The sequence below is a fragment of the Aulonocara sp. 'chitande type north' Nkhata Bay genome, linkage group LG22 (genome assembly GCF_057382095.1).
Source record: "Aulonocara sp. 'chitande type north' Nkhata Bay isolate Kocher_YH1m ecotype deep benthic linkage group LG22, A_spYH_male_GT1.1, whole genome shotgun sequence".
In the NCBI taxonomy this organism is placed as follows: Eukaryota; Metazoa; Chordata; class Actinopteri; order Cichliformes; family Cichlidae; genus Aulonocara; species Aulonocara sp. 'chitande type north' Nkhata Bay.
In genome coordinates, this window is record NC_141364.1 from 27,024,055 (window position 1) to 27,081,875 (window position 57,821).

Below are 57,821 nucleotides of genomic sequence, written 5' to 3' on the forward strand. Positions count from 1 at the left end.
TTCAAAAATACTGGAAAAAGTCTTTAGTAATAGACTTGACAAATTTATAGATAAACACAAAATAATAATGGATAGTCAGTATGGTTTCAGATCAAATAGATCAACATCATTGGCATTAATGGAACTGATCGAAAATATCACCAACAATATAGATAAAAGACAATGTATAGTTAGTGTATTCATTGACCTAAAAAAAGCTTTTGACACAATTAATCATGACATATTACTTGATAAACTGGAGTATTATGGCATTAGAGGAGTGGTGTTAGAATGGGTAAAGAGTTATTTGAGAGACAGGAAGCAATTTGTGAAAATTGGGGAATATCAATCAGAGTGTATGGACATTGTTTGTGGAGTTCCGCAGGGGTCAGTATTGGGACCAAAGCTGTTTATCCTCTATATCAATGATATATGTAGAACATCAGATATACTACAGTTTATTCTATTTGCAGATGATACAAATATTTTTTGTGCTGGAGAGAATTTACAGCAGCTTTTGGAAATTGTCACACAAGAAATGATTAAACTGAAAACATGGTTTGATAGAAATAAGCTATCATTAAATTTGGAATTTATGTTATTCGGAAATTGTAAAAAAGATGCAGGAGCAAAATTATTAGTAAACAATGTTGAAATAGAGCAAGTTTCGGATACAAAATTTCTGGGTGTGATAATAGATAACAAAATCTGCTGGAAACCTCACATAAAGCATATACAAGCCAAACTGTCAAGAAGCATCTCCGTACTGAGTAAAGTTAAATATTTTTTGCCTTCCAAATCACTCCGGGTACTTTATTGTTCACTTATATTGCCATATTTGGAATACTGTGTGGAAATTTGGGGAAACACATATAAAACTGCACTTCAACCAATATGTAAAATTAAAAAAAAAAAGCAATCAGGATGATTACTAAAGCAGGATTTAGAGACCATACTAACATCATGTTTTTGAAATTAAAAATTCTGAAGTTTATGGATCTTATAAAATATAAAACTGCAAAAATTATGTACAAGGCCAGATACAATATGTTACCAGGAAATATACAGAGGATGTTCTATGACAGAGAAGGAGACTATGAATTGAGGGGGAAATTGAATCTAAGGATTCTTAAAGCACGGTCAAAAGTTAAAACCTTTTGTGTTACTATTTATGGGGTAAAACTGTGGAATAGTTTTACTATAGATCTACAGCAATGCTCAGGAATTAGTAAGTTCATGAAAATACTTCGAAAACTGATTTTGGAAGAATATGATACCGATAAAGATGATCACCCATTGTATGTATAAAAATATCAAATTATATCCAAATTATATCAATCACGGTAGCCATGTTTATATAGGTTCTCCTCGTGTATTGTGTGGAGTATGTGATGATGGGAATTAGGTGAATTATGTGGGATCAATAAGATGTTGAGCAGGGGTAGGAATTAATAAGTATGTTCATACTTCTTCCTACTCCTTTTCAGACCAAACATTGTTACATTATGTCAGACGATTTTGTTTTATTTCATTATTTTATTTTTTTGTTTATCTGAACACATACGTGTGTGTGTGTATATCTACATATATATTCGTATCTGTAAATGAAAATATATGTAGTGTGTATATATTGTTTTTTTGTTTTATATGTCTGAAACAAATAAAGATACAACAATACAATACAAAAAAAACTGGTATGCTGGTCAGTCAGAGTCTCGCAGAGACCTTGAGTGATGGGCAGGTCCTCTACAGCAATACAAGGAAAGACATCCGCAGTCTTAGCATTGCGACGAAGTGTCACAGGGCTCTCTGTTGGGTTAAGGACTTTCATAGGGACCCAACGATCTCCCCACATGGGTGTTATAATGTTCCCCACCATTATATTCTTTGGAGTGGAACGGGTTGACGTGGGTTCCACAATGGCAGTACTTTCTGGAGACACAAGGGCAGAAGCTGGCAGCTTTCCCCAAACTACATATTATTTTTGTGGCAGGAGAGTGACACTCTTCCGCAACCTGACTGTACCTACTTTATCTGGCATCACAGGAGCAGACCACCGTGAGATACAACTCAGCAACTGCAGGAAGTCTTCACAATCAGTGCCAGTGTAATTGGAGTTAATAAGCTCCCAGTAATTTGTATCAGCCTTCATCTTCTGAATGATGGGCCGGATCACATTGCTCCCCACAATGAGTTCATCTTTTTGCCCAGGAACCACAAACGTTGGCACAAGCAACCTAGACCCATATATTTCCAAATCACAGATGCATTTGGGTTGTGTGAGAAGGCCACCGCAACCAACCAGCACCACATTTTCAGAGACCTGCTGCGGAATCAGAGCAACACCAGCAGCTCTTAGCTTGTAATCAGCCTCTTCACTTAGTGTGCATGACATAATTCCTGAATCAAGCATGCCTGTTAAGGACCACCGGCCACTGACGGACACTGGGGTGTAAAACAACTCACTAGCCCTGCCAACTCTTTGTGAACCCATAATAACAGTCTTCTCATCAGAGAGGCCACTACAGCAGTTAACATATATGGTTTCTGGATCTGTTACATTTGTGAGGGTTTCATTAACACTGCCCATGCTACCCCTCTCGTTACATGGGCTGGCTAGTTTAAAGCAGCATTGGTGGGAGGAGGGACTGAAATGCTTTGTTTCTGGCGCAACTGTGGGCATTCACGCCTCATGTGTCCAGGGTCAAAGCGGCTGTGGCATAGCTTGTACAGCCTACAATGCAAATGGGTTGTGTGTTCATGTGAGCCACACACTCTGCAAGAAGCACGATAAGCACTGCGGTGCCCATGGGAATGACCCGTGGGTTGTGGGCACCTAGGACCAGTGGCTAGTGATGCAGTGCACATGGACAGAACCTTGTCAAACAGTGCTACCATCTGTTGAACATCTGGCTCAGCTGGAGGAGGGCCGGAAACTGGCAAAGATTGGAGCATGACATGAGGAGTCGAGGGAGGACAAGCCGAGGGCTGCTGCACACTTACCATGTCACCAGAAGAGAGAGGCTGACATGTGTCTGCAGAGGGAACAGAGGGCATAGGGTACGAGGCTGGCTCATGTGTTACTGGGACTGCTTGAGCACTACTGGAGTGGGGCTGGCTGTTAACAGTAACAGGGCTCAGATGTGGGATGGACAGACATGCTGTATTATGAGACAAAACACTAGACTGTCTTACTTTCCTCACATAGTTGTCCAGACGGTTCTGAACCTCAGCCGCAGTCCATTCCTCAGGAGCCTTCAGTTGAAAAGACAAGGCAAGACTGTGATCAGGACAGTGATTAATGAACATCGAAACAACCTCACCACTGGGGTCCTCTACCAGTTTGCCACGCCTGCGGAGACACTCATCAGCAGCGTCAATGGACTTGTTCAACTGGATCCAGTAATCCATGGCATTCTCACCTGGTCGTGGCACAGTACTGTAGAAATCTTTCATGGGCAGGCTGGAATATGTCAAGTCGCTGAAGTTAGATCTCAGTATGTCAAACACAGGAGTGATAAGATCATTCCCATTCAACTCAGGGCGGCAACGAAGTGACACCTTGACCACATATCTGGCATTATAAACTAGTTTTAAAAAGAGACTTTTTCATTTGATTACATTTTATATGATGGATTATACAGAAAAAGTAGAATTGGGCTGAAAGATCTATCGCTTTATTACCTATTCAGGTTGTAAATCATGTTTTTAAAACGTAACTTAGTAACTAATTACTTTTGAAAATAAGTAATCAGTAAAGGAGCAGGATTACTGGTTTGAGACCGGATGTAGGGTTGTACATTTCCGATAGTTTTACTTTGCGGTCAATCGCTACTACGAAGATTTACTCCAAAATCATGTCCAAAACTCGAAAACGGAAAGATCGCGTTAAGTTACAAAGAGCAGAAGGTGGGAACACTCACTGCTGTTGTGTCATAAAAAATCTAATGATCAATTTAAAGAGTTTAGATCGATCAGTTGTTTACGTCACTCAACACAAGCAGAACTGCATCACTGCAGCAGAAGACACATCGTCCACATTCAGAAGCACATCTCTGTATAGTGACTGGTCTTGTGATTTAAACAGGCAAATGTTCAGCATTCAAACTACAGGTGAAAAATAGTCAAACCAGATGTTTCCCCCGTTATGTTAATATCAGCTAGTCAAGTACACACCTACACAACATGTTAACAAACCGTGAAAAAAAGCCACACAAAAAATGAACGATTGCTGGTAAGGGTTTCTATACATTAGTATTTACGAAGGGTATGTTGTGACTTACCTTCCAAATTACAGTGGTCCCTCGCTATAACGTGGTTCACCTTTCACCTCGCTGTTTCACAGATTTTTTAGCGCAAGTTTGCATGCTTATTTTTTTTACGTCACCTTGTGTCCTGATCGCTGCAGACGATCTCCTCCGTGACGTCTCTCCTGTACAGTACAGAATCGCTGCATCGATCACTAGCAGTGTGACTCTGAAGTGCAGTGGATGTCGACGAAACGTTTTGCACTGTCAAAAAATAAAATTGGCTACTTGATTTCACCTATCGCTGCTTATTTTTAGAACATAACACCCGCGATAAACGAGGGACAGCTGTTTCTTATTAGTATTTTAAGTATTCTATCTATTTTATTTATTGAATTTTATTGTTTTATTTATATTTTGATATTGCTAGGGATGATGCAATGATCGGGGACCATTCTTAATTTCGTTGTTCTCATGACAATGACAATAAAGTTTCTGATTCTGATTCTGATTCTGATTACAGATACTGAGAAATATAACATTTGAATCCCTTTTCTCTTTTGCTCTGAGGCGCGGGGGAAAAAATCAACAAGTCGATGAAGATAATTTACAGATATATTGGGTAAATGCCCAAGACATCTATAGAAATGTAAATCGCGGCTTGATTCATTCATTTTCTTAACTTGTTTTGGACCGTAAACAAAGCGCGAATAGGACACCGGAAACAAAGCTCCCCACAGGAGTTTCCGCACCGGAAGTAGCATATGCTAACGTGCACATAGTTTTTTTTTTTGTTTTTTTTTAACGTGCTCATAGTCTATCACCTGATTTCAACAGCAGCTGACGTAGGCCGTGTCCCAATTAACAGCGGCCTCCCATGGACGAACATGATAGAGCCTGCCTGAAACTAGGAGAAAAATTGAAACGGGAGTGGCATCCAGGGAGGGAAACGTGGGTGTACGGGGCGCGGGAGCCAACCCTGATGCGCGGCCTGTGAAATGCGACCCAGGGGTACTCTGGGACCCCCGGGGTCCGGAGCTGCCCCGAAGGGGAGCACAAGGGTTAAGCCCACGTTGGCAGCTTCAGTGCTAGCATAGCCATGGTCACTGACTTTAGCATGCGACGACGTCTTAACATTGGGGTTTGACGGCACAAATTGCAGCTTTGCATTCTTAATAACCTTTTAGACAAATTGCATCAATATGATTGTATTTGGTCCCCCTTTACAAGCTGGCTTTCTGTAACTTGAAGAACAGAGGAGTAATGACAGAGTGGTGGTGTGGGAATTGGTGTGCGAAGAAAGAATAGGATAACTTCCCTTTGTTTTGTTTTTTGTTGTTGTTCTGTTGTTTTTGTTTGTTTGTTTTTAAACTATTTATTTATGTAGTTATCCTTAAGCTCTGTTATTGAAGTTTAAAATGAAATAAATAAAAATTGTTGATGATAAAAAAAGTTTAAACTTCAAAGCTCATGCATGCATGCACATCCAGTGCTCAGTGTCTAATTGTGTGTTTGTGTTTTTACCTTTTTGCAGTAGCGCAGTGAAACATTTGGGCGGTGGATAAATAATGGAAAATAAAATTCAGACTACAGACAGCTTCAGGTGAGTACACGTGGTGCACAAGGACCAAATCTCACCTTCTCAACCTGGACAAAATGAATTATTTTACACTGATACTGTAAACTTTTGTTTGTGTGTCAGGTTTCCATACATCGGAAACAGCTGCTGCATCTGTAATTCTGTCCGTCCCGAGGAGAGTCCACACTCTACATCAGATCCTTGGCTCACCTATAATGACGCACAGGTGCTGCACACAACTGGATCTGCAGCTTGTGAGGAACAGCAGCACTCAGCCTACATCCTGTTTTACAAGATTAACGTAAGAAGACACAGCATCTCATCCTGAAGTGAGAGAATGGCACGCCAGCTGCAGCCTAATCCAGTCTCTCTTCTTTTCTTTTTTCGGTGCCCAGACACCCTTCAGTTTCATCATGTCATCCCTAACAATACAATGTAGAGTTGGATGGAGGATGAAGACAGCAGAGAGCAAAAGAAACAGGTAAGAGCAGACAGGTAGTCAGAGTTAACAAAAACTTTTAAAGCCAGTGTAGCTTCTGTTTTGAACACATTTATTGATGACAATTTTACATAAATAAGCAGTGTGTTATACTGTTATCAGATGTGGAGTCTCACGAACCACTTTAATAGTGACTTGTGTCTCAAATACTGTTTATTTGTCTTAGTTACAGATAGTGAAATAAAAATGGAACGAGAAGCGTAGGATTTTGAATTGATACCATTGGTGCATCTACTAAAGTTCTGGGGTCAGTTTGAATATCAGTGACCTTGACCTTGAGTTCAAGTTTTCTGAAAATCTTGTGAATGCTACAACTCTGTGACGAGAAGTAAGTCTCCTAGGTCTTTAAATTTGTATATAGGTGAATCTAGTAGGAAGCTGAAGGGTTGCACTGCGGGCCATCTGTAGAGGTGTAGAGTCAACAACCTGTCTGTGAACGTGGACAAAACAAAAGAGATTGTTGACTTCAGGAGAGCACAGTGGGATCACTGCCCACTTAACATGAATGGATCCTCTGTGGAGGTCGTCAAGAGCACCAGATTTCTTGGTGTCCACCTGGCGGAGAACCTCTCCTGCTCCCTCAACACCAGCTCCATAACCAAGAAGGCCCAGCAGCGTCTCTACTTCAAGCAGAAGCTGAGGAAAGCCCATCTCCCACCATCCATTCTCACCACCTTTTACAGTGGGACTAACAAGAGCATCCTAAGTAGCTGCATCACTGTCTGGTATGGTAACTGCAGCGTATTAGATCGCAGTACCCTACAACGGATTGTGAGAGCAGCTGAGAAGATCATTGGAGTCCCTCTCCCCTCCTTATAACACCCGCTTGCTGGAGGACCCCACACAGCCTTCAAACACACTCTTCACCCTGCTGCCTTCTGGAAAGAGGTCCCAGAACATCCGGGCCCTCGCTACCAAACTACGGAAAAGTTTCTTCCCACAAGCCGTCAGACCCCTGAACACTCAGTGACTGCACTGGCACACGCACACCTTCACACATGTCACTACCAAGCACTTATCTGCAGTATCTCACACTCATACACATACATACAGACACCAAGTTACTTTTGCACAATACTCAGCATTTTGCACATTTCCATTGTCTTGTGTCTGTATCGTCCTGTTCTGTCTAGTTTTGCACTGTTTTGTCTTGTTTATTTTTGCAATTTATGCACACTGCACTTTATGTAGTCCTGGGTTTGTCCGTATATGTCATATATAGCACCAGGGTCTCGGAGGAACGCGGTCTCATTTCACTCTGTACAGTACCTCTGCACGTGGTTAAAATGACAATAAAAGCCACTTGACTTGACCTGTTTTTGTAGCAGTTGCTTGGAGACGAGCACCATACAGTTCAAATGAGCATACATTCCAAAATATGCAAATGAGCCCCATACATCATAATGCTGATGTTTGCTGTTCAGGGTATGAACGTTCTATGCTGAAAGTTTATAAATATACAACCTTTGACTGCTTGTTTTCAGTTGAACTTTTGCAAAGCTGAGGAGATTTTGGCTGCGATCACATCAAGTCCAAAGATGTTTAAACTTCTTTTTCACAGAAAGGTAAGTTTGAAGAGACTCGCAGCACATTTCTCTGAATGTTTTCTTATGGTAAATAAGCATTTTTGAAACTTTTAAGGAAGCTTCTTGAATGATTTCTGTAAAAACTGAATTTTGAATCCAAATGAAGGATATTGTATTTTCTTACCATATACTTTGTTTTATGCCATTACTGATGTTGCTTTTCTTGTTTCTAAACAGAAATCACACAAACAAAACGTGGCAGAGAAGGAAATTCCTTCTACGTCTCATCAGAGGTAAAGAAATGCGCCGCTCTTTAATGCTGCTGGAGATATTTATAGCAGTGGTTTAGTTGGAGCTCTTGTTGGAGTGTAAATGTTAGTTGGAGTGTAAATGTACAAAATACATGATTTTGTTCCATTACAGTTATTAATTTTTATCTGCAATCTCCAGCATGTACTCCTTGTTAAAAATTTCCACTTTGAAAAATAACATTTACACTTTTGTCCTCATCAGCATCCCGGATGCTTGTGTTGCTGAAAATGGTCAAAAGAAGAAGAGAAAATGGAGACACCTCTGCTGTTCCTCGGTTTGCTTTTACACGAAACATATGAAATGCACATTCTCTTTAAATTGCACTTGTTAATTTAAAGTGACTTTACTTTTTTAATAAACTTATGTTTGTTCGTCCTCTGCAGCAAACTGACAGCGATGCAGAGGCAGAGAGCAACACTGTGAAGACACAAAAAAAGTGTCGCTGGTTTCTTTTTAAATTCTGGAAGGTATGTTTTATGGAAAGAGTCACTGTCATCAAGCATTTACTCATCACAGTTAAATGCGAAGAATTAAGAGCAATTTAGCACATCCATGTCCTCAAATTAGGTTCAAAGATGTTTAAAGTTTTTTTTTTCACAGAAAGGTAAGTTTGAAGAGACTTGCAGGATGTTTCTCTAAATATTTTTTATGGTAAATAAGCATTTTTGAATCTTTTAATGAAGTTTGATGGATGATTTCTGTAAAAACTGAATTTTGATCAGAACCAAATGAAGGATTTTGTATTTCATAGGACAAACTTTAAAACTCAATTTAAAGCATGAATAAATTGTTTTTAATTTATTTAAAGATATTCCTATATATCTGCTTCATGAGCTGACAGCTCACTGAAGTGATAAATAATATGAAATAATACCAAATTTTCTAACTGGACACTTTTCATGGAGAGACTCCCTTGGTATGTTTGTTTTATGCCATTACTGATGTTGGTTTTCTTGTTTCTAAACAGAAATTACACAAACAAAACGTGGCAGAGAAGGAAATTCCTTCTACGTCTCATCAGAGGTAAAGAAATGCGCCGCTCTTTAATGCTGCTGGAGATATTTATAGCAGTGGTTTAGTTGGAGCTGTTTTATTTCCCTTTTATTGGCATTTTTCTTCCACCTTGTGTATTTACATCTTTTTTACTACTTTTGGACGTCCTCCAAAATGTTTCAACTTCAAAGCTCATGCATACATGCGCATACACTGCTCAGAATCTTGACATCTTTCCTAATTTTGTGTTTGTGTTTTTACCTTTTTGGAGCAGTGTAGCATGCGGTGGGAAAAAAATAGAAAGTCAAACTGGGACTATAGACTGCTTCGGGTGAGTACACGTGGTGCACAAAGACTCACTTTGTCAAAGTGGAGAAAATGAATTATTTTACACTGATACTGTAAACGTTGCGCGTGTGTGTCAGGTTTCCAAACATCGGAAACACCTGCTACATGAACTCCTGCCTGCAGAGCCTCCTCAACATTGAGGAGTTCATAAGAGACATCAGGCGTCAGGGGGTTTTGTGGAGCACAGATCCAGAATCTCAGCTCTTAAGGTGCGCTACGTCAACCTTCTACTTTCTTCAAAAACCTGAAGAACAAAGAGATCTAACAGCAGAAATGTCTGTTTACCCTTCCTTTCTACAGAAGGCTTATTGATGTCAGGGACTGTCACGAGTCAACAGATTATGGCCTTAAAGATCACCACCTAAGAGCTTTTAAGAAGGCATTCAGCAGTCAAGCTCCTGAATACACCGGCAGTGCACAGAAAGTGCGTCAGCTATTTGGACATTTCGTTTTTTGCTTTACCTTCTGATTTTGATGTACTGTTTTAAATCTCTCTGCTTTTCTTTCAGGACGCTCATGAATTCCTAACATTATTCCTCGATGAGGTCAAAAGGCTCGCACCTCACCTGGAGAGGAACGCAGCTCTCCTGGGCCAAAGTTATAGCTGCCCAGTAGAAGACCATCACATTTTTAAAATGGAAAACATGAGGACATGCAAGAGGTAAGCCTGTCTTTCAGAAACGCAGAGCTGGTTGCAATATTTTCATATACCTCTTTTCCACGTACCTGATCTTTACTTTAACTACGTTACTCCTGAAATGTGTAGCTGCGGTCACCAATCATCACAGCAAGAGGAATTCACCAGCTTGTCTCTAGACCTTGTTCCAGAGGGGTCTATTATAAACATGTTAGAGACATACTTGAAGGTAAGATCACAAATTCCAATAGAGTTGTCGTATCAGCGATCTTAACACACCTTTTTTGTTAGTGTTTGTGTGCATGTGTGTGTGCATATGTTGAGATTTCTTTCTACCATAAAGCCTGTTTTCTCTGTGCTGTTGCTCAGGAACAAGAAATAGAATTTCGCTGTGATTGTGGAGGGACGGCCTCAGAACTGAAGTCGTCTTTTGATACACTGCCAAGGTGAGTAAGGTCACATCAGAATTGATCGACTGACCAGGTTTCCAAACTGTGGCGCATCAAATATCAGAGTTCTTCGAGACAATACTTGAGCAGTCGTTTTCTCCCATCTTCTGTTTGTGTTTGACACTCATTCTTCTTATTTTCTACCTTGTTTGTGTTTTTTTTCTTTTCTGCCAGAGTTCTGATCTTGCATCTGAAGAGGTTTGGCTTTACACAAACCTACAAGATTAAGAAGGTGGATGACCCCGTCAGGCTGCAGAGGGACTTGGTGGTGCCATCCAATCAGGTAAAAACAGACTGCAGAACGTCTCAGGCTACGTCCACACTAGCCCGGATAGATTTGAAAACTCCGTGTCCACACTGGCGTTTTCAGTCATTTTCAAATAGTTGTGCGTCTGCATTGAAACGGCCGAAAACGCTTACGTTCCAGTCCTGCGCATGCGCAAAAGTGAGTGAGAATTACAGAATTTGAAGAAAAGCTATCCGGAGCATGTACAAACTGATATTAATCTTTTTTAGGGCTGTCAAAGTTGAGAGCAATCAAAACAACTGCTGTCTAATGCACTCAGTTTATCTTTGTTTAATTGCTCACATGACTGCATCACATGACCAAAATGCGTCATCGTTTTAGAAAGTCTGCGTTTTCGAGTGTCCACACTGCGATGGGACAACTCCGTTTTGAAATGTATGCGTTTTCGAGAGCGTTTTCAAGATGCTGTGTTTTTCCTTGAGGAAAACGCCGTCTCGGTGTGGACGGGAGGTCAAAGCGGAGAGAAAACGATGCGTTTTCAAACGAAAACGCATTAGTGTGGACGTAGCCTCAGCAAATCAGCTTAATTATGGCACTGATGTGAGACTTTATGAAACTAACACTCTTTGGATTTGTTCCTTCTCAGGGTGGTGGCTGTTATAGTCTTTGCAGCATCATCAGTCATTATGGAGGCACAGAGTCAGGTAAAACAACAGACTTGTGACAAACAGAAAATGAAACTTGCTACTTTTCAGTGAAGGACTCACACACAAAAGCTTTTGATGTTCTAAGAAGCACTAAGTCAAAATCACTGTTTGCTTGAATCAGTTGACTTCCAGAAGTTGGATTCATTTGTCTTAATGTGATTTCAGGACACTACATCTGTAGTTCTGTCCATCCTGAGGAGAGTCAGCACTCTACATCAGATCGCTGGCTCACCTATAATGACGCACAGGTGCTCCACACAACTGGATCTGCAGTTTGTGAGGAACAGCAGCAGTCGGCCTACATCCTGTTTTACAAGAGAAACGTAAGAAGACACAGCATCTCATCCTGAAGTGAGAGAATTTTTAAATGTCCTGTTACCTTGTTAACCAGTTTTGTCTTCATTCTCAGTTCTGAAACAGGAAATGGAAGGAAGGAAGGAAGTTAAGGTCATCATCATGCTGAGAAGGAAAAGCAGTCGTCCCAGCCCACCATCGCACACTGGAGGACAAGTATAGGTAAGTATTGCCCTCAGGAGGGAGGGTCCTGCCAGAGAGCCTGGTCCTCCCAAGATTTCTTCCTCCAGGAGGGAGTTTTTTCTTGCCACCGTCGCCCCACATTCACTGGTCTCATCAGCAGGGACATTTTTAACCTCCTAAGACCTGAACTTTCATGGCATGCATTTTTAATTCCTCTGTGCCATTTAGGTTGATTGGGACCCGATGAAGGTAAAAACCAAGACATCAGATTCGGACTATCTTTTTTTTGTTTCTCAAAAGAATGAGATCCACATATGAGGACATTCATTTTAAATTTCGATTGAACAGTGGCAGTGTCATGTCCTCCCTCATAAGTGGATATCAGGTTTTTGAAGAGCAAAATTTTGTATTTTGGTCTAGACAACCCAAAATGTTATGTCTACATATGTGGACACCAGGTCCTAGGAGGTTAAAACAAAATCTACTAGAGATCGTCCTTTTCTGGACCAGTGTTTGGCTTGCTCTCTGGGAACAACAAATTAGTGCTGTCAGCGTTAACGTCATTAAGTAAAATGACGTTAACGCTGACAGCACTAATTTGTTGTTATTATTATTAATATTATTATTAATTTATTTGTAAAATAAATTAAATAAAAAAAACCAAAGAAATGATTTAATTCTTTATTTTATTTTGTTTTATTAAAATCAAAATAACAACAAAAACAAAAATAACTAATAAAAAAATATTAAAAGTATTCAGCAGTGTTTTGTGAAATTTGTAATGAGCCTTAGTTAAGTTGATGTCACAGAAGTTTCTGAATCATTTAGATTGTTCAACAAACTGATTCACTCAGGTAAAGATGGTGAGCTGGAGCAATGGTACCCTTGGAGTTCAGTTTAAGTTTTCAGACAAATATTCCCTCGATCAGTTGCAGCTTCTGCTTTTAAATAAATGATTTAGCTGCAAATGTTTAGCTACAGGTAGCAAAGTCCAAAAGTGACACCAGCCAAACATGCAAAAAATGCAAGACGGTGGTGCGCACAGATACAGCGGCTCTATGCTCTCCACTTACCCAATTTCACTGTGCAAGAAACTGCACAATGACAATAAAAAGCTCTAAGTCTAAAACAGTTTCCTGTCCAGTAAAATCGGGCAATTATTCGCTCCAGAGTTTTATCCTACTCCAGGTGAGCAGCCATCGACTTGTAATGAGCCAGCTAAAACAATAATTTCTCAGTGGCTCTTCTGGCACCAACAAGTGGGTGTGTTCTTCCATCGTGCAAGTGTCACGACACACTGAACATGGTCTGAACATGGATTTTCCCTCAATATGTCTTTTCCACCAGTACTATGGGGTATTTGTGAATATCCATGACTGACCCGGCCAGGTGGCCAGCTGGTCTTTGGACAGGGTCACGGCAGTTTCAAGGTTCAACAAAATCCCTTTCACTGACAGACTGAAGGAAAGCTCCTCAAAAATGGAGGGTCTTCAAGCTCCTCAGTGGCAGGAAAAGGTTTCCCGGACCCAGTGTTGTATATTTGTTTCCCAAAAGATTGAACTAGTGGAGAGAAATCAGGTTCTGAAACCATCCAGAAGACAAAGTCTCCAACTGGTTTGTGGAAGTCCCGTTTCTCCAAATTAATCAGCGGGTGAAATGTCTCTTCATGGATGGTTTTGATTCTGTTGTTATTCACGAACAAAGCCGTCAAAGCAGCATCTGAAAGAAAGTCATCTTTCATTGTTGTCTCCAGCGTGTTAAAAGAGAGATCGAGCTCAGTGATGAGTTTTGAAGCGGCTGCAGGGACTTCTCCAAGGTTTTGGCTCGAACAGTCGAAGGATGTTGTTCACAGTGGTGACACTGTTGACTGGTGATTGACAAGCACTGAGATACTAACATGACAAACACAAGAAACATCATGACTTATTCTCCTGAGTGCCTGCAAAACACAAACACAAAATCAAACTCAAAGCTTTTCTCTCAGGTGCTGGTGTGGCACAATCTAATGATAAAAAAGGTCATGCTAACAGCTTTTGGAGCACAGCTGCACAAAATAACAGCTTTTGGAGCACAAAATGCATTACAGGTAAACCCAGTACCCAAACATGTTAACAAGGATAAAGAAAAAATCTGAAACAAAAGCAGGTAGTGTGGTGATTTATGTTGTGAGGATGCTTTCACTCCCATCAAAGTCACCCAGTGTTGAGAACCCAAATGAGCCCAAAAACCTCAAGTGGCTGCAACCAACAGCGAACGTCAAGAAGTGGATACTTGCATGTTGAGCCAGAAACATGCAGAAAACCCAAAAGAGGCAAGACAGCACATCTTGGTCCCACTCAGGCAGTACGAACACCTGGAAAGAGGAGCCCACAGTTCAGACCCAAGGTCACTGGTAAGGACACCAGCCAGTTATAAGTCTAGTTTTAATTTTCATTTTAGTGTTATGGCCTTTCTAAGGGTGGCCAGACCATAATATAAGGGTGATCCACCCCTGTCTGACCCCAAGCAGCACATCACACAACCAGTACAATTTTGATGGTGATTTTTTTTCACAGTGATTGAATTCTAACAAAGGAAAGGAGCGAACTATAGCTTCGGGGTGGACCCCAAAACAACAAACAAAAGGGACCGTATCTAAAGGATGTACAAAACTTATTTATGAAAAGAATAAAACCAAATGACAATGTCTTATCTCCCTAACTAAGAAAAACATGAGAAAAGGGTAATCAAATAAAAAGGCAGTCCACCCCTACATGCTCCTGTATAAAGAGACGGGTAACACAAAGCCTGCAGGTTGAGGTCCATGGCGGTGTCATCTTATATGTTGTCTCCAGGTCATTAGCCAATCTGTATGGGCTGTCCCATGGATGCACCAATCACGGAAAGGCACCTGCACACTCAGATTTACATATGAGACAACATTACGACAACAGTCGTAACATTAACTAAAAATGTTTTTCACCATCTCGTTTTAACTTCTGGTTTAGCTTCAGCTAACTAAAACTAAATGGACCTTGGAAATAATCACATCTTAATAGAGTGAACCATAGACTGTATAAAAGATAGGACCATTGCAACTTGACTGCAGCACTTCACCCTTTCACATAGTCCCAGCTCTTCTCTGTCATGTTTTATGGTGCTGCAAATGTCTTCAGTTGGTGAAAGGTCTGGGCTGCTGGTGTCTTGTTGTGCTTGCTATGCATCCCTGACTCGTTTCTTCTTTCTGCATCAAGTAAGGAATGTAGTGAAAGTTCCCAAGAGGTTAAAAACACAACTGAAAAAAGGCCATCAGACCTGAGTTGGGACACTTGGATTATGGAGCTTCTGGACCAAGAGAGTGGATGGGAGCATGTGTTTAACAAGTAAGAGTATAACGTCCCCCAAAATGTCCCTAACTAAGAAAAACATGAGAAAAGGGTAATCAAATAAAAAGGCAGTCCACCCCTACATGCTCCTGTATAAAGAAACAGGTAACACAAAGCCTGCAGGTTGAGGTCCATGGCGGTGTCATCTTATATGTTGTCTCCAGGTCAAGGAGACAACATATAACATGGATAGACAGACAGATTTCAAAATAGCCAGCTGGAATGTTAAGGGGTTGAATAACGGGATTAAGAGGAAGAAAATATTAACATATCTAAAGTTATTGTAACCCACCTAAAATTTGCCTCATGAAAATGAACTGCTGTTCCCAAAGAATGTCAGTAGGTGGCACTATGAGATTGTTTAGTGCTTGTGAACTTGAGTTGAGAACTGTAGAGAAGGAGAATAGCGCTAAGGCTACGTATGCTGGTCGGAGCTACTCACCGAGTTTTTCTTTAATCCTTGTTCAAGAAAAAGGTTGTGTGTGAAGACACAAATTGGATTTTACTTTTCCGCTTGTTGATGCTGATGTACCTCTGTTTTTGTGTTTTTTGTTCATTTCCGGTGAGTTGACTAACTGCGCTAGCATAGCAAGCTAATCGTCAGCTAATCATTAGCTTAGTATAATGTAAATTTCATGTGTTCCTTTTAAGTGCTGTATTATCTTTTTATTTCTTCACTTGTGAATGTTTTAAACCAATCGGAAATATTTCTTTGGAAGCTAGTAGGTAAGTTTTATTTATTGTAATGAGATGATAAATATGAGCAGTCTTTGGCTAAATAGTACTGCGACCATGTTTTGTACTTTCCTCGTGCATCAGTAATGTACATTCTCTCAATTCATTGGATTGATGTGACTGCTGTTCACAAAATATGAGATTTGAGTTAAATTTGTATGATGTGGAAATTGTTTTAAGGTTCTTTGATTAATTTTATTATTGATTGCATTAAGTCGTTATATACAAAGAGTGAGAGACATTTGGTCACTAGTGTTGATTAAGTTGTTATATGATATTCATGTAAAATATGTTCACTGCCCTGTGCAGGTTGGTTTTTTTGTTGGAGTCTAAAGTTGCGAGCCAGGATTCCGGATCCCCAGCTGCGATGCAGGAAAGATTTCCAGCCTACTTAAAGTGACAACTGCGTGACTTCTTGACAGATAAGCTTATGAGATCTCAGAACAATACACTACCCGGGTAGTACTACTAACATTAACACTATACTCACACACCTGAACTGAAAAGACTGAAAAGAACTCTGAACACTGAACTCTGAACTCTAAAACTGAATACACAGACTGACAAATATGGACAATTGGAACTGTTGTGAACTGTTGAATGACTGTTTTTGGTTTGTTTTGAATAAATGTTGACTGTTCTTTGAGCTGTGTGTCATTCGCGCCTTAGTCGATTCCTAGACACCATAAGCCTAAGATCCTAACTTTCTCTACATTCAGTAGTGGTAAAGTATCGTGTGTTACATTATCAAGAGTTGATATAGCCTTTATTCAAGAAATGCACACGTGTAAGTCAGAAGCCTTAAAACTTAAATGTTCCTGGGTAGGTAAAGTCTTTTCCAGTCCTGGAACTGGTAAAAGTAGGGGAGTGTCGGTTCTGATTCATAAAGCAGTTAGCTTTACTGAAACAAAAGTAATAACAGATAAGGAAGGTAGATTTATATTGGTTTATGGACAACTACTGGACACACCAATAATTTTATGTAATATCTATGCACCTAATGCGGACATACTCACCTTTTTTCATAACCTGTCACAGTATCTTTTGGAATTAGAAGGTGCACAAATAGTGGTAGGAGGAGATTTTAATCAAATACTGGATCAAGACCTAGATAGATCGCTTCCTAGGACAGGCACAGAGAGTAAATCTGTAGTTGCCATAAGGCAGATGACCTCAGGTTTAGGTCTGAATGATATTTGGCGGACAATGCATCCAGAAGGCAGGGAATATTCCTTTTACTCTCCGCCTCATAATGTTTATACTAGAATCGACTACTTTCTTATTTCTGAAGCCTTAGTGAATAACTCTATAGATTCAAGTATTGGTAACTAAGCTGTAGTGCCTCTTCACCTCACTGTGCAATACCTTTTGTGCAATACTTTTGTAAATAGTCAACGGTGCAATAGACTCAATACTTGAAATGTGCAATTCTTGAAATGTGCAATTCACTTGTATTTTTATTTTTATTCCTATTTATTCTATTTATCCCCTTCGTATATTTTATTTATATTGTCTCTGTATTTATATATATATATATGTGTGTGTGTGTGTGTGTGTGTGTGTGTATTATATATATATATATATATATATATAAAATATTCTGTAACTCTGTAACTTCTGTCGGTGCTGTGCTTTTTTGGAAATCGAATTTCCCAGAGGAACCCACCCGAGGGATTAATAAAGTTCTATCTAATCTAATCTAATCTAATATAGTATTCTCGGACCATGTGCCAATTTTTCTATGTCTTGAAAATATTTTACAGATTCCTCAAAGCCGCAGATAGGAATGAACTGGTCTGCATTGGTGCATCATATCTTTATTCTCTTCCCCCTCCTGCCCCCCCCCCCCCCCCTCTTTCTTAAATAGATAACTATCATATCTGATATCATATCTCACAGTACAATAATATTGAATGGGTTGCATTGTTGTATTTTGTCATGTTTCTCAGGTCTTTGTCTGAATTTCTACGAACATTATTGCTAAGGATTGTCTTATTGCATTGGAGTCACACTGGGTTAAATATGTACACTTGGGTTTTAAGGGGTATTTATTATTTTCTTCTTTTTTTTGGGTTGTATGGAAGCCCCAAACGCAATTTCATTGTTCTTGACAATGACAATAAATAAATAAATACTAATACTAAATACTAAATGTGTCCTTAATTAAAGACTCTGGGTTTATTAAATTGATAAGCGATGAAATACAATTTTACAAACAGACAAATAATCGAGAGGACACTACATTGGCTACTTGGTGGGATGCTGTTAGGGAAAATATTCTAAAACACTTCTTCAGTAAAGACTCAGAGAAGAGAAACACACAGAACTTCTTGCTAGCAAGGGCAGCCTCCAGACTGAGACTCGCGCTGAGCTTTGCCCTTGTCTTTATTTTATACTTCAGTGTGTGTGTGTGTGTGTGTGTGTGTGTTACTGCTTGTCAAAGGGTCATATACATAAAAGCACAAAAGGTACATCCTTGGTCACAAAGAGGGTAGTCTCCCCCACCCTAGATGGTTCACCCTAGATAACACGGTGGGGAAGTCCAGCAGTTCATCTAAACAAAAGGCACTTAGACTAAAACAGACATAGCTATGTTAAAACAATAAAACAAGGTGCAACCTCTCATGCTCCCAGGACGTGGGGGTGCATTCCTGGGGTGCACACCAAGCCTGCAGCCTGTTAGAGATCACACATCCTGTCACTACACAATTAATTATATGCCTCTAAGCATACATGGTTAAATATTTCCTAATACAAATAACTACAAGCAGTATTCTACCATATGCAAACTTATATCACTAAAAGATTATACTGACTACTAAATACAATTTTCCATTGACAGATGCTATGAAGGCATACTTAAGGCGGAGGACAATTTCTTACGCTTCCTTTAAAAAGAAGGCAGCTAACAAGAATATCATTACGTTAGAAGCCAAATTAAAGGCACTTGAGGCAGTACATTCCCATACAAAAGACAGAGTTACGTTGAATAAAATTGTTAAAGTTAAATATAAGTTGAATGTACTGTACAACAGAAAGGCAGAATACGCTTTATTTCGCATTAATCAAGCATATTGGGAAATGGGAGAAAAGCCGAGTCGTTTATTAGCATACCGTCTTAAACAGAAAGACAGTATGAACCATATCCCAGGCATACGACAATCAGATGGGGTTATTTTAACTTCTTTTAGACATATAAATGATGGATTCAGGGCCTTTTACAATAATCTTTATTCTACACAAGGGAGTTTAGATGAACAGAAATTCGAAGCATTCTTTACTGATTTAAACCTGCCACAGCTTTCTACTACTGACCAGCAGATTATAGATGCTCCAATTACAGTGGAGGAGATTACCCGTGCAATTAACAGTATGCCACTTAATAAAGCTCCAGGATTAGATGGGTTACCATTGGATTTCTATAGAGCATTTGAGGATATGTTAAGTCCCCTGTTGCTCGATGTTTATAATGAGGCGTTCAAAGTAGGCTCATTACCTCAGTCAATGCACTCTGGACTTATAACATTTATTCTTAAAACTGGGAAAGACCCTTTAGACCCAAGTGGTTACCGCCCCATATCTTTGCTGAATTCTGACCAAAAAATCTTGGCAAAGGTCTTAGCGGGTCGATTAAAAGTAGTAATGGCGAAAATAATTCATGCAGACCAATCTGGTTTTGTTCCAAACCGCTATGGTTCAGATAATATTAGGCGGTTGGTTAATTTGCAAAATTATGTATATGATTCAGTATATCCAACAGTGGCCCTATCGCTGGATGCTGCACAAGCTTTTGATTGTGTTGAGTGGGATTATCTGTTTAAGACATTAGAAAAGTTTGGTTTTGGTGACAATTTTATTAGGTGGATAAAGATATTATATGATTCGCCTTCAGCGCGAGTATTGACGAATGGGCTCATATCAGACCTATTCCTTTTACTGAGATCCACAAAAATGGGTTGTCCCCTTAGCCCCGGTCTTTTTGTAATTGCTATAGAGCCTTTGGCACAAAAACTGAGAAATAATGTAAATATATTTGAAATTTCGATGGGTAATAGTCAACATAAGCTTCTATTATATACAGATGATGTGTTGTTACTTATGACCCAGCCTGGGAAGTCAATTCCAGCCCTATTAGAATGTATAGAAAGCTTTACGCTGCTTTCAGGGTATCGCGTCAACTGGGATAAATCAGAGGCAATGCCTATGTCAGGACACTGCCCCCATACTTTATTTAAACAGTTGGGAGTGTCATGGTTCTGGGTCAGTTTCGACCCAGTATTTTGAGTTTTGATTGATTAGTTTATTTTTGAATGTTTGTTGTGGTTTTGGGCGCTATGAGTATTATTATTATTATTATTATTATTAGAATTCTATGTTTCTGTTTATTCATGTTTAAGGATTTGTTCTCGGTTGTATCTCACGTTTAGTTTAGTTCAGGTTCCATGTGTCATTCTGTCTGTCTCTCAGTGTCAGGTCTGCGTCTTGGTGTAGTGTTCTCGTTTCCTGTTTTATTGTGAAGGTCTGCGTCCCATGTGAGTGTGTTCAGTTTTACCTCTGTTTCGTCTTGTTGATTATTCCCAGATGTGTCCACCACCTGTGTGTAATTCCCCTGTGTTTCTCTGTGTGTATTTAAGTCGTGTCCTCTGTCATTGTAGTTGCTGGTCCGTCTGTGTTTTCCACCATGTTTCATCCGTGTGTTCCCTGCCGTCACCATCTTGTACCGTCGTCCACCTTGCTTCATGTTTGAGTTCCGGTTCGTATTCAGTAGTTTAGTTGTCTCCAGTCTAGTTTAGTTTGTGCTCCATTTGCTGTTTGTCTATATTTATTTCGTGTCCAATAAACCACCTTCACTCCTCCACTACTGCCTGCGATTGATCCTCATTTATTATTTTTATACGGCTTATCTCACTCGCCGTGACAGTACGCACCAGCCAGCTATGGATCCAGCGGCATTCAGTCCACCCAGGGAGCTTCGGGAGGCCGTTATCGACTCTGCTTCTAGATTAATTAACCAGTGGTTAGAGCATGAGGGAGACGCCTCTCTTTACACTGTGGAAGCCAACCTACAACACCTTATTTCCGGTTATCCCTGGCTATTGGACTCTCTGCATCCGCTCGTGCAGAGTTTCGTTCTCCACGAGCTTCACCTACACCCCCCCGCCGCTACCGCAATTTTTTGTGTTTCTACTGAGGATAACAATGATTTCTCACCCATGGCCATAGCTTCTAAGACTGCCTGTTCTGAACCCTCGTTCCATGTTTATGACCGTGTCCGCTCCATTGTCCCATCCTCACTTCCATCCCAGTCAAATGCCAGGCCTGTAATGCTGCCCTCAGTTCAGTCAGCAGCCGCGCTGCCCTCAGTTCAGTCAGCAGCCGCGCTGCCCTCAGTTCAGTCACCCACTCCACCACTTATTACAACTCCACTACAGTCGTCTCCGCTACCTGTAGGTCACTCTGTAGCCGCTTCGCTGCCTATTGCTCTGTCGCCACCAGTTCAGCTGTCTGTCCGCTCGTTTACTCAGCCACCATCCTCACTATCTCATTCAAAGCAGGGAACACACTTCACCACAATATCTGCTGGTTCTCTTAAGCTGGCCATGTCAGAGACAGTTGCTCCCTCTAGGGCCTCCCCAGAGGCTGGGTGTCAGTCACCAGCCAACTCTGGACCCCTAGAGGTCAAGACGCCAGCGCCAGCAGCCTCACCGGAGAACTCACCAGAACAGTCTCAGCTCTCAGCACCCCCTGAGAGTTCAAGTGAGTTCACCCGTCCGCCTCCGTCCTCTGCTGAGTGTATTGGGGAACACTTTCAGCCCTCTGAGGACTGCATCCCACTGTTGCTGCCTGAGTCTAGCCACTGTGCTGCTCAGTCCCAGCCAGTGTCCACACTGGCAGAGGTCTCCGTGCCTGCTGCTTCAGTGTCTGTTTCCACTGGAGGGCCAGAGGGGCCCGTCCAGTCTCAAGCCATGTTAGCTGGGGGTTCAGGTGAACCCAGCCAGCATCCTGCCTCGTCGGCTGGAGGGCCTGAGGAGCCCAGCCAGCCTCAAGTGTCGTCAGCTGGGGGTTCGGGAGAACCCAGCCAGCCTCAACTGTCGTCAGCTGGGGGGCCCGAGTTGCCCGTCCAGCCTCAAGCCAAGTCAGATGGTGGGTCTGAGGAGCCCACCCAGCACCATGCCTCGTCTGCTGGGGGTCCTGGAGGACCCAGCAAGCACATCCTCACGTCTGCTGACGGTCCGGGGAAGTTTGTTTAGCCACCACCTGCTGAATCATCCCCTGTGGCTTCTACACCGTTGCCTGCATCCACATCACCTCCTGCAGCATCACTGCCTGCAGCATCACCACTGTCTGGTTCCGCAGCCGTCCCGCTGCCGTGCCTTCATCCACGCCTGGTCCAGCCTCCGTGCCTTCATCTGGTCCGGCTCCGCCTTCGTCTGGCCCTGCCTCGTCTTCGTTTGGTCCGGCTTCAGCTCCGCCTTCATCTGGTCCGGCTTCAGCTCCGCCTTCGTCTGGTCCTGCCTCGTCTTCGTCTGGTCCTGCCTCGTCTGGTCCTGCGGTTGCCACACCGCCATCAGAGCCAGCTCGACCCGTTCTGCCTCGCCTCTGCCGGCCGTTTTCCGGGCCTCTAAGTTGGCATCATGGCCTTCGGGGACGGCCTCCGGAAAGAGTTCGTCGCCGCCGCTGGCATCGCGGCCGACCTCCGGACCTGCTCAGTGGCCGCCACTGCCTTCCAAGTGGTCGGCCTCCAGAACTGTTTGCCCATCACCGCCGTTGCCGTGTGCACGGTCGGCCTCCAGAACTGTTTGCCCGTCGCCGCCGTTGCCGTGTGCACGGCCGGCCTCCAGAACTGTCTTGGTCCTTGTGTTGTCGACCCCCTGAACTTTTCTTAGACTCTTGTTGAGCTCTAGTTTGGTTTTGTTTTTGATCTGTTTTCGTGGACTGTTTTCTTGTGTTTTTGGACTGGTTTTGGCCTTCATCTGGTCCGGCTCCGCCTTCGTCTGGCCCTGCCTCGTCTTCGTTTGGTCCGGCTTCACCTCCGCCTTCATCTGGTTGGGCTTCAGCCCCTTGTTTTTGGTTTCATACCCTCCTTCCTTGACCCCCTCCACCCACCCTGGTCTGGTGCTCTGTTTTGTTGCTGTCTTTTTGTTTGGGGCTGTCGGGGGCCAGCCCTTGGAGGTGGGGGGGGGGGTACTGTCATGGTTCTGGGTCAGTTTCGACCCAGTATTTTGAGTTTTGATTGATTAGTTTATTTTTGAATGTTTGTTGTGGTTTTGGGCGTTATGATTATTATTATTATTATTATTATTATTATTCCATCCATCCATCCATCCATTCGCTTCCGCTTGTCCTTTTCAGGGTCGCGGGGGGCGCTGGAGCCTATCCCAGCTGTCATAGGGCGAGAGGCGGGGTACACCCTGGACAGGTCGCCAGTCTGTCGCAGGGCCAACACACAGGGACAGACAACCATTCGCACTCACATTCATACCTAGTGACAATTTGGATTATCCAATTAACCTATCCCCACAAGCTGCATGTCTTTGGACGGTGGGAGGAAGCCGGAGTACCCGGAGAGAACCCACGCAAACACGGGCAGAACATGCAAACTCCACACAGAAAGACCCCGGCCTGATGTTGGAATTGAACTCAGGACCTTCTTGCTGTGCGGCAACAGTGCTAACCACCGTGCCACCGTGCTGCCCTATTATTATTATTATTATTATTATTATTATTAGAATTCTATGTTTCTGTTTATTCATGTTTAAGGATTTGTTCTCGGTTGTATCTCACGTTTAGTTTAGTTCAGGTTCCATGTGTCATTCTGTCTGTCTCTCAGTGTCAGGTCTGCGTCTTGGTGTAGTGTTCTCGTTTCCTGTTTTATTGTGAAGGTCTGCGTCCCATGTGAGTGTGTTCAGTTTTACCTCTGTCTAGTCTTGTTGATTATTCCCAGCTTTGTCCACCACCTGTGTGTAATTCCCCTGTGTTTCTCTGTGTGTATTTAAGTCGTGTCCTCTGTCATTGTAGTTGCTGGTCTGTCTGTGTTTTCCACCATGTTTCATCCGTGTGTTCCCTGCCGTCACCATCTTGTACCGTCGTCCACCTTGCTTCATGTTTGAGTTCCGGTTCGTATTCAGTAGTTTAGTTGTCTCCAGTCTAGTTTAGTTTGTGCTCCATTTGCTGTTTGTCTATATTTATTTCGTGTCCAATAAACCACCTTCACTCCTCCACTACTGCCTGCGATTGGATCCTCATTTATTATTTTTATACGGCTTATCTCACTCGCCGTGACAGGGAGTTTCTGTGGTCCGTGAATGGTTTGAGGTATTTGGGGATACAAATTACCTCGGATTACACTAAGATGGTTCGAGCAAATATGGAGCCAATGTTTGAAAGGATAAAAATGGAATTTGGTAGATGGTCCAGAGTGTGTCTCACAATATGGGGTAAAATTAGTTGTATTAAGATGATGACTGCACCCATGATCTTTTATATTTTATCTAATATTCCATTACACATTCCAGATAAGTATTTCAAAGATCTAGACTTTTTAATGCGGCAGTTTCTTTGGGATAGCTCACCACATCGTTTAAGTATTAAGAAACTTCAAGCGAGTGCAAAACAAGGAGGTTTTTCATTGCCTAATTTCCAATGGTATTATTGGGTGATGAACGTGAAACAACTTAGAGCTTGGTTACCTACTGCACCAGTTAAACCCATCTGGTCCCATATAGAGACGGAAGTTAATGGCGGTATTTCTCCTTGGAGGGAGCTGTTTGATACCAGTCATAAAACTACCCATCCTATAATTGCAAAGATACTGTGGTTTAAATTACATAGGGCAGGTCGCTGGGACTTTATTAAATCACCTTCGGCAACCTTATGGAGTAATAAAATAATTTTAATTGGAGGGACATCGGTTGACTGGTTACAGTGCCGTAAAGCAGGCATCCTTAATGTATCAGATTTATTTGACTGTGGGACTAAATGTTTTTTAAGCTTTGATAAAATTGTGGAGTTATATAAGTTGCAGCGTAATCAATTCTGGAGATATGTCCAAATACATAGTTCATTATCGAAGTGGCTGGGAACCCCTTTGAGTTGTCCTGTGGGCAGCCCTGTGGAAGTCCTGCTCTCAAGATCATCCTTGGGTAAAGGCATTACCTCTAAGATTTATCACTTATTGCAAGAACGGTCAGCTGACCCTCTCCTTAAAGTTAAGGGCTACTGGGCCCAGGGCATGGCATTGGACATATCTTCAGTTGAATGGGATTCATGTTTTCAAAATATTAATACTATGTATAAAGAAACAGGCAGTAGATTGATTCAATTTAAGATAATCCATAGGTGGCATCGAACACCGCAACAATTGTATAAATGGAACCTGGCCTCTACGGACGAATGTTGGAGATGTGATGGTCAAAATGCTTTGATTTTACATATCTTATGGAGCTGTTCGGCACTTCGGGATTGGTGGGAAAATATAATGGAGGTAATTTTCAGTGTTTTAAAAAGGAGATTTGTTATCTCACCAAAACAGTCCATACTTGGTATAACCACAGAAATTTCTGATGTACAGGGAGTGCAGAATTATTAGGCAAATGAGTATTTTGTCCACATCATCCTCTTCATGCATGTTGTCTTACTCCAAGCTGTATAGGCTCGAAAGCCTACTACCAATTAAGCATATTAGGTGATGTGCATCTCTGTAATGAGAAGGGGTGTGGTCTAATGACATCAACACCCTATATCAGGTGTGCATAATTATTAGGCAACGTCCTTTCCTTTGGCAAAATGGGTCAAAAGAAGAACTTGACAGGCTCAGAAAAGTCAAAAATAGTGAGATATCTTGCAGAGGGATGCAGCAGTCTCAAAATTGCAAAGCTTCTGAAGCGTGATCATCGAACAATCAAGCGTTTCATTCAAAATAGTCAACAGGGTCGCAAGAAGCGTGTGGAAAAACCAAGGCGCAAAATAACTGCCCATGAACTGAGAAAAGTCAAGCGTGCAGCTGCCAAGATGCCACTTGCCACCAGTTTGGCCATATTTCAGAGCTGCAACATCACTGGAGTGCCCAAAAGCACAAGGTGTGCAATACTCAGAGACATGGCCAAGGTAAGAAAGGCTGAAAGACGACCACCACTGAACAAGACACACAAGCTGAAACGTCAAGACTGGGCCAAGAAACATCTCAAGATTGATTTTTCTAAGGTTTTATGGACTGATGACATGAGAGTGAGTCTTGATGGGCCAGATGGATGGGCCCGTGGCTGGATTGGTAAAGGGCAGAGAGCTCAATCCGACTCAGATGCCAGCAAGGTGGAGGTGGAGTACTGGTTTGGGCTGGTATCATCAAAGATGAGCTTGTGGGGCCTTTTCGGGTTGAGGATGGAGTCAAGCTCAACTCCCAGTCCTACTGCCAGTTTCTGGAAGACACCTTCTTCAAGCAGTGGTACAGGAAGAAGTCTGCATCCTTCAAGAAAAACATGATTTCCATGCAGGACAATGCTCCATCACACGCGTCCAAGTACTCCACAGCGTGGCTGGCAAGAAAGGGTATAAAAGAAGAAAAACTAATGACATGGCCACCTTGTTCACCTGATCTGAACCCCATTGAGAACCTGTGGTCCATCATCAAATGTGAGATTTACAAGGAGGGAAAACAGTACACCTCTCTGAACAGTGTCTGGGAGGCTGTGGTTGCTGCTGCACGCAATGTTGATGGTGAACAGATCAAAACACTGACAGAATCCATGGATGGCAGGCTTTTGAGTGTCCTTGCAAAGAAAGGTGGCTATATTGGTCACTGATTTGTTGTTGTTTTGTTTTTGAATGTCAGAAATGTATATTTGTGAATGTGGAGATGTTATATTGGTTTCACTGGTAAAAATAAATAATTGAAATGGGTATATATTTGTTTTTTGTTAAGTTGCCTAATAATTATGCACAGTAATAGTCACCTGCACACACAGATATCCCCCTAAAATAGCTCAAACTAAAAACAAAAACTACTTCCAAAAACATTCAGCTTTGATATTAATGAGTTTTTTGGGTTCATTGAGAACATGGTTGTTGTTCAATAATAAAATTATTCCTCAGAAATACAACTTGCCTAATAATTCTGCACTCCCTGTAGATTTTTCCAGTTATACAAAAAGATGGATTATTTTGGCTCTTACTACGGCCAAACGGGTCCTGCTAAGACATTGGCGGAAAAAGAACCCCCCCTCCCTATGAAGAGTGGCTAAAGACAATGGCTAAGTTGGCGTCTTACGAAAAAGTGACTTATGGTTTATTAGACAAATTGCATCAATATGATTGTATTTGGTCCCCCTTTACAAGCTGGCTTTCTGTAACTTGAAGAACAGAGGAGTAATGACAGAGTGGTGGTGTGGGAATTGGTGTGCGAAGAAAGAATAGGATAACTTCCCTTTGTTTTGTTTTTTGTTGTTGTGTTTTGTTTTTGTTTGTTTGTTTTTTAAACTATTTATTTATGTAGTTATCCTTAAGCTCTGTTATTGAAGTTTAAAATGAAATAAATAAAAATTGTTGATGATAAAAAAAAGTTTAAACTTCAAAGCTCATGCATGCACATCCAGTGCTCAGTGTCTAATTGTGTGTTTGTGTTTTTATCTTTTTGCAGTAGCGCAGTGAAACATTTGGGCGGTGGATAAATAATGGAAAATAAAATTCAGACTACAGACGGCTTCAGGTGAGTACACGTGGTGCACAAGGACCAAAGCTCACCTTCTCAACCTGGACAAAATGAATTATTTTACACTGATACTGTAAACTTTTGTTTGTGTGTCAGGTTTCCATACATCGGAAGCAGCTGCTGCATCTGTAATTCTGTCCGTCCCGAGGAGAGTCCACACTCTACATCCTTGGCTCACCTATAATGACGCACAGGTGCTGCACACAACTAGATCTGCAGCTTGTGAGGAACAGCAGCACTCAGCCTACATCCTGTTTTACAAGATTAACGTAAGAAGACACAGCATCTCATCCTGAAGTGAGAGAATGGCACGCCAGCTGCAGCCTAATCCAGTCTCTCTTCTTTTCTTTTTTCGGTGCCCAGACACCCTTCAGTTTCATCATGTCATCCCTAACAATACAATGTAGAGTTGGATGGAGGATGAAGACAGCAGAGAGCAAAAGAAACAGGTAAGAGCAGACAGGTAGTCAGAGTTAACAAAAACTTTTAAAGCCAGTGTAGCTTCTGTTTTGAACACATTTATTGATGACAATTTTACATAAATAAGCAGTGTGTTATACTGTTATCAGATGTGGAGTCTCATGAACCACTTTAATAGTGACTTGTGTCTCAAATACTGTTTATTTGTCTTAGTTACAGATAGTGAAATAAAAATGGAACGAGAAGCGTAGGATTTTGAATTGATACCATTGGTGCATCTACTAAAGTTCTGGGGTCAGTTTGAATATCAGTGACCTTGACCTTGAGTTCAAGTTTTCTGAAAATCTTGTGAATGCTACAACTCTGTGACGAGAAGTAAGTCTCCTAGGTCTTTAAATTTGTATATAGGTGAATCTAGTAGGAAGCTGAAGGGTTGCACTGCGGGCCATCTGTAGAGGTGTAGAGTCAACAACCTGTCTGTGAACGTGGACAAAACAAAAGAGATTGTTGACTTCAGGAGAGCACAGTGGGATCACTGCCCACTTAACATGAATGGATCCTCTGTGGAGGTCGTCAAGAGCACCAGATTTCTTGGTGTCCACCTGGCGGAGAACCTCTCCTGCTCCCTCAACACCAGCTCCATAACCAAGAAGGCCCAGCAGCGTCTCTACTTCAAGCAGAAGCTGAGGAAAGCCCATCTCCCACCATCCATTCTCACCACCTTTTACAGTGGGACTAACAAGAGCATCCTAAGTAGCTGCATCACTGTCTGGTATGGTAACTGCAGCGTATTAGATCGCAGTACCCTACAACGGATTGTGAGAGCAGCTGAGAAGATCATTGGAGTCCCTCTCCCCTCCTTATAACACCCGCTTGCTGGAGGACCCCACACAGCCTTCAAACACACTCTTCACCCTGCTGCCTTCTGGAAAGAGGTCCCAGAACATCCGGGCCCTCGCTACCAAACTACGGAAAAGTTTCTTCCCACAAGCCGTCAGACCCCTGAACACTCAGTGACTGCACTGGCACACGCACACCTTCACACATGTCACTACCAAGCACTTATCTGCAGTATCTCACACTCATACACATACATACAGACACCAAGTTACTTTTGCACAATACTCAGCATTTTGCACATTTCCATTGTCTTGTGTCTGTATCGTCCTGTTCTGTCTAGTTTTGCACTGTTTTGTCTTGTTTATTTTTGCAATTTATGCACACTGCACTTTATGTAGTCCTGGGTTTGTCCGTATATGTCATATATAGCACCAGGGTCTCGGAGGAACGCGGTCTCATTTCACTCTGTACAGTACCTCTGCACGTGGTTAAAATGACAATAAAAGCCACTTGACTTGACCTGTTTTTGTAGCAGTTGCTTGGAGACGAGCACCATACAGTTCAAATGAGCATACATTCCAAAATATGCAAATGAGCCCCATACATCATAATGCTGATGTTTGCTGTTCAGGGTATGAACGTTCTATGCTGAAAGTTTATAAATATACAACCTTTGACTGCTTGTTTTCAGTTGAACTTTTGCAAAGCTGAGGAGATTTTGGCTGCGATCACATCAAGTCCAAAGATGTTTAAACTTCTTTTTCACAGAAAGGTAAGTTTGAAGAGACTCGCAGCACATTTCTCTGAATGTTTTCTTATGGTAAATAAGCATTTTTGAAACTTTTAAGGAAGCTTCTTGGATGATTTCTGTAAAAACTGAATTTTGAATCCAAATGAAGGATATTGTATTTTCTTACCATATACTTTGTTTTATGCCATTACTGATGTTGCTTTTCTTGTTTCTAAACAGAAATCACACAAACAAAACGTGGCAGAGAAGGAAATTCCTTCTACGTCTCATCAGAGGTAAAGAAATGCGCCGCTCTTTAATGCTGCTGGAGATATTTATAGCAGTGGTTTAGTTGGAGCTCTTGTTGGAGTGTAAATGTTAGTTGGAGTGTAAATGTACAAAATACATGATTTTGTTCCATTACAGTTATTAATTTTTATCTGCAATCTCCAGCATGTACTCCTTGTTAAAAATTTCCACTTTGAAAAATAACATTTACACTTTTGTCCTCATCAGCATCCCGGATGCTTGTGTTGCTGAAAATGGTCAAAAGAAGAAGAGAAAATGGAGACACCTCTGCTGTTCCTCGGTTTGCTTTTACACGAAACATATGAAATGCACATTCTCTTTAAATTGCACTTGTTAATTTAAAGTGACTTTACTTTTTTAATAAACTTATGTTTGTTCGTCCTCTGCAGCAAACTGACAGCGATGCAGAGGCAGAGAGCAACACTGTGAAGACACAAAAAAAGTGTCGCTGGTTTCTTTTTAAATTCTGGAAGGTATGTTTTATGGAAAGAGTCACTGTCATCAAGCATTTACTCATCACAGTTAAATGCGAAGAATTAAGAGCAATTTAGCACATCCATGTCCTCAAATTAAGTTCAAAAATGTTTAAATGTTTTTTTTTTTTCACAGAAAGGTAAGTTTGAAGAGACTTGCAGGATGTTTCTCTAAATATTTTTTATGGTAAATAAGCATTTTTGAATCTTTTAATGAAGCTTGATGGATGATTTCTGTAAAAACTGAATTTTGATCAAAACCAAATGAAGGATTTTGTATTTCATAGGACAAACTTTAAAACTCAATTTAAAGCATGAATAAATTGTTTTTAATTTATTTAAAGATATTCCTATATATCTGCTTCATGAGCTGACAGCTCACTAAAGTGATAAATAATATGAAATAATACCAAATTTTCTAACTGGACACTTTTCATGGAGAGACTCCCTTGGTATGTTTGTTTTATGCCATTACTGATGTTGGTTTTCTTGTTTCTAAACAGAAATTACACAAACAAAACGTGGCAGAGAAGGAAATTCCTTCTACGTCTCATCAGAGGTAAAGAAATGCGCCGCTCTTTAATGCTGCTGGAGATATTTATAGCAGTGGTTTAGTTGGAGCTGTTTTATTTCCCTTTTATTGGCATTTTTCTTCCACCTTGTGTATTTACATCTTTTTTACTACTTTTGGACGTCCTCCAAAATGTTTCAACTTCAAAGCTCATGCATACATGCGCATACACTGCTCAGAATCTTGACATCTTTCCTAATTTTGTGTTTGTGTTTTTACCTTTTTGGAGCAGTGTAGCATGCGGTGGGAAAAAAATAGAAAGTCAAACTGGGACTATAGACTGCTTCGGGTGAGTACACGTGGTGCACAAAGACTCACTTTGTCAAAGTGGAGAAAATGAATTATTTTACACTGATACTGTAAACGTTGCGCGTGTGTGTCAGGTTTCCAAACATCGGAAACACCTGCTACATGAACTCCTGCCTGCAGAGCCTCCTCAACATTGAGGAGTTCATAAGAGACATCAGGCGTCAGGGGGTTTTGTGGAGCACAGATCCAGAAGCTCAGCTCTTAAGGTGCGCTACGTCAACCTTCTACTTTCTTCAAAAACCTGAAGAACAAAGAGATCTAACAGCAGAAATGTCTGTTTACCCTTCCTTTCTACAGAAGGCTTATTGATGTCAGGGACTGTCACGAGTCAACAGATTATGGCCTTAAAGATCACCACCTAAGAGCTTTTAAGAAGGCATTCAGCAGTCAAGCTCCTGAATACACCGGCAGTGCACAGAAAGTGCGTCAGCTATTTGGACATTTCGTTTTTTGCTTTACCTTCTGATTTTGATGTACTGTTTTAAATCTCTCTGCTTTTCTTTCAGGACGCTCATGAATTCCTAACATTATTCCTCGATGAGGTCAAAAGGCTCACACCTCACCTGGAGAGGAACGCAGCTCTCCTGGGCCAAAGTTATAGCTGCCCAGTAGAAGACCATCACATTTTTCAAATGGAAAACATGAGGACATGCAAGAGGTAAGCCTGTCTTTCAGAAACGCAGAGCTGGTTGCAATATTTTCATATACCTCTTTTCCACGTACCTGATCTTTACTTTAACTACGTTACTCCTGAAATGTGTAGCTGCGGTCACCAATCATCACAGCAAGAGGAATTCACCAGCTTGTCTCTAGACCTTGTTCCAGAGGGGTCTATTATAAACATGTTAGAGACATACTTGAAGGTAAGATCACAAATTCCAATAGAGTTGTCGTATCAGCGATCTTAACACACCTTTTTTGTTAGTGTTTGTGTGCATGTGTGTGTGCATATGTTGAGATTTCTTTCTACCATAAAGCCTGTTTTCTCTGTGCTGTTGTTCAGGAACAAGAAATAGAATTTCGCTGTGATTGTGGAGGGACGGCCTCAGAACTGAAGTCGTCTTTTGATACACTGCCAAGGTGAGTAAGGTCACATCAGAATTGATCGACTGACCAGGTTTCCAAACTGTGGCGCATCAAATATCAGAGTTCTTCGAGACAATACTTGAGCAGTCGTTTTCTCCCATCTTCTGTTTGTGTTTGACACTCATTCTTCTTATTTTCTACCTTGTTTGTGTTTTTTTTTCTTTTCTGCCAGAGTTCTGATCTTGCATCTGAAGAGGTTTGGCTTTACACAAACCTACAAGATTAAGAAGGTGGATGACCCCGTCAGGCTGCAGAGGGACTTGGTGGTGCCATCCAATCAGGTAAAAACAGACTGCAGAACGTCTCAGGCTACGTCCACACTAGCCCGGATAGATTTGAAAACTCCGTGTCCACACTGGCGTTTTCAGTCATTTTCAAATAGTTGTGCGTCTGCATTGAAACGGCCGAAAACGCTTACGTTCCAGTCCTGCGCATGCGCAAAAGTGAGTGAGAATTACAGAATTTGAAGAAAAGCTATCCGGAGCATGTACAAACTGATATTAATCTTTTTTAGGGCTGTCAAAGTTGAGAGCAATCAAAACAACTGCTGTCTAATGCACTCGGCTTATCTTTGTTTAATTGCTCACATGACTGCATCACATGACCAAAATGCGTCATCGTTTTAGAAAGTCTGCGTTTTCGAGTGTCCACACTGCGATGGGACAACTCCGTTTTGAAATGTATGCGTTTTCGAGAGCGTTTTCAAGATGCTGTGTTTTTCCTTGAGGAAAACGCCGTCTCGGTGTGGACGGGAGGTCAAAGCGGAGAGAAAACGATGCGTTTTCAAACGAAAACGCATTAGTGTGGACGTAGCCTCAGCAAATCAGCTTAATTATGGCACTGATGTGAGACTTTATGAAACTAACACTCTTTGGATTTGTTCCTTCTCAGGGTGGTGGCTGTTATAGTCTTTGCAGCATCATCAGTCATTATGGAGGCACAGAGTCAGGTAAAACAACAGACTTGTGACAAACAGAAAATGAAACTTGCTACTTTTCAGTGAAGGACTCACACACAAAAGCTTTTGATGTTCTAAGAAGCACTAAGTCAAAATCACTGTTTGCTTGAATCAGTTGACTTCCAGAAGTTGGATTCATTTGTCTTAATGTGATTTCAGGACACTACATCTGTAGTTCTGTCCATCCTGAGGAGAGTCAGCACTCTACATCAGATCGCTGGCTCACCTATAATGACGCACAGGTGCTCCACACAACTGGATCTGCAGTTTGTCAGGAACAGCAGCAGTCGGCCTACATCCTGTTTTACAAGAGAAACGTAAGAAGACACAGCATCTCATCCTGAAGTGAGAGAATTTTTAAATGTCCTGTTACCTTGTTAACCAGTTTTGTCTTCATTCTCAGTTCTGAAACAGGAAATGGAAGGAAGGAAGGAAGTTAAGGTCATCATCATGCTGAGAAGGAAAAGCAGTCGTCCCAGCCCACCATCGCACACTGGAGGACAAGTATAGGTAAGTATTGCCCTCAGGAGGGAGGGTCCTGCCAGAGAGCCTGGTCCTCCCAAGATTTCTTCCTCCAGGAGGGAGTTTTTTCTTGCCACCGTCGCCCCACATTCACTGGTCTCATCAGCAGGGACATTTTTAACCTCCTAAGACCTGAACTTTCATGGCATGCATTTTTAATTCCTCTGTGCCATTTAGGTTGATTGGGACCCGATGAAGGTAAAAACCAAGACATCAGATTCGGACTATCTTTTTTTTGTTTCTCAAAAGAATGAGATCCACATATGAGGACATTCATTTTAAATTTCGATTGAACAGTGGCAGTGTCATGTCCTCCCTCATAAGTGGATATCAGGTTTTTGAAGAGCAAAATTTTGTATTTTGGTCTAGACAACCCAAAATGTTATGTCTACATATGTGGACACCAGGTCCTAGGAGGTTAAAACAAAATCTACTAGAGATCGTCCTTTTCTGGACCAGTGTTTGGCTTGCTCTCTGGGAACAACAAATTAGTGCTGTCAGCGTTAACGTCATTAAGTAAAATGACGTTAACGCTGACAGCACTAATTTGTTGTTATTATTATTAATATTATTATTAATTTATTTGTAAAATAAATTAAATAAAAAAAACCAAAGAAATGATTTAATTCTTTATTTTATTTTGTTTTATTAAAATCAAAATAACAACAAAAACAAAAATAACTAATAAAAAAATATTAAAAGTATTCAGCAGTGTTTTGTGAAATTTGTAATGAGCCTTAGTTAAGTTGATGTCACAGAAGTTTCTGAATCATTTAGATTGTTCAACAAACTGATTCACTCAGGTAAAGATGGTGAGCTGGAGCAATGGTACCCTTGGAGTTCAGTTTAAGTTTTCAGACAAATATTCCCTCGATCAGTTGCAGCTTCTGCTTTTAAATAAATGATTTAGCTGCAAATGTTTAGCTACAGGTAGCAAAGTCCAAAAGTGACACCAGCCAAACATGCAAAAAATGCAAGATGGTGGTGCGCACAGATACAGCGGCTCTATGCTCTCCACTTACCCAATTTCACTGTGCAAGAAACTGCACAATGACAATAAAAAGCTCTAAGTCTAAAACAGTTTCCTGTCCAGTAAAATCGGGCAATTATTCGCTCCAGAGTTTTATCCTACTCCAGGTGAGCAGCCATCGACTTGTAATGAGCCAGCTAAAACAATAATTTCTCAGTGGCTCTTCTGGCACCAACAAGTGGGTGTGTTCTTCCATCGTGCAAGTGTCACGACACACTGAACATGGTCTGAACATGGATTTTCCCTCGATATGTCTTTTCCACCAGTACTATGGGGTATTTGTGAATATCCATGACTGACCCGGCCAGGTGGCCAGCTGGTCTTTGGACAGGGTCACGGCAGTTTCAAGGTTCAACAAAATCCCTTTCACTGACAGACTGAAGGAAAGCTCCTCAAAAATGGAGGGTCTTCAAGCTCCTCAGTGGCAGGAAAAGGTTTCCCGGACCCAGTGTTGTATATTTGTTTCCCAAAAGATTGAACTAGTGGAGAGAAATCAGGTTCTGAAACCATCCAGAGGACAAAGTCTCCAACTGGTTTGTGGAAGTCCAGTTTCTCCAAATTAATCAGCGGGTGAAATGTCTCTTCATGGATGGTTTTGATTCTGTTGTTATTCACGAACAAAGCCGTCAAAGCAGCATATGAAAGAAAGTCATCTTTCATTGTTGTCTCCAGCGTGTTAAAAGAGAGATCGAGCTCAGTGATGAGTTTTGAAGCGGCTGCAGGGACTTCTCCAAGGTTTTGGCTCGAACAGTCGAAGGATGTTGTTCACAGTGGTGACACTGTTGACTGGTGATTGACAAGCACTGAGATACTAACATGACAAACACAAGAAACATCATGACTTATTCTCCTGAGTGCCTGCAAAACACAAACACAAAATCAAACTCAAAGCTTTTCTCTCAGATGCTGGTGTGGCACAATCTAATGATAAAAAAGGTCATGCTAACAGCTTTTGGAGCACAGCTGCACAAAATAACAGCTTTTGGAGCACAAAATGCATTACAGGTAAACCCAGTACCCAAACATGTTAACAAGGATAAAGAAAAAATCTGAAACAAAAGCAGGTAGTGTGGTGATTTATGTTGTGAGGATGCTTTCACTCCCATCAAAGTCACCCAGTGTTGAGAACCCAAATGAGCCCAAAAACCTCAAGTGGCTGCAACCAACAGCGAACGTCAAGAAGTGGATACTTGCATGTTGAGCCAGAAACATGCAGAAAACCCAAAAGAGGCAAGACAGCACATCTTGGTCCCACTCAGGCAGTACGAACACCTGGAAAGAGGAGCCCACAGTTCAGACCCAAGGTCACTGGTAAGGACACCAGCCAGTTATAAGTCTAGTTTTAATTTTCATTTTAGTTAGTGTTATGGCCTTTCTAAGGGTGGCCAGACCATAATATAAGGGTGATCCACCCCTGTCTGACCCCAAGCAGCACATCACACAACCAGTACAATTTTGATGGTGATTTTTTTTCACAGTGATTGAATTCTAACAAAGGAAAGGAGCGAACTATAGCTTCGGGGTGGACCCCAAAACAACAAACAAAAGGGACCGTATCTAAAGGATGTACAAAACTTATTTATGAAAAGAATAAAACCAAATGACAATGTCTTATCTCCCTAACTAAGAAAAACATGAGAAAAGGGTAATCAAATAAAAAGGCAGTCCACCCCTACATGCTCCTGTATAAAGAGACGGGTAACACAAAGCCTGCAGGTTGAGGTCCATGGCGGTGTCATCTTATATGTTGTCTCCAGGTCATTAGCCAATCTGTATGGGCTGTCCCATGGATGCACCAATCACGGAAAGGCACCTGCACACTCAGATTTACATATGAGACAACATTACGACAACAGTCGTAACATTAACTAAAAATGTTTTTCACCATCTCGTTTTAACTTCTGGTTTAGCTTCAGCTAACTAAAACTAAATGGACCTTGGAAATAATCACATCTTAATAGAGTGAACCATAGACTGTATAAAAGATAGGACCATTGCAACTTGACTGCAGCACTTCACCCTTTCACATAGTCCCAGCTCTTCTCTGTCATGTTTTATGGTGCTGCAAATGTCTTCAGTTGGTGAAAGGTCTGGGCTGCTGGTGTCTTGTTGTGCTTGCTATGCATCCCTGACTCGTTTCTTCTTTCTGCATCAAGTAAGGAATGTAGTGAAAGTTCCCAAGAGGTTAAAAACAGCACTGAAAAAATGCCATCAGACCTGAGTTGGGACACTTGGATTATGGAGCTTCTGGACCAAGAGAGTGGATGGGAGCATGTGTTTAACAAGTAAGAGTATAACGTCCCCCAAAATGTCCCTAACTAAGAAAAACATGAGAAAAGGGTAATCAAATAAAAAGGCAGTCCACCCCTACATGCTCCTGTATAAAGAAACAGGTAACACAAAGCCTGCAGGTTGAGGTCCATGGCGGTGTCATCTTATATGTTGTCTCCAGGTCAAGGAGACAACATATAACATGGATAGACAGACAGATTTCAAAATAGCCAGCTGGAATGTTAAGGGGTTGAATAACGGGATTAAGAGGAAGAAAATATTAACATATCTAAAGTTATTGTAACCCACCTAAAATTTGCCTCATGAAAATGAACTGCTGTTCCCAAAGAAGGTCAGTAGGTGGCACTATGAGATTGTTTAGTGCTTGTGAACTTGAGTTGAGAACTGTAGAGAAGGAGAATAGCGCTAAGGCTACGTATGCTGGTCGGAGCTACTCACCGAGTTTTTCTTTAATCCTTGTTCAAGAAAAAGGTTGTGTGTGAAGACACAAATTGGATTTTACTTTTCCGCTTGTTGATGCTGATGTACCTCTGTTTTTGTGTTTTTTGTTCATTTCCGGTGAGTTGACTAACTGCGCTAGCATAGCAAGCTAATCGTCAGCTAATCATTAGCTTAGTATAATGTAAATTTCATGTGTTCCTTTTAAGTGCTGTATTATCTTTTTATTTCTTCACTTGTGAATGTTTTAAACCAATCGGAAATATTTCTTTGGAAGCTAGTAGGTAAGTTTTATTTATTGTAATGAGATGATAAATATGAGCAGTCTTTGGCTAAATAGTACTGCGACCACGTTTTGCACTTTCCTCGTGCATCAGTAATGTACATTCTCTCAATTCATTGGATTGATGTGACTGCTGTTCACAAAATATGAGATTTGAGTTAAATTTGTATGATGTGGAAATTGTTTTAAGGTTCTTTGATTAATTTTATTATTGATTGCATTAAGTCGTTATATACAAAGAGTGAGAGACATTTGGTCACTAGTGTTGATTAAGTTGTTATATGATATTCATGTAAAATATGTTCACTGCCCTGTGCAGGTTGGTTTTTTTGTTGGAGTCTAAAGTTGCGAGCCAGGATTCCGGATCCCCAGCTGCGATGCAGGAAAGATTTCCAGCCTACTTAAAGTGACAACTGCGTGACTTCTTGACAGATAAGCTTATGAGATCTCAGAACAATACACTACCCGGGTAGTACTACTAACATTAACACTATACTCACACACCTGAACTGAAAAGACTGAAAAGAACTCTGAACACTGAACTCTGAACTCTAAAACTGAATACACAGACTGACAAATATGGACAATTGGAACTGTTGTGAACTGTTGAATGACTGTTTTTGGTTTGTTTTGAATAAATGTTGACTGTTCTTTGAGCTGTGTGTCATTCGCGCCTTAGTCGATTCCTAGACACCATAAGCCTAAGATCCTAACTTTCTCTACATTCAGTAGTGGTAAAGTATCGTGTGTTACATTATCAAGAGTTGATATAGCCTTTATTCAAGAAATGCACACGTGTAAGTCAGAAGCCTTAAAACTTAAATGTTCCTGGGTAGGTAAAGTCTTTTCCAGTCCTGGAACTGGTAAAAGTAGGGGAGTGTCGGTTCTGATTCATAAAGCAGTTAGCTTTACTGAAACAAAAGTAATAACAGATAAGGAAGGTAGATTTATATTGGTTTATGGACAACTACTGGACACACCAATAATTTTATGTAATATCTATGCACCTAATGCGGACATACTCACCTTTTTTCATAACCTGTCACAGTATCTTTTGGAATTAGAAGGTGCACAAATAGTGGTAGGAGGAGATTTTAATCAAATACTGGATCAAGACCTAGATAGATCGCTTCCTAGGACAGGCACAGAGAGTAAATCTGTAGTTGCCATAAGGCAGATGACCTCAGGTTTAGGTCTGAATGATATTTGGCGGACAATGCATCCAGAAGGCAGGGAATATTCCTTTTACTCTCCGCCTCATAATGTTTATACTAGAATCGACTACTTTCTTATTTCTGAAGCCTTAGTGAATAACTCTATAGATTCAAGTATTGGTAACTAAGCTGTAGTGCCTCTTCACCTCACTGTGCAATACCTTTTGTGCAATACTTTTGTAAATAGTCAACGGTGCAATAGACTCAATACTTGAAATGTGCAATTCTTGAAATGTGCAATTCACTTGTATTTTTATTTTTATTCCTATTTATTCTATTTATCCCCTTCGTATATTTTATTTATATTGTCTCTGTATTTATATATATATATATATGTGTGTGTGTGTGTGTGTGTGTGTATTATATATATATATATATATATATATATATATATATATATATATATATATATATATATATATATAAAATATTCTGTAACTCTGTAACTTCTGTCGGTGCTGTGCTTTTTTGGAAATCGAATTTCCCAGAGGAACCCACCCGAGGGATTAATAAAGTTCTATCTAATCTAATCTAATATAGTATTCTCGGACCATGTGCCAATTTTTCTATGTCTTGAAAATATTTTACAGATTCCTCAAAGCCGCAGATAGGAATGAACTGGTCTGCATTGGTGCATCATATCTTTATTCTCTTCCCCCTCCTGCCCCCCCCCCCCCCCCCCCCTCTTTCTTAAATAGATAACTATCATATCTGATATCATATCTCACAGTACAATAATATTGAATGGGTTGCATTGTTGTATTTTGTCATGTTTCTCAGGTCTTTGTCTGAATTTCTACGAACATTATTGCTAAGGATTGTCTTATTGCATTGGAGTCACACTGGGTTAAATATGTACACTTGGGTTTTAAGGGGTATTTATTATTTTCTTCTTTTTTTTGGGTTGTATGGAAGCCCCAAACGCAATTTCATTGTTCTTGACAATGACAATAAATAAATAAATACTAATACTAAATACTAAATGTGTCCTTAATTAAAGACTCTGGGTTTATTAAATTGATAAGCGATGAAATACAATTTTACAAACAGACAAATAATCGAGAGGACACTACATTGGCTACTTGGTGGGATGCTGTTAGGGAAAATATTCTAAAACACTTCTTCAGTAAAGACTCAGAGAAGAGAAACACACAGAACTTCTTGCTAGCAAGGGCAGCCTCCAGACTGAGACTCGCGCTGAGCTTTGCCCTTGTCTTTATTTTATACTTCAGTGTGTGTGTGTGTGTTACTGCTTGTCAAAGGGTCATATACATAAAAGCACAAAAGGTACATCCTTGGTCACAAAGAGGGTAGTCTCCCCCACCCTAGATGGTTCACCCTAGATAACACGGTGGGGAAGTCCAGCAGTTCATCTAAACAAAAGGCACTTAGACTAAAACAGACATAGCTATGTTAAAACAATAAAACAAGGTGCAACCTCTCATGCTCCCAGGACGTGGGGGTGCATTCCTGGGGTGCACACCAAGCCTGCAGCCTGTTAGAGATCACACATCCTGTCACTACACAATTAATTATATGCCTCTAAGCATACATGGTTAAATATTTCCTAATACAAATAACTACAAGCAGTATTCTACCATATGCAAACTTATATCACTAAAAGATTATACTGACTACTAAATACAATTTTCCATTGACAGATGCTATGAAGGCATACTTAAGGCGGAGGACAATTTCTTACGCTTCCTTTAAAAAGAAGGCAGCTAACAAGAATATCATTACGTTAGAAGCCAAATTAAAGGCACTTGAGGCAGTACATTCCCATACAAAAGACAGAGTTACGTTGAATAAAATTGTTAAAGTTAAATATAAGTTGAATGTACTGTACAACAGAAAGGCAGAATACGCTTTATTTCGCATTAATCAAGCATATTGGGAAATGGGAGAAAAGCCGAGTCGTTTATTAGCATACCGTCTTAAACAGAAAGACAGTATGAACCATATCCCAGGCATACGACAATCAGATGGGGTTATTTTAACTTCTTTTAGACATATAAATGATGGATTCAGGGCCTTTTACAATAATCTTTATTCTACACAAGGGAGTTTAGATGAACAGAAATTCGAAGCATTCTTTACTGATTTAAACCTGCCACAGCTTTCTACTACTGACCAGCAGATTATAGATGCTCCAATTACAGTGGAGGAGATTACCCGTGCAATTAACAGTATGCCACTTAATAAAGCTCCAGGATTAGATGGGTTACCATTGGATTTCTATAGAGCATTTGAGGATATGTTAAGTCCCCTGTTGCTCGATGTTTATAATGAGGCGTTCAAAGTAGGCTCATTACCTCAGTCAATGCACTCTGGACTTATAACATTTATTCTTAAAACTGGGAAAGACCCTTTAGACCCAAGTGGTTACCGCCCCATATCTTTGCTGAATTCTGACCAAAAAATCTTGGCAAAGGTCTTAGCGGGTCGATTAAAAGTAGTAATGGCGAAAATAATTCATGCAGACCAATCTGGTTTTGTTCCAAACCGCTATGGTTCAGATAATATTAGGCGGTTGGTTAATTTGCAAAATTATGTATATGATTCAGTATATCCAACAGTGGCCCTATCGCTGGATGCTGCACAAGCTTTTGATTGTGTTGAGTGGGATTATCTGTTTAAGACATTAGAAAAGTTTGGTTTTGGTGACAATTTTATTAGGTGGATAAAGATATTATATGATTCGCCTTCAGCGCGAGTATTGACGAATGGGCTCATATCAGACCTATTCCTTTTACTGAGATCCACAAAAATGGGTTGTCCCCTTAGCCCCGGTCTTTTTGTAATTGCTATAGAGCCTTTGGCACAAAAACTGAGAAATAATGTAAATATATTTGAAATTTCGATGGGTAATAGTCAACATAAGCTTCTATTATATACAGATGATGTGTTGTTACTTATGACCCAGCCTGGGAAGTCAATTCCAGCCCTATTAGAATGTATAGAAAGCTTTACGCTGCTTTCAGGGTATCGCGTCAACTGGGATAAATCAGAGGCAATGCCTATGTCAGGACACTGCCCCCATACTTTATTTAAACAGTTGGGAGTGTCATGGTTCTGGGTCAGTTTCGACCCAGTATTTTGAGTTTTGATTGATTAGTTTATTTTTGAATGTTTGTTGTGGTTTTGGGCGCTATGAGTATTATTATTATTATTATTATTATTAGAATTCTATGTTTCTGTTTATTCATGTTTAAGGATTTGTTCTCGGTTGTATCTCACGTTTAGTTTAGTTCAGGTTCCATGTGTCATTCTGTCTGTCTCTCAGTGTCAGGTCTGCGTCTTGGTGTAGTGTTCTCGTTTCCTGTTTTATTGTGAAGGTCTGCGTCCCATGTGAGTGTGTTCAGTTTTACCTCTGTTTCGTCTTGTTGATTATTCCCAGATGTGTCCACCACCTGTGTGTAATTCCCCTGTGTTTCTCTGTGTGTATTTAAGTCGTGTCCTCTGTCATTGTAGTTGCTGGTCCGTCTGTGTTTTCCACCATGTTTCATCCGTGTGTTCCCTGCCGTCACCATCTTGTACCGTCGTCCACCTTGCTTCATGTTTGAGTTCCGGTTCGTATTCAGTAGTTTAGTTGTCTCCAGTCTAGTTTAGTTTGTGCTCCATTTGCTGTTTGTCTATATTTATTTCGTGTCCAATAAACCACCTTCACTCCTCCACTACTGCCTGCGATTGATCCTCATTTATTATTTTTATACGGCTTATCTCACTCGCCGTGACAGTACGCACCAGCCAGCTATGGATCCAGCGGCATTCAGTCCACCCAGGGAGCTTCGGGAGGCCGTTATCGACTCTGCTTCTAGATTAATTAACCAGTGGTTAGAGCATGAGGGAGACGCCTCTCTTTACACTGTGGAAGCCAACCTACAACACCTTATTTCCGGTTATCCCTGGCTATTGGACTCTCTGCATCCGCTCGTGCAGAGTTTCGTTCTCCACGAGCTTCACCTACACCCCCCCGCCGCTACCGCAATTTTTTGTGTTTCTACTGAGGATAACAATGATTTCTCACCCATGGCCATAGCTTCTAAGACTGCCTGTTCTGAACCCTCGTTCCATGTTTATGACCGTGTCCGCTCCATTGTCCCATCCTCACTTCCATCCCAGTCAAATGCCAGGCCTGTAATGCTGCCCTCAGTTCAGTCAGCAGCCGCGCTGCCCTCAGTTCAGTCAGCAGCCGCGCTGCCCTCAGTTCAGTCACCCACTCCACCACTTATTACAACTCCACTACAGTCGTCTCCGCTACCTGTAGGTCACTCTGTAGCCGCTTCGCTGCCTATTGCTCTGTCGCCACCAGTTCAGCTGTCTGTCCGCTCGTTTACTCAGCCACCATCCTCACTATCTCATTCAAAGCAGGGAACACACTTCACCACAATATCTGCTGGTTCTCTTAAGCTGGCCATGTCAGAGACAGTTGCTCCCTCTAGGGCCTCCCCAGAGGCTGGGTGTCAGTCACCAGCCAACTCTGGACCCCTAGAGGTCAAGACGCCAGCGCCAGCAGCCTCACCGGAGAACTCACCAGAACAGTCTCAGCTCTCAGCACCCCCTGAGAGTTCAAGTGAGTTCACCCGTCCGCCTCCGTCCTCTGCTGAGTGTATTGGGGAACACTTTCAGCCCTCTGAGGACTGCATCCCACTGTTGCTGCCTGAGTCTAGCCACTGTGCTGCTCAGTCCCAGCCAGTGTCCACACTGGCAGAGGTCTCCGTGCCTGCTGCTTCAGTGTCTGTTTCCACTGGAGGGCCAGAGGGGCCCGTCCAGTCTCAAGCCATGTTAGCTGGGGGTTCAGGTGAACCCAGCCAGCATCCTGCCTCGTCGGCTGGAGGGCCTGAGGAGCCCAGCCAGCCTCAAGTGTCGTCAGCTGGGGGTTCGGGAGAACCCAGCCAGCCTCAACTGTCGTCAGCTGGGGGGCCCGAGTTGCCCGTCCAGCCTCAAGCCAAGTCAGATGGTGGGTCTGAGGAGCCCACCCAGCACCATGCCTCGTCTGCTGGGGGTCCTGGAGGACCCAGCAAGCACATCCTCACGTCTGCTGACGGTCCGGGGAAGTTTGTTTAGCCACCACCTGCTGAATCATCCCCTGTGGCTTCTACACCGTTGCCTGCATCCACATCACCTCCTGCAGCATCACTGCCTGCAGCATCACCACTGTCTGGTTCCGCAGCCGTCCCGCTGCCGTGCCTTCATCCACGCCTGGTCCAGCCTCCGTGCCTTCATCTGGTCCGGCTCCGCCTTCGTCTGGCCCTGCCTCGTCTTCGTTTGGTCCGGCTTCAGCTCCGCCTTCATCTGGTCCGGCTTCAGCTCCGCCTTCGTCTGGTCCTGCCTCGTCTTCGTCTGGTCCTGCCTCGTCTGGTCCTGCGGTTGCCACACCGCCATCAGAGCCAGCTCGACCCGTTCTGCCTCGCCTCTGCCGGCCGTTTTCCGGGCCTCTAAGTTGGCATCATGGCCTTCGGGGACGGCCTCCGGAAAGAGTTCGTCGCCGCCGCTGGCATCGCGGCCGACCTCCGGACCTGCTCAGTGGCCGCCACTGCCTTCCAAGTGGTCGGCCTCCAGAACTGTTTGCCCATCACCGCCGTTGCCGTGTGCACGGTCGGCCTCCAGAACTGTTTGCCCGTCGCCGCCGTTGCCGTGTGCACGGCCGGCCTCCAGAACTGTCTTGGTCCTTGTGTTGTCGACCCCCTGAACTTTTCTTAGACTCTTGTTGAGCTCTAGTTTGGTTTTGTTTTTGATCTGTTTTCGTGGACTGTTTTCTTGTGTTTTTGGACTGGTTTTGGCCTTCATCTGGTCCGGCTCCGCCTTCGTCTGGCCCTGCCTCGTCTTCGTTTGGTCCGGCTTCACCTCCGCCTTCATCTGGTTGGGCTTCAGCCCCTTGTTTTTGGTTTCATACCCTCCTTCCTTGACCCCCTCCACCCACCCTGGTCTGGTGCTCTGTTTTGTTGCTGTCTTTTTGTTTGGGGCTGTCGGGGGCCAGCCCTTGGAGGTGGGGGGGGGGGGGGGGGGGGGGGGTACTGTCATGGTTCTGGGTCAGTTTCGACCCAGTATTTTGAGTTTTGATTGATTAGTTTATTTTTGAATGTTTGTTGTGGTTTTGGGCGTTATGATTATTATTATTATTATTATTATTATTATTATTCCATCCATCCATCCATCCATCCATTCGCTTCCGCTTGTCCTTTTCAGGGTCGCGGGGGGCGCTGGAGCCTATCCCAGCTGTCATAGGGCGAGAGGCGGGGTACACCCTGGACAGGTCGCCAGTCTGTCGCAGGGCCAACACACAGGGACAGACAACCATTCGCACTCACATTCATACCTAGTGACAATTTGGATTATCCAATTAACCTATCCCCACAAGCTGCATGTCTTTGGACGGTGGGAGGAAGCCGGAGTACCCGGAGAGAACCCACGCAAACACGGGGAGAACATGCAAACTCCACACAGAAAGACCCCGGCCTGATGTTGGAATTGAACTCAGGACCTTCTTGCTGTGCGGCAACAGTGCTAACCACCGTGCCACCGTGCTGCCCTATTATTATTATTATTATTATTATTATTATTATTAGAATTCTATGTTTCTGTTTATTCATGTTTAAGGATTTGTTCTCGGTTGTATCTCACGTTTAGTTTAGTTCAGGTTCCATGTGTCATTCTGTCTGTCTCTCAGTGTCAGGTCTGCGTCTTGGTGTAGTGTTCTCGTTTCCTGTTTTATTGTGAAGGTCTGCGTCCCATGTGAGTGTGTTCAGTTTTACCTCTGTCTAGTCTTGTTGATTATTCCCAGCTTTGTCCACCACCTGTGTGTAATTCCCCTGTGTTTCTCTGTGTGTATTTAAGTCGTGTCCTCTGTCATTGTAGTTGCTGGTCTGTCTGTGTTTTCCACCATGTTTCATCCGTGTGTTCCCTGCCGTCACCATCTTGTACCGTCGTCCACCTTGCTTCATGTTTGAGTTCCGGTTCGTATTCAGTAGTTTAGTTGTCTCCAGTCTAGTTTAGTTTGTGCTCCATTTGCTGTTTGTCTATATTTATTTCGTGTCCAATAAACCACCTTCACTCCTCCACTACTGCCTGCGATTGGATCCTCATTTATTATTTTTATACGGCTTATCTCACTCGCCGTGACAGGGAGTTTCTGTGGTCCGTGAATGGTTTGAGGTATTTGGGGATACAAATTACCTCGGATTACACTAAGATGGTTCGAGCAAATATGGAGCCAATGTTTGAAAGGATAAAAATGGAATTTGGTAGATGGTCCAGAGTGTGTCTCACAATATGGGGTAAAATTAGTTGTATTAAGATGATGACTGCACCCATGATCTTTTATATTTTATCTAATATTCCATTACACATTCCAGATAAGTATTTCAAAGATCTAGACTTTTTAATGCGGCAGTTTCTTTGGGATAGCTCACCACATCGTTTAAGTATTAAGAAACTTCAAGCGAGTGCAAAACAAGGAGGTTTTTCATTGCCTAATTTCCAATGGTATTATTGGGTGATGAACGTGAAACAACTTAGAGCTTGGTTACCTACTGCACCAGTTAAACCCATCTGGTCCCATATAGAGACGGAAGTTAATGGCGGTATTTCTCCTTGGAGGGAGCTGTTTGATACCAGTCATAAAACTACCCATCCTATAATTGCAAAGATACTGTGGTTTAAATTACATAGGGCAGGTCGCTGGGACTTTATTAAATCACCTTCGGCAACCTTATGGAGTAATAAAATAATTTTAATTGGAGGGACATCGGTTGACTGGTTACAGTGCCGTAAAGCAGGCATCCTTAATGTATCAGATTTATTTGACTGTGGGACTAAATGTTTTTTAAGCTTTGATAAAATTGTGGAGTTATATAAGTTGCAGCGTAATCAATTCTGGAGATATGTCCAAATACATAGTTCATTATCGAAGTGGCTGGGAACCCCTTTGAGTTGTCCTGTGGGCAGCCCTGTGGAAGTCCTGCTCTCAAGATCATCCTTGGGTAAAGGCATTACCTCTAAGATTTATCACTTATTGCAAGAACGGTCAGCTGACCCTCTCCTTAAAGTTAAGGGCTACTGGGCCCAGGGCATGGCATTGGACATATCTTCAGTTGAATGGGATTCATGTTTTCAAAATATTAATACTATGTATAAAGAAACAGGCAGTAGATTGATTCAATTTAAGATAATCCATAGGTGGCATCGAACACCGCAACAATTGTATAAATGGAACCTGGCCTCTACGGACGAATGTTGGAGATGTGATGGTCAAAATGCTTTGATTTTACATATCTTATGGAGCTGTTCGGCACTTCGGGATTGGTGGGAAAATATAATGGAGGTAATTTTCAGTGTTTTAAAAAGGAGATTTGTTATCTCACCAAAACAGTCCATACTTGGTATAACCACAGAAATTTCTGATGTACAGGGAGTGCAGAATTATTAGGCAAATGAGTATTTTGTCCACATCATCCTCTTCATGCATGTTGTCTTACTCCAAGCTGTATAGGCTCGAAAGCCTACTACCAATTAAGCATATTAGGTGATGTGCATCTCTGTAATGAGAAGGGGTGTGGTCTAATGACATCAACACCCTATATCAGGTGTGCATAATTATTAGGCAACGTCCTTTCCTTTGGCAAAATGGGTCAAAAGAAGAACTTGACAGGCTCAGAAAAGTCAAAAATAGTGAGATATCTTGCAGAGGGATGCAGCAGTCTCAAAATTGCAAAGCTTCTGAAGCGTGATCATCGAACAATCAAGCGTTTCATTCAAAATAGTCAACAGGGTCGCAAGAAGCGTGTGGAAAAACCAAGGCGCAAAATAACTGCCCATGAACTGAGAAAAGTCAAGCGTGCAGCTGCCAAGATGCCACTTGCCACCAGTTTGGCCATATTTCAGAGCTGCAACATCACTGGAGTGCCCAAAAGCACAAGGTGTGCAATACTCAGAGACATGGCCAAGGTAAGAAAGGCTGAAAGACGACCACCACTGAACAAGACACACAAGCTGAAACGTCAAGACTGGGCCAAGAAACATCTCAAGATTGATTTTTCTAAGGTTTTATGGACTGATGACATGAGAGTGAGTCTTGATGGGCCAGATGGATGGGCCCGTGGCTGGATTGGTAAAGGGCAGAGAGCTCAATCCGACTCAGATGCCAGCAAGGTGGAGGTGGAGTACTGGTTTGGGCTGGTATCATCAAAGATGAGCTTGTGGGGCCTTTTCGGGTTGAGGATGGAGTCAAGCTCAACTCCCAGTCCTACTGCCAGTTTCTGGAAGACACCTTCTTCAAGCAGTGGTACAGGAAGAAGTCTGCATCCTTCAAGAAAAACATGATTTCCATGCAGGACAATGCTCCATCACACGCGTCCAAGTACTCCACAGCGTGGCTGGCAAGAAAGGGTATAAAAGAAGAAAAACTAATGACATGGCCACCTTGTTCACCTGATCTGAACCCCATTGAGAACCTGTGGTCCATCATCAAATGTGAGATTTACAAGGAGGGAAAACAGTACACCTCTCTGAACAGTGTCTGGGAGGCTGTGGTTGCTGCTGCACGCAATGTTGATGGTGAACAGATCAAAACACTGACAGAATCCATGGATGGCAGGCTTTTGAGTGTCCTTGCAAAGAAAGGTGGCTATATTGGTCACTGATTTGTTGTTGTTTTGTTTTTGAATGTCAGAAATGTATATTTGTGAATGTGGAGATGTTATATTGGTTTCACTGGTAAAAATAAATAATTGAAATGGGTATATATTTGTTTTTTGTTAAGTTGCCTAATAATTATGCACAGTAATAGTCACCTGCACACACAGATATCCCCCTAAAATAGCTCAAACTAAAAACAAACTAAAAACTACTTCCAAAAACATTCAGCTTTGATATTAATGAGTTTTTTGGGTTCATTGAGAACATGGTTGTTGTTCAATAATAAAATTATTCCTCAGAAATACAACTTGCCTAATAATTCTGCACTCCCTGTAGATTTTTCCAGTTATACAAAAAGATGGATTATTTTGGCTCTTACTACGGCCAAACGGGTCCTGCTAAGACATTGGCGGAAAAAGAACCCCCCCTCCCTATGAAGAGTGGCTAAAGACAATGGCTAAGTTGGCGTCTTACGAAAAAGTGACTTATGGTTTATTAGACAAATTGCATCAATATGATTGTATTTGGTCCCCCTTTACAAGCTGGCTTTCTGTAACTTGAAGAACAGAGGAGTAATGACAGAGTGGTGGTGTGGGAATTGGTGTGCGAAGAAAGAATAGGATAACTTCCCTTTGTTTTGTTTTTTGTTGTTGTGTTTTGTTTTTGTTTGTTTGTTTTTTAAACTATTTATTTATGTAGTTATCCTTAAGCTCTGTTATTGAAGTTTAAAATGAAATAAATAAAAATTGTTGATGATAAAAAAAAGTTTAAACTTCAAAGCTCATGCATGCATGCACGCACATCCAGTGCTCAGTGTCTAATTGTGTGTTTGTGTTTTTATCTTTTTGCAGTAGCGCAGTGAAACATTTGGGCGGTGGATAAATAATGGAAAATAAAATTCAGACTACAGACGGCTTCAGGTGAGTACACGTGGTGCACAAGGACCAAAGCTCACCTTCTCAACCTGGACAAAATGAATTATTTTACACTGATACTGTAAACTTTTGTTTGTGTGTCAGGTTTCCATACATCGGAAGCAGCTGCTGCATCTGTAATTCTGTCCGTCCCGAGGAGAGTCCACACTCTACATCCTTGGCTCACCTATAATGACGCACAGGTGCTGCACACAACTAGATCTGCAGCTTGTGAGGAACAGCAGCACTCAGCCTACATCCTGTTTTACAAGATTAACGTAAGAAGACACAGCATCTCATCCTGAAGTGAGAGAATGGCACGCCAGCTGCAGCCTAATCCAGTCTCTCTTCTTTTCTTTTTTCGGTGCCCAGACACCCTTCAGTTTCATCATGTCATCCCTAACAATACAATGTAGAGTTGGATGGAGGATGAAGACAGCAGAGAGCAAAAGAAACAGGTAAGAGCAGACAGGTAGTCAGAGTTAACAAAAACTTTTAAAGCCAGTGTAGCTTCTGTTTTGAACACATTTATTGATGACAATTTTACATAAATAAGCAGTGTGTTATACTGTTATCAGATGTGGAGTCTCACGAACCACTTTAATAGTGACTTGTGTCTCACTGTTTATTTGTCTTAGTTACAGATAGTGAAATAAAAATGGAACGAGAAGCGTAGGATTTTGAATTGATACCATTGGTGCATCTACTAAAGTTCTGGGGTCAGTTTGAATATCAGTGACCTTGACCTTGAGTTCAAGTTTTCTGAAAATCTTGTGAATGCTACAACTCTGTGACGAGAAGTAAGTCTCCTAGGTCTTTAAATTTGTATATAGGTGAATCTAGTAGGAAGCTGAAGGGTTGCACTGCGGGCCATCTGTAGAGGTGTAGAGTCAACAACCTGTCTGTGAACGTGGACAAAACAAAAGAGATTGTTGACTTCAGGAGAGCACAGTGGGATCACTGCCCACTTAACATGAATGGATCCTCTGTGGAGGTCGTCAAGAGCACCAGATTTCTTGGTGTCCACCTGGCGGAGAACCTCTCCTGCTCCCTCAACACCAGCTCCATAACCAAGAAGGCCCAGCAGCGTCTCTACTTCAAGCAGAAGCTGAGGAAAGCCCATCTCCCACCATCCATTCTCACCACCTTTTACAGTGGGACTAACAAGAGCATCCTAAGTAGCTGCATCACTGTCTGGTATGGTAACTGCAGCGTATTAGATCGCAGTACCCTACAACGGATTGTGAGAGCAGCTGAGAAGATCATTGGAGTCCCTCTCCCCTCCTTATAACACCCGCTTGCTGGAGGACCCCACACAGCCTTCAAACACACTCTTCACCCTGCTGCCTTCTGGAAAGAGGTCCCAGAACATCCGGGCCCTCGCTACCAAACTACGGAAAAGTTTCTTCCCACAAGCCGTCAGACCCCTGAACACTCAGTGACTGCACTGGCACACGCACACCTTCACACATGTCACTACCAAGCACTTATCTGCAGTATCTCACACTCATACACATACATACAGACACCAAGTTACTTTTGCACAATACTCAGCATTTTGCACATTTCCATTGTCTTGTGTCTGTATCGTCCTGTTCTGTCTAGTTTTGCACTGTTTTGTCTTGTTTATTTTTGCAATTTATGCACACTGCACTTTATGTAGTCCTGGGTTTGTCCGTATATGTCATATATAGCACCAGGGTCTCGGAGGAACGCGGTCTCATTTCACTCTGTACAGTACCTCTGCACGTGGTTAAAATGACAATAAAAGCCACTTGACTTGACCTGTTTTTGTAGCAGTTGCTTGGAGACGAGCACCATACAGTTCAAATGAGCATACATTCCAAAATATGCAAATGAGCCCCATACATCATAATGCTGATGTTTGCTGTTCAGGGTATGAACGTTCTATGCTGAAAGTTTATAAATATACAACCTTTGACTGCTTGTTTTCAGTTGAACTTTTGCAAAGCTGAGGAGATTTTGGCTGCGATCACATCAAGTCCAAAGATGTTTAAACTTCTTTTTCACAGAAAGGTAAGTTTGAAGAGACTCGCAGCACATTTCTCTGAATGTTTTCTTATGGTAAATAAGCATTTTTGAAACTTTTAAGGAAGCTTCTTGGATGATTTCTGTAAAAACTGAATTTTGAATCCAAATGAAGGATATTGTATTTTCTTACCATATACTTTGTTTTATGCCATTACTGATGTTGCTTTTCTTGTTTCTAAACAGAAATCACACAAACAAAACGTGGCAGAGAAGGAAATTCCTTCTACGTCTCATCAGAGGTAAAGAAATGCGCCGCTCTTTAATGCTGCTGGAGATATTTATAGCAGTGGTTTAGTTGGAGCTCTTTTATTTCCCTTTTATTGGTGTTTTGTATTTACATCTTTTTTACTACTTCTAGTCTTGTCTATAATTTCTATTGATTCAGAGATTAGCGTTTGAAAATGTAGAGTGTAAATGTACAAAATACATGATTTTGTTCCATTACAGTTATTAATTTTTATCTGCAATCTCCAGCATGTACTCCTTGTTAAAAATTTCCACTTTGAAAAATAACATTTACACTTTTGTCCTCATCAGCATCCCGGATGCTTGTGTTGCTGAAAATGGTCAAAAGAAGAAGAGAAAATGGAGACACCTCTGCTGTTCCTCGGTTTGCTTTTACACGAAACATATGAAATGCACATTCTCTTTAAATTGCACTTGTTAATTTAAAGTGACTTTACTTTTTTAATAAACTTATGTTTCTTCGTCCTCTGCAGCAAACTGACAGCGATGCAGAGGCAGAGAGCAACACTGTGAAGACACAAAAAAAGTGTCGCTGGTTTCTTTTTAAATTCTGGAAGGTATGTTTTATGGAAAGAGTCACTGTCATCAAGCATTTACTCATCACAGTTAAATGCGAAGAATTAAGAGCAATTTAGCACATCCATGTCCTCAAATTAAGTTCAAAAATGTTTAAACGTTTTTTTTTTTCACAGAAAGGTAAGTTTGAAGAAACTTGCAGGATGTTTCTCTAAATATTTTTTATGGTAAATAAGCATTTTTGAATCTTTTAATGAAGCTTGATGGATGATTTCTGTAAAAACTGAATTTTGATCAAAACCAAATGAAGGATTTTGTATTTCATAGGACAAACTTTAAAACTCAATTTAAAGCATGAATAAATTGTTTTTAATTTATTTAAAGATATTCCTATATATCTGCTTCATGAGCTGACAGCTCACTGAAGTGATAAATAATATGAAATAATACCAAATTTTCTAACTGGACACTTTTCATGGAGAGACTCCCTTGGTATGTTTGTTTTATGCCATTACTGATGTTGGTTTTCTTGTTTCTAAACAGAAATTACACAAACAAAACGTGGCAGAGAAGGAAATTCCTTCTACGTCTCATCAGAGGTAAAGAAATGCGCCGCTCTTTAATGCTGCTGGAGATATTTATAGCAGTGGTTTAGTTGGAGCTGTTTTATTTCCCTTTTATTGGCATTTTTCTTCCACCTTGTGTATTTACATCTTTTTTACTACTTTTGGACGTCCTCCAAAATGTTTCAACTTCAAAGCTCATGCATACATGCGCATACACTGCTCAGAATCTTGACATCTTTCCTAATTTTGTGTTTGTGTTTTTACCTTTTTGGAGCAGTGTAGCATGCGGTGGGAAAAAAATAGAAAGTCAAACTGGGACTATAGACTGCTTCGGGTGAGTACACGTGGTGCACAAAGACTCACTTTGTCAAAGTGGAGAAAATGAATTCTTTTACACTGATACTGTAAACGTTGCGCGTGTGTGTCAGGTTTCCAAACATCGGAAACACCTGCTACATGAACTCCTGCCTGCAGAGCCTCCTCAACATTGAGGAGTTCATAAGAGACATCAGGCGTCAGGGGGTTTTGTGGAGCACAGATCCAGAAGCTCAGCTCTTAAGGTGCGCTACGTCAACCTTCTACTTTCTTCAAAAACCTGAAGAACAAAGAGATCTAACAGCAGAAATGTCTGTTTACCCTTCCTTTCTACAGAAGGCTTATTGATGTCAGGGACTGTCACGAGTCAACAGATTATGGCCTTAAAGATCACCACCTAAGAGCTTTTAAGAAGGCATTCAGCAGTCAAGCTCCTGAATACACCGGCAGTGCACAGAAAGTGCGTCAGCTATTTGGACATTTCGTTTTTTGCTTTACCTTCTGATTTTGATGTACTGTTTTAAATCTCTCTGCTTTTCTTTCAGGACGCTCATGAATTCCTAACATTATTCCTCGATGAGGTCAAAAGGCTCACACCTCACCTGGAGAGGAACGCAGCTCTCCTGGGCCAAAGTTATAGCTGCCCAGTAGAAGACCATCACATTTTTAAAATGGAAAACATGAGGACATGCAAGAGGTAAGCCTGTCTTTCAGAAACACAGAGCTGGTTGCAATATTTTCATATACCTCTTTTCCACGTACCTGATCTTTACTTTAACTACGTTACTCCTGAAATGTGTAGCTGCGGTCACCAATCATCACAGCAAGAGGAATTCACCAGCTTGTCTCTAGACCTTGTTCCAGAGGGGTCTATTATAAACATGTTAGAGACATACTTGAAGGTAAGATCACAAATTCCAATAGAGTTGTCGTATCAGCGATCTTAACACACCTTTTTTGTTAGTGTTTGTGTGCATGTGTGTGTGCATATGTTGAGATTTCTTTCTACCATAAAGCCTGTTTTCTCTGTGCTGTTGTTCAGGAACAAGAAATAGAATTTCGCTGTGATTGTGGAGGGACGGCCTCAGAACTGAAGTCGTCTTTTGATACACTGCCAAGGTGAGTAAGGTCACATCAGAATTGATCGACTGACCAGGTTTCCAAACTGTGGCGCATCAAATATCAGAGTTCTTCGAGACAATACTTGAGCAGTCGTTTTCTCCCATCTTCTGTTTGTGTTTGACACTCATTCTTCTTATTTTCTACCTTGTTTGTGTTTTTTTTTCTTTTCTGCCAGAGTTCTGATCTTGCATCTGAAGAGGTTTGGCTTTACACAAACCTACAAGATTAAGAAGGTGGATGACCCCGTCAGGCTGCAGAGGGACTTGGTGGTGCCATCCAATCAGGTAAAAACAGACTGCAGAACGTCTCAGGCTACGTCCACACTAGCCCGGATAGATTTGAAAACTCCGTGTCCACACTGGCGTTTTCAGTCATTTTCAAATAGTTGTGCGTCTGCATTGAAACGGCCGAAAACGCTTACGTTCCAGTCCTGCGCATGCGCAAAAGTGAGTGAGAATTACAGAATTTGAAGAAAAGCTATCCGGAGCATGTACAAACTGATATTAATCTTTTTTAGGGCTGTCAAAGTTGAGAGCAATCAAAACAACTGCTGTCTAATGCACTCGGCTTATCTTTGTTTAATTGCTCACATGACTGCATCACATGACCAAAATGCGTCATCGTTTTAGAAAGTCTGCGTTTTCGAGTGTCCACACTGCGATGGGACAACTCCGTTTTGAAATGTATGCGTTTTCGAGAGCGTTTTCAAGATGCTGTGTTTTTCCTTGAGGAAAACGCCGTCTCGGTGTGGACGGGAGGTCAAAGCGGAGAGAAAACGATGCGTTTTCAAACGAAAACGCATTAGTGTGGACGTAGCCTCAGCAAATCAGCTTAATTATGGCACTGATGTGAGACTTTATGAAACTAACACTCTTTGGATTTGTTCCTTCTCAGGGTGGTGGCTGTTATAGTCTTTGCAGCATCATCAGTCATTATGGAGGCACAGAGTCAGGTAAAACAACAGACTTGTGACAAACAGAAAATGAAACTTGCTACTTTTCAGTGAAGGACTCACACACAAAAGCTTTTGATGTTCTAAGAAGCACTAAGTCAAAATCACTGTTTGCTTGAATCAGTTGACTTCCAGAAGTTGGATTCATTTGTCTTAATGTGATTTCAGGACACTACATCTGTAGTTCTGTCCATCCTGAGGAGAGTCAGCACTCTACATCAGATCGCTGGCTCACCTATAATGACGCACAGGTGCTCCACACAACTGGATCTGCAGTTTGTGAGGAACAGCAGCAGTCGGCCTACATCCTGTTTTACAAGAGAAACGTAAGAAGACACAGCATCTCATCCTGAAGTGAGAGAATTTTTAAATGTCCTGTTACCTTGTTAACCAGTTTTGTCTTCATTCTCAGTTCTGAAACAGGAAATGGAAGGAAGGAAGGAAGTTAAGGTCATCATCATGCTGAGAAGGAAAAGCAGTCGTCCCAGCCCACCATCGCACACTGGAGGACAAGTATAGGTAAGTATTGCCCTCAGGAGGGAGGGTCCTGCCAGAGAGCCTGGTCCTCCCAAGATTTCTTCCTCCAGGAGGGAGTTTTTTCTTGCCACCGTCGCCCCACATTCACTGGTCTCATCAGCAGGGACATTTTTAACCTCCTAAGACCTGAACTTTCATGGCATGCATTTTTAATTCCTCTGTGCCATTTAGGTTGATTGGGACCCGATGAAGGTAAAAACCAAGACATCAGAATCAGGCTATCTTTTTTTTGTTTCTCAAAAGAATGAGATCCACATATGAGGACATTCATTTTAAATTTCGATTGAACAGTGGCAGTGTCATGTCCTCCCTCATAAGTGGATATCAGGTTTTTGAAGAGCAAAATTTTGTATTTTGGTCTAGACAACCCAAAATGTTATGTCTACATATGTGGACACCAGGTCCTAGGAGGTTAAAACAAAATCTACTAGAGATCGTCCTTTTCTGGACCAGTGTTTGGCTTGCTCTCTGGGAACAACAAATTAGTGCTGTCAGCGTTAACGTCATTAGGTAAAATGACGTTAACGCTGACAGCACTAATTTGTTGTTATTATTATTAATATTATTATTAATTTATTTGTAAAATAAATTAAATAAAAAAAACCAAAGAAATGATTTAATTCTTTATTTTATTTTGTTTTATTAAAATCAAAATAACAACAAAAACAAAAATAACTAATAAAAAAATATTAAAAGTATTCAGCAGTGTTTTGTGAAATTTGTAATGAGCCTTAGTTAAGTTGATGTCACAGAAGTTTCTGAATCATTTAGATTGTTCAACAAACTGATTCACTCAGGTAAAGATGGTGAGCTGGAGCAATGGTACCCTTGGAGTTCAGTTTAAGTTTTCAGACAAATATTCCCTCGATCAGTTGCAGCTTCTGCTTTTAAATAAATGATTTAGCTGCAAATGTTTAGCTACAGGTAGCAAAGTCCAAAAGTGACACCAGCCAAACATGCAAAAAATGCAAGACGGTGGTGCGCACAGATACAGCGGCTCTATGCTCTCCACTTACCCAATTTCACTGTGCAAGAAACTGCACAATGACAATAAAAAGCTCTAAGTCTAAAACAGTTTCCTGTCCAGTAAAATCGGGCAATTATTCGCTCCAGAGTTTTATCCTACTCCAGGTGAGCAGCCATCGACTTGTAATGAGCCAGCTAAAACAATAATTTCTCAGTGGCTCTTCTGGCACCAACAAGTGGGTGTGTTCTTCCATCGTGCAAGTGTCACGACACACTGAACATGGTCTGAACATGGATTTTCCCTCGATATGTCTTTTCCACCAGTACTATGGGGTATTTGTGAATATCCATGACTGACCCGGCCAGGTGGCCAGCTGGTCTTTGGACAGGGTCACGGCAGTTTCAAGGTTCAACAAAATCCCTTTCACTGACAGACTGAAGGAAAGCTCCTCAAAAATGGAGGGTCTTCAAGCTCCTCAGTGGCAGGAAAAGGTTTCCCGGACCCAGTGTTGTATATTTGTTTCCCAAAAGATTGAACTAGTGGAGAGAAATCAGGTTCTGAAACCATCCAGAGGACAAAGTCTCCAACTGGTTTGTGGAAGTCCAGTTTCTCCAAATTAATCAGCGGGTGAAATGTCTCTTCATGGATGGTTTTGATTCTGTTGTTATTCACGAACAAAGCCGTCAAAGCAGCATATGAAAGAAAGTCATCTT

General features: G+C 41.6%; 3 protein-coding genes and 2 pseudogenes across 13 annotated transcripts; all 5 read left to right on the forward strand.

Moving 5' to 3' along the window:
- Positions 1-5,973: 5,973 nt before the first annotated feature.
- LOC147304337 (ubiquitin carboxyl-terminal hydrolase 37-like) lies at positions 5,974-12,584 on the forward strand. 2 transcript variants are annotated; one of them, XM_086279104.1, is made up of 17 exons: positions 5,974-6,106; positions 6,201-6,286; positions 7,789-7,869; positions 8,068-8,123; positions 8,344-8,416; positions 8,526-8,609; positions 9,110-9,165; positions 9,410-9,466; positions 9,561-9,692; positions 9,784-9,907; positions 9,993-10,144; positions 10,250-10,349; positions 10,490-10,566; positions 10,744-10,852; positions 11,463-11,520; positions 11,689-11,846; positions 11,933-12,584. In XM_086279104.1, the coding sequence occupies exons 2-17, from the start codon at positions 6,251-6,253 to the stop codon at positions 11,936-11,938; spliced, it is 1,359 nt and encodes a 452-aa protein (XP_086135230.1). In that variant the 5' UTR covers positions 5,974-6,106; positions 6,201-6,250; the 3' UTR covers positions 11,939-12,584. The 2 variants fall into 2 exon arrangements, with proteins under 2 accessions (XP_086135230.1, XP_086135229.1); XM_086279103.1 differs by lacking the exon at positions 11,933-12,584 and having other exon boundaries at positions 11,689-11,873.
- Positions 12,585-15,468: 2,884 nt separating this feature from the next.
- On the forward strand, positions 15,469-34,558 carry LOC147304338 (ubiquitin carboxyl-terminal hydrolase 37-like). 6 transcript variants are annotated; one of them, XM_086279111.1, is made up of 20 exons: positions 15,471-15,927; positions 16,410-16,559; positions 27,736-27,804; positions 27,904-28,076; positions 28,171-28,256; positions 29,759-29,839; positions 30,038-30,093; positions 30,314-30,386; positions 30,496-30,579; positions 31,083-31,138; positions 31,383-31,439; positions 31,534-31,665; positions 31,757-31,880; positions 31,966-32,117; positions 32,223-32,322; positions 32,463-32,539; positions 32,718-32,826; positions 33,437-33,494; positions 33,663-33,820; positions 33,907-34,558. In XM_086279111.1, the coding sequence occupies exons 5-20, from the start codon at positions 28,221-28,223 to the stop codon at positions 33,910-33,912; spliced, it is 1,359 nt and encodes a 452-aa protein (XP_086135237.1). In that variant the 5' UTR covers positions 15,471-15,927; positions 16,410-16,559; positions 27,736-27,804; positions 27,904-28,076; positions 28,171-28,220; the 3' UTR covers positions 33,913-34,558. The 6 variants fall into 6 exon arrangements, with proteins under 6 accessions (XP_086135231.1, XP_086135234.1, XP_086135232.1 ...); XM_086279105.1 differs by lacking the exon at positions 33,907-34,558 and having other exon boundaries at positions 15,469-15,927; positions 33,663-33,847; XM_086279108.1 differs by lacking the exon at positions 33,907-34,558 and having other exon boundaries at positions 15,469-15,927; positions 27,739-27,804; positions 33,663-33,847.
- On the forward strand, positions 21,314-23,372 carry LOC147304339 (uncharacterized; annotated as a pseudogene).
- A 3,166-nt stretch (positions 34,559-37,724) lies between the features above and the next one.
- Positions 37,725-56,797, forward strand: LOC147304340 (ubiquitin carboxyl-terminal hydrolase 37-like). 5 transcript variants are annotated; one of them, XM_086279102.1, is made up of 20 exons: positions 37,725-37,905; positions 38,388-38,537; positions 49,773-49,841; positions 49,941-50,113; positions 50,208-50,293; positions 51,792-51,872; positions 52,071-52,126; positions 52,425-52,497; positions 52,607-52,690; positions 53,193-53,248; positions 53,493-53,549; positions 53,644-53,775; positions 53,867-53,990; positions 54,076-54,227; positions 54,333-54,432; positions 54,573-54,649; positions 54,828-54,936; positions 55,547-55,604; positions 55,773-55,930; positions 56,017-56,797. In XM_086279102.1, exons 5-20 carry the CDS (start codon positions 50,258-50,260, stop codon positions 56,020-56,022), a joined length of 1,359 nt encoding a protein of 452 aa, XP_086135228.1. In that variant the 5' UTR covers positions 37,725-37,905; positions 38,388-38,537; positions 49,773-49,841; positions 49,941-50,113; positions 50,208-50,257; the 3' UTR covers positions 56,023-56,797. The 5 variants fall into 5 exon arrangements, with proteins under 5 accessions (XP_086135228.1, XP_086135224.1, XP_086135225.1 ...); XM_086279098.1 differs by lacking the exon at positions 56,017-56,797 and having other exon boundaries at positions 55,773-55,957; XM_086279099.1 differs by lacking the exon at positions 56,017-56,797 and having other exon boundaries at positions 49,773-50,113; positions 55,773-55,957.
- Positions 43,315-45,183, forward strand: LOC147304341 (uncharacterized; annotated as a pseudogene).
- Positions 56,798-57,821: the final 1,024 nt, after the last annotated feature.

Coding starts and splice junctions, on each gene's coding strand:
- LOC147304337 (XM_086279103.1), top strand. CDS start 6,251: ATGGAGGATGAAGACAGCAGAGAGCAAAAGAAACAG. Junction 7,870..8,067: donor AACTTCTTTTTCACAGAAAG/GTAAGTTTGAAG, acceptor GTTTCTAAACAG/AAATCACACAAACAAAACGT. Junction 10,853..11,462: donor TGGTGGTGCCATCCAATCAG/GTAAAAACAGAC, acceptor GTTCCTTCTCAG/GGTGGTGGCTGTTATAGTCT.
- LOC147304338 (XM_086279106.1), top strand. CDS start 28,221: ATGGAGGATGAAGACAGCAGAGAGCAAAAGAAACAG. Junction 31,139..31,382: donor CCTTCTACGTCTCATCAGAG/GTAAAGAAATGC, acceptor TTTTTGGAGCAG/TGTAGCATGCGGTGGGAAAA. Junction 31,881..31,965: donor ACACCGGCAGTGCACAGAAA/GTGCGTCAGCTA, acceptor CTTTTCTTTCAG/GACGCTCATGAATTCCTAAC.
- LOC147304340 (XM_086279099.1), top strand. CDS start 50,258: ATGGAGGATGAAGACAGCAGAGAGCAAAAGAAACAG. Junction 52,691..53,192: donor TTCTTTTTAAATTCTGGAAG/GTATGTTTTATG, acceptor GTTTCTAAACAG/AAATTACACAAACAAAACGT. Junction 54,937..55,546: donor TGGTGGTGCCATCCAATCAG/GTAAAAACAGAC, acceptor GTTCCTTCTCAG/GGTGGTGGCTGTTATAGTCT.